This window comes from Rhinatrema bivittatum, chromosome 3, assembly GCF_901001135.1.
Source record: "Rhinatrema bivittatum chromosome 3, aRhiBiv1.1, whole genome shotgun sequence".
In the NCBI taxonomy this organism is placed as follows: Eukaryota; Metazoa; Chordata; class Amphibia; order Gymnophiona; family Rhinatrematidae; genus Rhinatrema; species Rhinatrema bivittatum.
Window position 1 is genome coordinate 90,148,769 of NC_042617.1, and position 72,089 is coordinate 90,220,857.

Sequence of the window (72,089 nt, forward strand, 5' to 3'; positions counted from 1 at the left end):
AGGTCTGCGTGCTGCCACAGACAGTACAGAGGTTCAATTTCCAGGCTAGGCAGTACTCACAGCCCTGTGAAGTCTTGGCCATTGCTGATGCAGGAATTTAGGTTACTCAGGTTCCACAGAATGCTGCAGTATGGCCCCTGGCCAAGGACCATTATTATAATAGCTGGGCTGAAATGGGAAAAGGGATACAAGATAAAGTAGTGTGTTGGCCTGGTTGTTCCATGTGGGTCCTAGGCTCAGGTCTTCTACTCCCAGGCTAGGGATGCTGCAGAAGTCATAGCCCCTGGTAGGTATTTGCCGTGGGGGTGGATGGAAAGATACAGGGGGGCAGTTATCTTGCAACAGCAACACCTTCTTGCCAAGAGCAGAGTTTGGAGGGGATATAAAATAGGGGGGGAAATCCCCAGTTAGTTGTGAATGAAGGCTCATGGTGCTGTAGCCAAAGACTGGATCTGATTGCAATGAAGGAAGTTAGGGGGGGGAGAAATGTTACTCAACTGCAGATAGTTTGATTTTTCCCTCAAGGTTTATGTGCCTTGCTAGTTATCTGGGATCTTAAGACACATTTGGAGTAATTTACCTTCCCTGTAAATCACCATCTTGGTTCGAGAACTGTTGCAAGGGATGTTGGGTTAAAGTGATGTCAGTGCTACAGGACTTGTACACAGAGAAAGGGAACCAGACTATACAAGATGCAGGCTCAGCAGCAGCAAAGGCAGAGCCCTGTGGACAGGGAGCAACAGTGACATGAGCTGAAGCAGGAGGGAAGACTACTAGTAGAGTGACAGCTGACAACAACTGCTAGTATAAGCAATGCTTCTGAATGAATAAATGCTGCACAGGAAACAGCTCTCCTTTGCTCTGCTAACGTCAAGGTGCAAGATGGCAGCAGGCTAAAGCTTAGAAACAAGACAATTTACAAAGCCATGCAACAGACAATGCTGCCTGCCCTTGATCCCTACTCATAAATAAGCATAAGAAAAAAAGTGAAGTAAATGGTACTTTAATTCTGGCTTAAACTATCCTACTTGCAAAGTCTGTGGCAGATAGAGATTTGAGCTTGCATGCCAACTTGAAGCCATATTTCCATGTTCAACCACCCCAAGACGTACAAGTTCAGTCCCCTAAGATGGCAAACCTGTCTACACTTCAGGAAACTCCTAAAATACAAAATAATTGCACACAAGAGACAGCCTCTGTAAATCCCTCTCATGCATACTCAGTAATATAATGAAGATGAGAACTGGATTTAGACACCCCCCACCCCACCCCCACCCCTGCACTAGGGCAAAGCTCACACTGAGGTATATGGAACCAGTCCGATTTCATGTGGTGAACTGTGCTGGACTAAGTTCTTAACTTTTGCTGTGAAGGGAGCCATCAGCTCGATGTCCATGTACAGTTTTGAGGCGACATGTCTGCTAACAAATCTCTGGCAAAACTATATCCTTGCTATTACACATCTATCATATCCCAACAAGATTAGCATAGCACAAATTCAGCCTGTGGCTCTTCAAGACCAGCCTGTTCTGTGCCAAAGCAGTACAAATGAAAAGAGGTTATTGGCTTCTATGTAAAGCACAAAAAAGCAGGTTCAACTGTAGCTCTAGCTTAGAAGAATGAGTAACCAGCCAAGTACTACTGCCTCAGCAGAACCTGGAACACAAACTAAAGGAAGGTGTGGAAGCAGGAAAGCGTGACACCAAGGGCCTGGAAATTAAGTTTGGTGCTAGTCCCACTAGGTCCCTTTCCTTTATTGTTTCTCAGGACAGCCAATGGGTCACCATGACAGCCAGAAATCTGGCCAGGGCACCCAGGAGTTGTGCCCTGCTCCAGGTACCACCGTATCTGCCACCACTGGAACTGCTGCTCCTTTCCAGGCAGGGCCTGCAGCATCCAAACATCTGTGCTATGCAAGCCTTACGGTTCTGGCTGCTGCCGCAAGGTGAGAAGAAAAACAAAGGGAGCCAACAGCAGCCTGTGGGTGAGGCCGGCTGAAGCTAGCAAGAGGGGTACAGAGGATGGCTGGGGGAGAAAAGGACAACAGTGGGAAAGTGAGAGGGAAGGGGACAGACATTCTGCCAACAGCGATACCTGTGGGTGGGATGGTCAAGATTTACTAAGCTTTCCCTTCCTTCTCCCCCCAATAGACCATTTATTTATGAAATGGTTTTTCACCAAGAGGTCGAAGACTTACAGTTAAGAATCAGGTACAAATCAAATCAGACAAGGCAGGTTAAAAAAAAAAGTCACAACAATTCAAACCAAAATGAATATTCAAATACGAACTCCAGCGCGAGAGTTACAGGAAGGCGAGAGATGCTTTAGCAGACTGGAGTTAGTAATTTGCTTAATAGCTTATGTTTAGTTGCCTGTGCTGGATGTGTGTGGGGGGGGGGTTTCAACAGGATCTGAGATAGAGATGTCAGGTACCTGAGCATAGATTGTGGAGGGTTCAGATTATGAATTTGCAAATGTTAAATGGGTGGGTCCAAAAGCTGCCAAAAACAGCCAGATTTTTTTCCCAGCTTCCTGAAAAAATGGAAGATCAGGGGCCAGTTTGATGTGAAGGAGCACCGAGAGGAGATCAAAAGAGTTGGGGGGGCAAAGCCTATGAAAGTTTTCTGGTGAGGGCAAGGTGCATAGTTGTCAGGGATGGGCTCATCAAGTTGGCTTACAGCAGTGACCACAGTAGACTGGAGGGCACGGATGAGAGGATGGAGTCAGGTCCTTGAATTTGGTATGGTACAGTGTTGAAGCCAGAGTAAGCTTTTCAGGACTGGGGTATGCAATCAAATTTGCATGTCCTTGTTTCAGGCAGGCCACACAAGCTATAGGCAGCAGTTTAGGGTGTTTGATTCCTACATACAATGCGTTACAGTGGTCCAGGCAAGATATTAGTGGCACAAGTAGTTATGAAGGCATCATTGTCCAGCAATGGTATGAGATGGCAAAGGTGGCAGAAAACAGTTACTGCATGAACCTACATTTTGGCAGCAAGTTGAGAGAGAGTCTAGTATGAAGCCAAGGCTCCCGAGCAGAGTAAAGTTATTCCTTCAAGGATTATGGTGAGAAAAGCCTTTGATAAGTTAGACCTTAAAGGAAATTGCTGGGGACCCAGACATGCTGCAGGCAACTGGTTTATTATGCATTCCCCCCCCCCATCACATGGAAACAGAAAATAGCTTTAAGCAAGTTACGCCCTGAAGGAGCAGCTGCAGACCTCAAGAGTGGAATCCCCCCAAACACACACTTTAGTAGCCAGCAGATGAGGACACTCAAATCTCTCTTCAACATCTGTGTAGAGCACAGTGAAACAAGGAAGCAGGAGGAAGGCCCCTGAAATAGGAGCACTAATGTGCCACCCTGACCAGAAGGATGCCCAGCATCCATTCAGGGAGTCAAAACGGACTATTTTCATGGTCCAGTTTCTGCTGAAGCACCAGCAGCTAGTGACAGAGTTAGTCAAATGCTTAGAGCTGCATATTCTGAGAAAAGCCTGCAGTCGCACTTAACAGCTACAACATTGATTCAGGTACAGCCAAATAAAAAGCATTACAATCGTATGCGGTAAATCAGTCACCAAGCAGCTATTTCTAGGTGCAATGTCAAACATGGCACTCATTTCTAAAAGTGCATTAAAAGGGACAATCAAAGGGGAAATTAAGAAAAGCATGTACAACTGGCTCAATTCAACATTTATGGGATTTCTTGTCCCTTTTTATGATTTATAAAAGTCAGCCAGACAGCACAAAGAGGAAAGAAGAGAAGCCAAGAAAGTGTTCAAGGAGATCAAAATAAGCTTAAAAACTGTACTGGATACGATTCTAAAAATCGAACACCTGGGGTGGAAATGTTTGGAAAACGTGGGCACTAGGCCAAGCTCATAGGGTTAAATTAGATTAATATTCTGCTTTTCAGGCACTTCAAAGCAGATTACACTCAGGTTCTGTAGGTATTTCTCTATCCCCAGAAGGCTTACAATCTAAGGGCCTGATTTACCAAGGCTTTTCTCACATTCTGTATCTATGGGAAAATGATTAGTAAATGAGGCCTTAAGTTTGTACCTGAGGCAGCAGAGGGTGAAGGGATTTACCCAAGCTTACAAGGAACATCAGCAGAATTTGAACCCTGGCTTCCCTTGTTCACAGCCCACTGCTAACCACCAGGCTACTCCTTTACAGTTTTAATGCTCATTTTGCTTTTTGTCCTATTTATTTATTTGTGGTTTTTATATACTGGACTTCGTAGATAACATCAGTTCGGTTTACATTACAACTTCAAAATCAGCAAAACAGGCTTTACATAGAACTTATAGGAAAACAGTGAATAAAATAAAATTAAACTATACAATGAACGAGGCTTAGAGAGACTTAGAGGTTGTTGGATAACTGAGATGGTAATGAGAGAAATGATTGGGGGGATGAAGATGGACAGAATGTATAGAGGGGATGGGGGTTGTATATTGCATATAGGGAGGGGAGTGAAGAGTTGAAAGGGTTGCATGGGGGAGGGAAAGGAGGAGTTGCATAGATTGCAAGGAATATTTACAATAGATGCATTGGGGAGGAAGGAAGTAGCATATATGATTATAAAACTATATACAAAGTGTACATTATTGAAGATATGTAAGTCAAGGCATGAAGTTGAAAATCCAAGATAGTAGCAACTAAGCGGGAGTTATCTTATGAGGGATCGTAAAGTTAGAACTGAGGGATCTGTTAGGGGCAGGGACGCGGGAGAGGAGGGGTGGTGAGGGTAGAGGCATTGTGTGGCAGGGAGAGTTTTGTTGGCAAAGAAGATTGAAGGGTGAGCAAAATGAGTGAGTTTTGGTGAAATGTACTATTTGAATGCCTTCGTGAAAAGCCATGTTGAGTTTTCATTTAAATGTTTTATGGCAAGCTTCTTGGCGTAGATCTACTGGCATAGTGTTCCAAAGGGTTGGTCCTGATACAGAGAGTAGACTAGCTCTAGTTGTGGCCAGTTTGGTGGTTTTGAGAGGGTTAGCATGGTTGCATGATATTGGTGTCTTGTGGGTCGCTTGGTGGAATTTAAGGGAACCGTTAAGCCAGTACATTTCTGGGTTGTAAAGGGCTTTGTGAATGAGAGAGAGGGATTTGTACTGAATACAAGAAGTAATAGGGAGCCAGTGAAGGTTCATGAGTATGGGGGTTATATGCTCATTTCTGCGTGTGTTGGTTATGATTCGAGCAGTGGTGTTTTGTAGAATTTGTAAGGGTTGTGTGTCATTCTTAGGTAACCCCAAGAGGAGGAAGTTACAGAAGTCAAGTTTGGATAGAATTGTTGCTTGAAGTACAGTGTGGAAGTCAGTGGGGTGTTTGAGGGTTTGGAGTTTGAAGAAGCCATCCTTTAGGGTATTGCTGATGAACTTCTTTAGATTAAAGCTATTGTCAATGACGACCCCTAGGTCCCTGGCATGTTGGGAAAGCTGAAAGGAGGGTGGTGGGAGAGATGATGGGGGGTGTGATTAGCATAATTTCAGTTTTAGTGGTGTTAAGGGAAAGATGAATAGAATTTAGCAGTTTGTTGATTGAGAGGAGCGTGGAGTTCCAGATTTTAAGGCATTTGGGAGTGTGTCTGAGATAGGGATAAGTATCTACATCGTCTGCATAGATGAAGTGGGGTAGCTTGAAGCTGGAGAGGAGATGGCAAAGAGGAAGGAAGTAAATATTAGAAAGGGTGGACGACAGGGAGGATCCTTGTGAGACTCCTTGGTTAAGAGGAATAGCTTTGGTTTCATGATTTCCTATTTTAACTTTGAAATTTTGGTTACTGAGGTATGATCGGAACCAGTTTAGGGCCGATCCGGAGATACCAATCTCAGAGAGGCGTTGCAGGAGAATGTGATGGCTAGTAGTATCAAAGGCAGCAGAGATGTCAAGGAAGGTGAGAAGGAAAGATTGTCCTTTGTCCAGGCCTTTTAGTAGATAGTCGAGAGGGAGAGAAAGGTTTCTGTGCTGTGGAATTTCCTGAAGCCATACTGAGAGTAGAGGATGTGATTGTCTGAGGTATTCCATGAGCTGTTTGATAGTTTTTTCCAGGAGTTTAGAGATGAAAGGGATGTTTGAAATGGCTAACCCAAGCCTTTCTCCACCTTTTATCGCCTCTAGCACCTCCCTATAGACAGCTAGGTCACAGCAGCTGTTCTCACTCCTGGGCCCAGATCTTCCCACTGGCAACAGCAACCAATGACCAACCCAGCCCCCGGTTTCCCCCACATACAAACCTCTCAGATGCTTGGACAACTTTTTTCTAGCCCTGCAGGCATAAAAAGTAAGTCTAAACAAACAGTTTCTTTAAACACTGGTATATTAAAAAAACAAGCAAGATTCTTAAAAATGAGCAAAGTCATGAGTAATACATTAAAAAGCTAGCCAGCTTCAATGGACCCAAAGTCTTCCTAGCAAATGTATTGCCTTACATGTCCCATTCAGCACCATTTTAGGTGGTATTTTAAGTCATACATATGCACAAAGATGTTCACTAATAAGCAATCTAGAAACCGTGAACTCCAGCCAAAATTCAGGAGCTATAGTAGTGGGGTAGCCAACTCAAGTCCTCAAAATCCACAAACAAGCCTAGTTTTCAGAATGCCCATACTGAATATGCACAAGAGATTTGTATACAACGAGGCAGTGAATGCAAATCTCTCAAACATTAGTTATGGATATCCTGAAAACTCAGTGGCTGAATGTGTCTCAAGGACTGAAATGGCCACCCCTGAACTTTGGGAATGAAATGATTCTTTATAGCTTTTACTTTTTTTTTTTTTTTTTTTTTTTTTTACTGTTTTGCTATCCTCAGCCTTCCTTGTCTTGCCCAAGAGGAGGCAGGCCCAGGTGCAAAGTTTTTCAGCCCAACAAAAATGAATCACTATAAAGCAGTAACTCAAGAAATTGACACATTTATAAACTACTCTTACCAGGGCTAAAAATATTCCCAGCACCTAGACAACCAAAATATCATTACTGGCATGCAGCTGCATTGAGGACATCTCTTAGCATAGCCATGTTAAGGACATGCTCCTCCCAGCTGCCAGAAGACAAGATGTTGGCATGGCACTGTTGAGTAGTGCATCCACAGGCTGTGGGGCAAAAAAACATGCTATGGCTTTGTCACAGTACCTGCTGGGCCACTGAAGGCATACTGGCCTGGCACCAACAGCATGTATGATTTATATCACTGGTTAGGAATTAAATTTAAATCATGGTTTTCCACCAAAAAAAGATGCATATAGTACAGCTAAATAATTTATAAATTTAGATGTACAAGATTTTTTTTATATTTTTAGAAAGTACACAGCATAGAGTAGTTTAAGTGTATAACCACCTATAGGACCATTTATGTGATTTTAGACTTAAACACTGCATCTCTGGGTAGACTCCCCTGTAGAATAAATAAAAACTATTCAGTTCCATAAGACTGGGTCCCAAATAAAGCCTGTGACCTGTTGTGATCTAGTTTTAACACTTTAAAAAAAAAAGTTATGACTTCTCAAAGATCCAGACTTACAAAATAAAATCACAAAAAAAAAAAATTACAAAACAACGATAAAAATAGCCAACAAGATCTTCAGATTTCCCTCCTTTCCCTATCCTAACCCCCTCCTCTCAGACAGAATGGGACAGGACCTACACAAACCTCCCCATTCCAGACCTGTCAACATAAACCACTTTATATTCCCATCACCATTTCCCTCCAAGGCTTCCAGACAACCAACCCATCTCTAACCCCATTCTCCAATACTCCCAACCCCATAAAAGCAAAAGTCTCCAATTCAAGTGATGCAAAAGCAACCCAACTGATGCCTATTAAAAACAGTCAGCTGTTCAGTGGCATCATTCTCTGTTTCTGAAGTGTCTACAATAGCTGGGGAAGAGAAGAAATGCCTTTCACAATTAATATACAGCCCCCCCCCCCCCCAATCAGAAGGTCCAATCTTATTCAATTCTGATCTCTCTGAACCTCAGATCTTAAGACGCTATTTTTAACCAGATCTACACTCAAAATCTTTACACCCATCCTGGGCCGCACCAGGCAATAGGTAGAGGTCATCCTGTTGCAGTCCAGAGCAGGCTGCTGGGATAAAGAGATAATTAGTGGAGACAAAAGGAGACTGAGGGAAAAGGCTGGGAGACAAGAAAACAGACTTCTCCCTGCCACACCCCAAAAAAAAAATAAGATTAAGAAAACAAATTCTCCAGCTACAAAGTTTGTCTGGTACCTAAGAATTGTTTTGTGTCTAATTAGTTTTTTTTTCCATGAAACTGAACTTTTGTATTTTCAATAGACATTCAAGTGTCCACAGCTATTCTACAAGTTTATAACTCAAAACATTTCTAACTCCTTTCACTCATCCCCCCTTGGAGTAGAGCAGGGGCAGGCAACTCCTGTCAACAAGTGCTGCAAACCAGTCAGGTTTTCAAGATACCATGCTGAACATAGTCACAAGATGCATTTGAATGCACCACCTTCATTGCATGCAAAGGTACATTATGGATATCATTGCAGATATCCTGAAAACCCAACCAACTTGTGGCACTCAAGGACAGATTACATAGGGGAGCACAAACATTTGTCAAATTGTTGCCTGTATAAATGATGGAAAGTGGGTGTTGCATGCAATCAATTTTGTCCCTTAAATGAATCCTCTGCAATGGACATGGCAGAGAAGAGACACAAATGTAACATATTATAAAACATCTACAAAACAAATGCAAGGCCCAATAAGTATAGTTTACAGCCAATTACTCATACATAAAAAAAGGAGGAAAAAAAAGTCCAATTCACCATGGAGCAAAAGCTCTCAATAAAGGTGTAAATGACCTAACTAAAAACCCTCCTTCCCTCAATTTTTTCATCTTTATATCCAAAATTATAATTTTTGAATAATGCCCAGAGAAGCAGCAACCTAACCACTGGGGAATGCCAATGTTGGCTGGTTTGTTTCCAACATGGTCCAAAAGCCCCTCTAGTGGTTCAGATGGCCACGGTATTAAGAGTGTGGGCGAGCAGCAACACAAGAGGGCCTCAGCTTCACTCTGCCCTACCAACGAGTGGGTTCTCCTAGGGAAGAGAAGGAAGCCTCTTCCTGGGGGCTTCCAGTCATCTGCTTGACCAAACAACTCTCCATATATAATTCACTAGATAAAATTGTAGAAGTCTACAACAGGACAACAATATACTGATAAGATATTCAACTGAAAAACAGCAAAATAAGGGAAAATGTGTTCCTTGCAACTTATTGGCCCCAAGTACAAAATTCAAGAATGTTTCATAAAATGTTTCTATAATCTTTAACTATATATTCAGAATCAAGCTTGTAAGAATGATAGAATCATTTCATTAGCTATAGCAAAGCAGTTCTGGAGCAATGAGTAGTTCATACACCTTTCAAAACATGGCTTGAAATCAGTTTTGCAGAATTATTTAGAGACTAATGTAACAAAAAACGGTAATAAAAGTACATCTCAGGTAACTAAGATATTGGGTAGAGGTCCCTATGCCCCACAGCTGCCTGCACAGAACATACATCTTGCTTTCAGAAGCACCGCCAAATACTCACATGCAATCCTCTTTTCCAGCTACCACCAAAATATATGGCAGCAACCCAGAAAGTGTTAGCTGATTCTATAACTTAGTACCAATTATCACCAACATCAGCAAGTTCCACCGCTGTACTGCACCCTTATGCCAGAAAATTGAAATTGTCTTTATGAACATGCTTTCAAAACCCTTTTTAAATATCAAAACAGTTCAATGTATTTAAAGGGCAGAGTATAAAGACCAATTAGTGTAGAATTTGAAATTTCTCTTTTCAACTATATACTCATGCCTAGAAATAGCTTACTCCTTACACCATATGCTTAAAATCAGAAAGCTGAGGCAGCTTCTTTCAGTCTAATCCAAGTCCAGAAGGGACAGGCTGGGCTGGCAGTCTGCTCAGCCTCTTAAACTGTTAAGAGTGGAAATTACATAGGACAGCTTCTGAATTATTCATAACTTCAGACCGAGTCTGAGCAAACAGAGCTGCTGAAAATGGGATTAAGATGGCCTAGCCTCACTGTGAGGAATCCTCAGAGAATGCTTGGTGGAGGCACTCACATATCATGCTTGATTTCTGAGCCTGGACAGAAATGCAAGCCGCAGCATTCATTAAACACAGGGAGACACTAAGTTGGATGTAACAGTGTATTTCATGTTTTTAGTACAAATCTACAGATTACACAGTGAAATTCCAAAATCATAAATTCAAAGCAAATTAATTCCGTCCCGGTTGTGTTATGCTGTTAGCTAGTTTGACTACAATATATAGTCAGATATTAACAGGGTGGGGGGAACATGTTTAAAATTGATTTTGCCTGTCTATTGCACAAAATAGCTGAAAAGGTTCAAAAACCAATATTCTGCAAAGGAGGTCTTGCCCAAAGATTCAAAAGCACAATAAGTTAGTACAAATTGGACATAAGAAACCTTTTGGCTCTTTTTATAGAATAAAGCTTAAGGAATGTACAGCACCTGCCTTGGCATGGAAATGTGCTTTCTTTTTCAGCTGTCTCCCTTACCTACAAAGGGTCTGAAAAAATACAGTATGCTGATATTTAGCAACTAGAATAAAAATCCATTTTGCTCTCTTACATTTAAAAACTGGTTCTAATTACTTAGAAAAATGCCCTGAAAGAATGAGGCTATGTAGCAATGCAGGCACAGAATAGCCAGCTCATGTTTCACACTAGGGAACACAAGACACTAATTATTCATCTGTTCAAAGGCAAAGAATCAAGGGCATCCCCAGTGGTTAATCCTAAACAGATCCATGAGGTCATTTAGTCTAGGACAATAGATTATTTGCCTCATGGCAAAACAGTATTTTTAAACACAGGGTAATGAATCTTTTCAAAATGGCTCTTAATTTTTAAACAGAAGCAAATTGACAGCATAGTCTCCCAGTTTGCAAAGAGAGAAACCCTTAGTTAATACAGAAATAGCCATCATATACAGGCCACTCCTATTAGATTTACATAAAGTGTTTATCTATCCATGTTTTAGTCTAAATAAAGCCATCGTATTCTCTTTACAGTCAATAAATGTTAGCATTTAACACCAAAACTCTGCTGGATTGCTTATGATTAGGATGAATTTATATTTGAAATTAAAGAGGCCGAGTGCATACACCTAAACAAAGAATATTGAAGTAAAAAAGGCAAAATACAGACATTTGAAATGTAATATCAGAAGAATTCTGCAGATTAGCTGGATGAACAAGATCTCAAATGAAAAGGCATGCGATGATAGGTGAAAGAACCCTGGTGAAAGAACCCTGGCCAGAAGGAAAATCAGATTTGCTCATGTACTCAGCAGCTCTAATGTCAAATTTGCTAATCTGGTACTGGAGGGCATGAACAAGTAAGGAAGCAGAAAATGGTCTGGAGGCAGTGAGTGTGCATGGTCAAACCTGGAACCATGGAATAACCAAAGAGTAATGCTGAGCATATACAATGCCGGTGCACCACAAGTTGCCAACCTTCCTAATGAAGTCTGCATTTAATGAAATACTGTTTTAAATTAAATCTCATAAGAGTCTAATTAGTATGCTTACATTTAATATATCTTATCACTATTTGACACTTCACCTTTTTTAAGGAAAGGCACAAAGCAGATTACAAAGAGATGTGCTTTGCAATACATGTCTGGGAGGATTGAAAAATGAAAAAATCTAGGTAGCAATACATGGTGTGCACCAGGGTGGGCAAAGAGCAAAGGCCCATGTATTAGAACCAGCTTGTTTCTCCCTTTGTGCTGCCCATCTACCTTGCAGAGGCCTCAACCTGACATCAGTAGCATTGGCCCAGTGTCACATGCACTAATGCTTTATTTCAGGCTATCATGGATGACAATGGGCAGGTTGCTCCTGCATTTCCTCCTTGGGGAACAGGCTGTGGCTCCTCTGGAAAAGTGGTGCTGATTCCAGGTCCTCCCCTCCTCCCTTCATTCTGCTACCTATGGGGGTACTTTCAGCTGCCTGTCCAGCCTTGGCCTCATGCTTGGCACTTGTCAACAAGAAAAAACAGAATGCTTTTCGGGGGGTGCTCTAATATGCTTTCCCATCACAATCAGCTGGTGACATATGTACAACATTTCAAAAACTGAAGTATCCATTTTCTTAACGCCTTAGTAGGATCTTCTCAAAACTTTCACTAAGCCCAGGGCCGGAGAGAGCAGGAATTCGGCCCCTGCCAGCTAAAAAAAAGCAGGCCCCTATGTAAGGTTCTGATGTGATACTTAAGAGAAATCGTTTTCTAAATTTCCCAAATGTATTTAAGAAGGCTTTACGAGCTATTTTGCTAGCAAATTTTTCAATTTTATTTATACTTTTTTTTATTTATTTTGCCCAACAAGGAGTAGGCCCTAGCCAAATGGCCATGCTGGCACCCCCTCTCTCCTGGAGTGACTAAGCCTTCCTTCAGCACAGCAGTAGCAAGGCCTATCCCACCAAATTCCTGAACTGCGTAACTGAATTGGCCCACAGCCATTACTCGGGCCCTCCTCGGGGATGTTTAAGAGATGCCTAATGGAGATTTTCTCCTGTATGTTTCTGGCAGGCTTCCAAATACTGCAGAACACCGAGTCCCACATGACTACATGCAATGCTTTGATTTTTATCACAATATTCTAACAACCAGGGCAGTTCCCGGCCTGATACAGGTTAGGACTTTTAAGGGGGGGGGGGGGGGGGGGGTGGACGACAATGCAAACTTAGAATATATTGAACAGTTCGGGCACAGCCAGCTCACCGATTCTATCGGAAGCGCTAAGCACATCACGTCTCTGGGTGTAAATGCCGTTAGAGACACGGCGGCCCGGTGCCACTAGTGACCGGAGGGAGTACTGCCGCAGCAGGCACGCCGCTTCAGTACTCCGCAGCATACTGAGAGTGATGCCTTGCCAAGCTGCCAGACCCATTCAAAAGCCCTCTGAAATGACAGGACAAACTGAAACGCGGCCAAAACTGCCGACTTAAGAACAGAAAGAACCGCATTTTCACGCACAGCACAAGGGCACGGCTGAAAGGAGCATCCGCGCCCACCTCGCGCAGGGGAAAGCACCGCCCAAGACGAGTACAGAGCCGCCGCCCGTGTGGGCGTGAGAACTGTCAATCAGTCGCGACTCGGCCAATCGACGGCTCCCGGAGTTGGAGAACTGAATGGGGGTCGGGGGTGTAACCCTTGCACCCCCGGACTGGCAGACAATAGAACCTGCAGCAGCCGGGACAAAGACTTGAGACGGGGGTGGGTAGCTGGGGAGGCTCACGCATCGTGTGAGGGGGTAAGGCGCAAGTCGGAGCGACGAACGGGGGGGGGGGGGGGCGCAACAAGCTACCGACTCTCCGTTCGGCCTCAGCACGGTGCACCCCGCGTTGTACCGGGGAGCGCGCGGCTCTCCAGACAGCAGCAGAAAGGCGGGCGTGGCCAAGGGTGAGGCAGCGCCCCCTGCCAGTCCTAGAGCAGGAGCAAACTCCTGCCACGATCGCAGCAGCTGTGGCGCAAGTCACGGCCCCTCCTTAGAGGGGAACATCGGGGCGGGGGGGTAGCAAGAGCCGGGCCGGACACCAGCTGAACGTCACGTTACCGGGACCCTGCCGGGAGGCCATCGGTAGAACGGGTGGAGCTGCACTCACCTGCGGATCCGGAGGGGCCCCTGCGTCGAGGCAGAGCGGGTGGGACCAGAACCGGCTCATCGGGCTCTCGGGTAATGCCACTGGGCACCGGGGGTTTGATGCTGGGCTTCTCGGGCTCCCAGGAGATGCTGCCGGGAACCGGGGGTTTGATGCTGGGCTTCTCGGGCTCCCAGGAGGTGCTGCCGGGCACCGGGGGTTTGATGCTGGGCTTCTCGGGCTCCCAGGAGGTGCTGCCGGGCACCGGGGGTTTGATGCTGGGCTTCTCGGGCTCCCAAGAGATGCTGCCGGGCACCGGGGGTTTGATGCTGGGCTTCTCGGGCTCCCAAGAGATGCTGCCGGGCACCGGGGGTTTGATGCTGGGCTTCTCGGGCTCCCAGGAGGTGCTGCCGGGCACCGGGGGTTTGATGCTGGGCTTCTCGGGCTCCCAGGAGGTGCTGCTGGGCACCGGGGGCTTGATGCTGGGTTTTTCCTCTTCCCAGGAAGTGCTGCTGGGCACCAGGGGCTTGATGCTTGGCTTCTCTTCCCAGGAAGTGCTGCTAGGCACCGGAGGCTTGATGCTGGGCTCCCGGGGCTTCTCCTCTTCCTCACGTTTCGGAAACTGGAATGCTGCTGCTGCAGGCCGGGGCTGAGACGGGAAGGAGACAGTGAAGGGCGGGTGGGAATAGTCCCCGGCGCCGCCGGTTAAATCCAGCACCTCGCCCTCATCATCCTGCTCCCAGAAGCGCGGCTTGTCTTCCTCCTCCTCCTCTTCGTCTTCTTCCTCTTCCTCGTCCTGCTCAGGCTCCCGCGGGAAGCGATGCGGCTCCTGCGGGCTGGTGCTGGATATCTCCGAGGACTGGCTCTTGTACGCGTCCATGACCGAATGGGTGCGGCAGCCCGAGTGAGAACCCCAAGCAGTACAGGCTACAGACACACCCCACACCGTGACTCGCGCAGACTGAATGCCAGACAGCAGGCGCCGACTCGCCCTACTGTGCTCGGCACGTGACGCTTCGCGACGGATGGCAGCGTCCGCCAATAGGAAAGTGGACCGGAGGGCGGCGCTGGGCGGAGACGCCACTCTCTCCACCAATGGGAAAGCGCAGGCGGCCGGCGGCGACGTTCTCGGGCGGGCATGGTTGCTTTGGTAACAGGGCAGTGTGGGTAGCAGGGGCGGTGGCGCGGGAGGAGGGAGGTTTGCGTTCGCTGTGAGATGGAAGTGCGTTAGGGCCAGAGAGCCTTGCTCCCAACCTCTTTCTTCTGCTTCAGTACGTGCACAGTCCGCCTGACAGCGTCAGTGACAGCTTCTTGTTACCTGTCGCTGGCTTTCTTTGTTCTGTGGTTCGTACCACGCACTTTTTCTTGCATGGTATCTTCTGGTGTCCTATAGATCTCCTTCTGAAAAGATACACATTTGTCTCTTCTCATACGCTTATCAAAATAGAAGTTCGCTCCCATTGTTTTTGGTTTCCTGACGATACTCCGCCCGGGTTACTGGGTCCCGGCCTTCTGGAGCTGCTCCACACAAGGCCAGAATTATCTGCAGCGTAATGCGGTTACGCGAAAGGACGGATTATTGGAAATATAATAGGCATTGCATTTTCCATGAAGAGGGAGTTGAACTCCCAATTTCGAGAGGAATAGCTTCAGTTTGAAAATAAACTATTCTGCCTAAAGGAATATTAGGGTGGGACTATGGGCCTCATTCCTACTTGTCCATTGAATTTTTATGGACGATAAAGGCTCGTATTAGTGTGGCCCCACAGAGATGGTGTTAAAATAAATGGCAGGCCAACACAAAATGTCTAGAAATACTTCAGAAGATGCACTGGAAAGACAGCCCTAAGCAGATTCCCACACAGTGAAGGAATCAGAAGCTAATATGATTGAATTGCCCATCCACTCCATACCGCTACTGATCTCAAAAAGATGTGGTTAAGCAATAAAGACCAACATAGGAACTCAAATTTATAATCGTTTTAGATGCCAAAAATATTAGTATGGATTACACTTTCATAACACACTATTCACAGAAATAAAAGTAAATAAAGAAATATAAAGTGATACATTTTTATTGGACTAAATATATTTCTTGAATAGCTTTTGAGAACTATACGCTCTTCATCAGGTCAAAATGTAAAGAACAAGTAAAGGCAAAGGATGATGTTGCATGCAATTTGAATTATATTGAGCAGAACCACGTACTAAGGTGCAGTCAAGGTTAGCACAACTTATTATATCAGGGCCACATTACAGTAGTGGTAGGAATGGGGTGAGGAGTTTGTTGTATCAGCAGGGTGATAAGAGGGTGACACACAAATCCCTTTCCCCCAAATCTCAGTCCTATAGAGAGTAAGGTTATAGCTATGTGGATGGGGGTAAAGTCTGCATTTCTTTATTAAAATGTGATATTCGCTTAAACGCAAATGCACTAAGCAATATATAGAGCATAACATACATATTTCAAAACATTCATAAACAATCAGCAATTAAAATAAGTGCTATTCTTTTACACACAGATATTACCCTGAATTTTCAAAGCAATGCATGTTTGCTTTGAAAATTCTCACACAAATTCACATGCAGAAAGTTACATATGCTCTATCGAAGGTATAACTTAAGCGGGTGAACTTAGGGCATCGTTTTTAAAATAAAAAGTATGCATTTAAATCCCCCCAGAACGTAAAAGTATGTATGAAATCGGGTTGCTCGTACTTTTACAGACAATGAACCCTGGGTAATTTTATAAATGCCATATACACACATAAAACCATGCTTTATGGGTATAAATGGTTTTGAAAATTCAGCCCTTTATGCTAGTTTTGAAGTATTTCCCCTTCTATTCATACAATTCATTGTAATGAAATCTACCTAAGGTGTTAGCTGGCTAGATGCATCTGGATAAAACATCTCTGGCCTACCCCCACTCCCACCCCCCAACAGAGGCCCTAATATAATAAGGTGTGTTAGGCTGTGTGCACATGTCAGTGCATGGTTCTGTTCACAATATATGTAGCAAGGAATTTTGTGCACAAAAAGTGAGTGCACAGCTTAGCACTCCATCATGCAAATCCCATGTTAATCCATGCATTAGCTATTACTCACCAATGCAAAGAAGGGCATAGATTTAATTCATGTTTTCTTAATGCTGGAAATATAACTCCTGGTCAGAGGTGGAGTAAAGTTTCAGGAAATACTGTAGTCTTACATAGGCATTGGAACACCACAGGGATTGTGGCCCAACCAAAATCTGGCCATTCCTACAGAATCACTATGGGAGATCCAGAGCTGGGTCAGGCAGGAAGAAGGAAGCAGGAGGAAGAGAGCAAAGGTGCACCGTCAGCGTCTTCCATCTCTGTATTTCTAGGTCCAATTGATGCTTTGAATTGCACAGGACTCTATTACAGCCACTCGGTTCAAAGCAGCAGTTGGGCCAGGCAGCAGGAGAACACAGCCCAAAGCCACACTGCTGTCCTCCTGCCACTTATCTGTTGGGAGGAGAGGAAGTGGTGGGACAGGGAAGAAAGAGGGTGGGGAGAGAGGAAATGGAGGACATGCGGATAGAGGGAAGGGGTAGAGAATGGTTGACTTGATCCTCCACAACCAAAAAGGAATTCTGCTGCTCCTGTGTTAGTCTATGGGACTGAACCTGGAGTTCCTGGTGACCAGGGTCCTGTACATTTATTTATTTGTTTGTTGATTTTTCTATACCTACATTCGTCAGAACATCAGGCCGGTTTACATTGTAACAAATTAACAAGAGAGTGAAATACAATAAACAGGGATGTGGAAGGGGGGAGCAGCAATGAAGGAGGAGAGAGGACAGCAGTAGGAAAGGGACAGAGAGAAATTTGATAGGAAAATTTGAAGAATATAAATTAACAATAGACAATATATGTACAGGTGGGCTGGTAGGTACCAGACCATTGATGGCAGTGAAAGGGAGAGGGGGGGGGGGGGGGGGGGGAGAGACAGGGTAGGATAAGCTTAGAGTGGAGGTGGGGAACTTATAACACAGTATTTAGGAGTCTTTGCTTGGGGGGAAGAAACACTGTATTTTGGAGTCTTTACTAGGGGGAAGAATGCGAAGAGGCAGATAGGAGGAGGGGAGAGTGAATGGAAAGTACATGGGGCTATGCTATGCCCCTAACTTACAGGGTCATAGATAATGCCATAATACGTAAGAGATGCAAATGCAACATTTTAGTTTTTAAGGAAAGGGGAGGAGTTTGGGTGGAAAATGAGAGGTAGTAACACTGAATGTGATAGCATAACACTTACTATGGAGCAGTTTTTGGATCTATTTATACCACTATAGGAGGGTCATCTAGTAACTCGAGGCGGGGTTTTGGAGCCAGTTTTACGTGCACAGACGTACGAACAACCAAATCACATCCAGTCTTCACTGATGTGTACTGTGCTGTTTGTATGTCTCACTGTGCACGTAAAACTGCCCCCAAAATCCTAGCCCACCACCAAAACCTCAGCTTGAGTTACTAGATGAACCTCCTATAGCTTTATAAAGAGTCTCTCTCTCTCTCTCATGAAAAATTACCCTAACCACACCCTTTTTTATCACGGGCACTATTCATGTGAAATTTATAGCATTTTGATGAATCTATGGGTTAGAGCCCAATTTAATTAAAAATTAGTAAAAAAAATGTGTGAACTAAAATTTAGTTCATATTTTCTTTACTCACGCAGTAAAACTTGAATTAATTCCAGATGCAGCAAGCTAATGGTATGCTAATGCCCTGGGAGTTAGACATAACAGCTAACTAACCTACAAATGTGTACAAAAGACACATTAGAATGCTTAGAATGCATAAAATATTCTGCACAGAAAACATTTTGTGCACACAAAGATTGTCTTCTGTGTACAAAGCTTGTGCACATAAAAAGTTTGTGCACATAGCATATGCTCTGCACATAAAACATGCTTTATATTATGGGGCGGATTTTAAAAGGCCCGCGCGCGTAAATCCTTCTGGATTTACGTGCGCAGGGCCCTCGCGCGCCGGCACGCCTATTTTGCATAGGCCGCCGGCGCGCGTAAAGCTCCGGGACGCGCGTAAGTCCCGGGGCTTTCGAAAAGGGGCGGGAGGGGGGCGTGTCTGGGGGCGTTCCCGAAACGATGCGGCGTTTCGGGGGCGTGCCCCGGCGTTTTGGGGGTGGGCCTGGGGGCGTGGTCGAGGCCTCCGGACCAGCCCCCGGGACCGGAGGACGGAGCGGGGCTGCCAGCCGACGCGCGCAAAGTAACGCCTGCTTTCAGCAGGCGTAACTTTGCCGACAAAGGTAAGGGGGGGGGTTTAGATAGGGCCAGGGGGGTGGGTTAGGTAGGGGAAGGAAGGGGAAGGTGGGGGGAGGGCGAAGGAAAGTTCCCTCCGAGGCCGCTCTGAAATCGGAGCGGCCTCGGAGGGAACAGGCAACTCGCGCTGGGCTCGGCGCGCGCAGGTTGTACAAATGTGCACCCCCTTGCGCGCGCCGACCCCGGATTTTAGAAGATACGCACGGCTACGCACGTATCTTCTAAAATCCAGCGTACTTTTGTTCGCGCCTGGTGCGCGAACAAAAGTACGCGCTCGCGTATTTTTTAAAAATCTGCCCCTATGATTTTTGTCCCTAAATCTTGGTTTGTGTGCATAAATCATGTTTTCTAAGCATAAACCATGGTTTGTGCACATTAAACATGTCATTCTTATTAATTTTTTGTGTGCATATATTTAGCTTTAATGTCTTTTTTAACTCATGATTCATGTGCATACCATTAACTTACTGCATTGGGAGTTAACTTTTTTTTTTTAGCAAACACATTAAAGCAATGTGTGCTGAAATATAGTGCACCATTTTTTACTTTTGTCTTATTCATCAGGCTCATTAGCTGTTGAAAAATAGGTGTTCTAATTTTCATCTATGTCCCTATTAATAAATAATTCCCCAGTTATCACAGGCTACCCTCTCCCTAGACTCACAGATAGGCCGATGCAATAACCTGAACATTGAAACTGTGTGCTGAAATTCAGCATACAGTTTCTTAATGCACAGGTGACTTTTTTTTAAACTCCCAATGCAAATACCTAATGCTATACTAATGCATCGAGAGGTAAAATGTGCGGATACCCAGGTAAAATGTGCGTTCATCACAGGCCACACTTACATTTTAATGAGGGGGAGGGGACATTACCAGCAGGCTTTCATACAACTTCCTAGGAAAGGTTGCAGCTTCCATTGGCTGGGGCAACTGGAGCTGCCGTCAGGTCACAGTCCTCAGAGATCTTCCTGCTCTGGGACTGGAGTGGGGAGAAGGATCCTTTAAAGAGACAGCAGCCTCATTGGAAGATCTGCAGCTCTCAGCCTAACCAGTTTCAGCTCTGAATTTAGGATGATGCAACTCCATTTTTTCAGTGCTGGAAACTTTATTCCACCTCTGACCAGGAGTAAAATTTCCAGCTCTAGGAAAATAGGAATTATTTCAGCACACATCTCTGTATTGGGAGGGAATAGCTAATGCCCTAATTACCATGGGATTTCCATGCAAAGGCGCCAAGAAAACACATCTTTCTGCATCAGCCTGAGAGTTGGTGTGATAAGGGGCTTAGACTTTTAAGGCATATCTGGAAAAGGGATTGTTTCAAATCCTTGACAGACCTAGTAGAAAAGTATGACATACCAGTAGACTTGCATTCCATATTTCTGCAAAGGCACAGAGATATCTTTCAAAGCAGGGGAGAGAGAAACACATTAAGAACCAGGAATGAACTTGAAAGAATTCTCACAATGCCAGGGATGGTTACAAAGAAAATGTCTTGTTTCTTATGTAGTGAAGTACCAGCAGCAGAGAAAAGATCTAATCTTATAAATAGATGGAATACAGATTTATCTCTAGAACTGGATGCAGATGATTGGTGACTTTGGTTTTGAAGATTTCCATTTCTCTTGGTTTAGGGTTTCCTCTTTATAAAATTTAATTGACAGAAGAAAGAACTGTTAACCAATCTTACTGGTGCCTTCTGTTGATGATGCCTTTTAAAAAGAGCTGGGTATGCTTTCACAAGTCTATTAGAGCTTGCTGTCCAGACAGATGCAAGTATAACAGCAAATAATCATAAGTGAGTATTTTATAATATCAAACTTTTGTATTTAAATTAGAAGCATACCAATAAAAATGTGTATTTTGTGTTGCATTTGTGGACCCTTAGGTTGAGGCAGGATTGGCACAACCTGCAGGGAGAAGTCCTGCAGATTCCCAACTGCCCAGAGTGGCCTGCGACATGTGAATCATGGGCCCATTTTAACACTTTCTTATCAAGTCTGGCGGGTACAATCGTCTTCCCTAGGACAGTTACCGTAGTGGCCAATAGTATCCTGGTGGGGTCGATGATGTATCTGGGAGGTTTTGGAACATCCAACTGAAAGGAGCAAGAGAAGGCATCTTCCTGTTGAGCGAAGAACAAAGACCAATGAATCTGTCTTGGATTAAGCTGCTGAGCTTGATGTAGATGCTCAAGGTTCTTGTGGTCTGTATTAATTGTAACCTGGTATTGAGCTCCTTTGAGTAGGTGGCATTTCTCGAGAGCTAATTTGACAGCCAGAAGTTCTTGGTCATCGACTTCTAGTACAAAGAGTCATATAGGATCCAAATGATGCAGACAAGGCTCATCTGTGAAGGTGTTCTTCAAGTTCTGAAATGCTTCTAGAGCTTCAGGTGGTCAGTCTTTGGTATTGGCACTATTGTGGGTAAGGGCAGTGAGTGAAGCTGCTATGGATGAGTAATTTGGGATAAATTGACGATAGTAATTAGCAAATACCAAGAATCTTGTTGCACCCATCGGTCGCAGACGGCTGCGCCCTCTCTGTCTCACCTCTTTTCTTTCTCTTTCCTCTCCTCTGGGCAAGATGGCTGCCTCCGCCTCTCTCCGCCGACCTCTCCAGTGTCCCCGGACCGGCATGGGCGATTGCGTTTGCCATTCTTACACTGAGGTCACTTAGGACACCCGCCGACCTCTCCAGTGTCCCCGGACCGGCATGGGCGATTGCGTTTGCCATTCTTACACTGAGGTCACTTAGGACATGCACGTGCGCCGCCCTCTCTTTTGAATACGTCATGGTGGGAACCTCAGGGGCGTTCCCACCGCATGACATCACTACCTCCGGGTACTTAGCCTCCGATCTCCGATCCAGCTACGAGTTAGCAAGAATTCTCTCCAGCTAATTTCGACTGCCTTCAGAGACACCTGCTCTGAGTTCTCGCTCCTACAAACCGTCCAGAGTTAAGCTGGCAACACTAGGGCATTCTAGGTACCCGATCCTTGGGGGACTTATTGGCTACTACCTACTCTCTGGGGTTATGCTGTTCCAGCAAGGACGCTCAAGGCACCCACTCCTCGGGGGTCTTGCTTCGCTCCTATCTACTCTCCAGGTTTCCCAGCTCATCAGGATCCTAGGTACCCGCTCCCCGGGGCCTTGCACTCGCCTGCCTTCCTCCTGGGTTAACCTGCATCTACAGTGGATATCTTGGCTCCGGCGCTCTGGGCCTTGCATCATCTCTACCTCCGATCTGCGGAGGTCATCTCTCCTGTAGCTACCAGCCTTCATGAGTACCTTCTCGCTTCAGTCTCTCTGCCTTGTCTCACCATAGAATAGATTCTCGGTGTACTCCGCTCCGCAGACCACTACCAGATGTACCATCGCTGACTACGTCATCTGTGACTGGGTTCTTGGCCTACCCCGCTCCGCGGACCACTACCGGACCCTTCACTTCCAGCTTCTGGTGAGACCTTCTCTGCACTTGATACAACTCAGTGCCTGGGCTGAACTTTATCATCAGAGACCTACTCCACTGGCTGAGGAACGCAGGCCGCTCCTCGGGTCTTGCCAACTGCTGTATAACAAAGCTTCTATTCTCTCTGAGGTCAATACTGAAGAGTCAGTCTATTGCTGTATTTTCCCCATGGGGCCCCTCCCTGTGGGAGGAGTCATCAATACAGCAACCAAGGGTCCACAATATGTCAAACTTACAACAAATCTTTGTAGAGCTCGGAGCGCCTCGTGATGGGGCCAGTCCCTGATAGCCTTCACCTTGGCAGGATATATGCGGAATCCATCATAAGAAAATATATATCCCAGAAAAGGAAGTTTTTCTTGTTCAAAAAGACATTTTCCAATTTAGCATAGAGGTTCTTCTCTCACACAATTTGTAGAATGAAGTGGACATTTCAGCAGAGGGAGCTCAGTGTTTGAGAAAAGATTAAGATGTCATCTAAATATACAACCACACAGGAATAGAGAAAGTCGCAAAAGATCTCATTGATCATTTTGTGGAAAACCACGGAAGTGTTACAAAGCCCAAAGGGCATGACTAAGTATTCATAATGTCTGTCACACAAATTAAATGCAGTTTTCCACTTGTCACCAGCCTTAATAGATATAAGATTATACGCTCCCCTGAGATCCAACTTTGTGAATATCTTAGTGCCTTGCAGGTGATCAAAGAGTTCTGTTATTAGAGGTAATGGGTACTGGTCCTTCTTTGTGATAGCATTCAGGCTACGGTAGTCAATGCATGGCTTAAGGGAGCAGGCCTTATTTGCAACAAAGAAGAACCTGGTGTCTGCCAGAGAAGAAGATGGATGAATTAATGCACGTTCCAGATGTTCCCAAATGTATTCAGACATGGCCTGAGTCTTGAGAAGAGACAGGGGGTAGACCCGTCCGCGTGAGGGCATGCTTCCTGGGATAACTTTAATGCTGCAGTCATAAGGGTGATGCAGTAGCAGAACCTCAGCCTTCTTTGAAAAAATGTCTTGATAATCCGTGTACTGCGGAGGGAGACCCGAACATACCATAGCCATGGTCATGGAACGAGGAGATTCAATATGTTCCAAGAAGGCCTCTGAACACTCACGGCCCCATTGAGCAAGTTGCAGGGTAGCCCAGTTGAATTGTGGTTGATGCTGCTGGAGTCAGGGTATCCCCAAAATAATGGGATGGGAGATCATGTGCAGAATTTATTTATTTATTTATTTATTTATTAACTTTTGATATACCGACATTCATAGGACATATCATGCCGGTTTACAATCAACTCTTGTAGCGAGGAAAGAGAAATTACAAAATAACAGGGACAGGGGAAGGGGGAGCAGGAATAGAAAAGGAGAGAAGGGGGGCGGGTGAAAGCAAGCGCGTAAGTAGCGTGAAAAACATAAGTTGCAGAGCGTAAGGGAGAGAAGGAATGTAGATAGGAACTATTTTCAAAACATTAAGGCAATAACATTTCAATGATTATATAGACAATGATTATATAATGATTAGACAATGATTATATTTCTTCGTTCTCCCTCTCTTTTTTTCCTACTCCCAGTTAAGGCTTCCTTGTTATAATGTAACTTTATGCTCCTTTTAATATATCTCTTGTTGATTGGTTGGTTATAGTTACTGCTTAGTTCGATGTAAACCGAGTTGATTTGATTTGTATCAAGAAAGTCGGTATATAAAAGCCTTTAATAAATAAATAAATCAATATATAGACAAAACATTAAGGCAATAACATTTCAATGATTATATAGACAACAAGAATGAGCTTCTCCAGATATAGGAGGCCAGTGCGTAAGGCCATGGGTGCCATAGTTAGAGTGACATGGCCTGAAAGAGGGTCTCCATAAATGGAAGAGATGATTAGTGGAGAGGCCATTTGGACCATGGGAATTAAAAGTTGCTAGATGAGTACTTTCAAGATGCAATTTGCTCCAGAGCCAGAATCCAAAAAAGGTTGTGTGGAGAAGCATGTGGAATGAAGCTCCAGGGTCACAGGAACCAGTAATTGTGGAATAGGAACGGTGACACCTAGGGTCATCTCCCTGCAGGACCCTAGGCGTGAAGTTTCCCGACCTCAATGGACAATGAGCCAAGTGTCCTCAGCCAGCACAACATAAACAAAGGCCCTGCTGCCAGCAGCAAAGCCTATCCTCTGGGGCTAAGTGGCAATGCCCCAGTTGCATGGGCTCTTCCAATACCGGTGTGGTGGGCAGAGTAACAATTGGGAGTGAGAGTGTGTTTTGGAACGTAGGTGCAAAGCAATGCTCCTTCATGCTGGCCAGGTCTCATGAGCCCTTTGCTATAGCCAGTGATTGATTTTCCCAGTCAGGGCTATCAGTTCCTCTAATGAAGTAGAAAGATCTCAGGCAGCGACTTTATCCTTGATCTTGGGAGTGAGACCTTCAAGGAATATAACAGTCAGGCTGTCTTTGCACCAATTTAATTCAGTAGCTAGTGTCTGAAAAACTATGGCATATTCTGGCAAGTTTCTGGAGCCTTGTAGGAGGTGGAGCAGGTTGGACCCCATTGTTGCGCATGGCTGGGTTCCTCGAAGACCACTCTGAATTGCTTGGTGAACTGCTGCAGGTTGAGCAGAAGGGATCTCGCCATTCCCAGAGAGGAAATTCCCAAGCCAGGGCTGAGCCATCCAGTAGAGAGAGTATGTATATGGTTTTTGACTGGTCACCTGGGAATAGTGATGCTTGCAGTTAGAAATGCATATGGCATTGATTTAAGAATCCCCAACATCACTTGGGGTTTCTGGCATACTGGGGTGAAGCCAGTAACTGTGGAATCAGATGACTGATGGCTCCGAGAGGTGACTGTGCCAACGCAGATGGAGGCAGAACTGCAGCACTGGTCAGTGTTCAGGCGGGTAGCCAACCGATTTATGGAGGCAGTCAGAAGTTCCAAAGTCTGCTGCTGCTCATGTAGCCTGTGGGCAAGACCCAGAATGCAAAGAGGTCAAGGCCGCCGGGTCCACAGCCTCAGCAACATTTTGCGTTTGGAAGCCTTAGGCTGAGACAGAATTGGTACAACCTGCAGGGCTCCTCCCTACAGGTTCCCACCATCAGCAGATGGATCCAGATGAAGCAGAGACCCAGCTGGAGCTTTGCCTATATCAGCCCTCATTCCCCTTGGGTTGAGCCTTTCGGTGCCAGGGCCGGCAAGTCTTAGGTGGGGTCTCTGTTGATAGTCAAAGAGAAGGTTCTTGGATAGCAGGGTCATAGACAGGTGGCGGTCAAGCGTGTCTGAGAGCAGGCATTGGTTGGTGGCAGGTGGTGGTCAAGTATAATCTGAGGTCAGGAAGTGGTCAATGGCAGGCAGCAGTCATACGTAATCCGAGGTCAGGCTGAGGGCAATCCAGGTATCTGTCCAAAGGGAAGAAGGAATGGATAGGAGGGATGAGTCAGGCAAGGATGAGCATAGAAGGCAATGAACACTGAAGACCACAAAGGACCTGAAGACAAGACGCTGAAGACAAGGTTGGGCTGAAGATGAGACGCTGAAGACAAGGCTGGGCTGCAGATGAGACGCTGAAGACGAGACACTGTAGCAACATGCTCTATACAGGAGTAATGGGACCTGTTGCTGAGGTGTTGAATCCAGGAACTAGTGAGCCCTTTATAGGGCTTAGACTGTGATGTCATCATCTGGCATCGCAGGGCTTTTCCAGCCACTGGCCCTTTAAGAGGACCAAGATTTGGTACCTGTGCACCTAGGAAGCAGGGTGCCAGCAGGAGATGGTGGTGTTAGCCATGTGGAAGGTCAGCGGCATCTTGCCGTGGCAGTGTGTGATGGGCTATCGCTTGGGGTGTTTCGGGAGTCATCCGGGAGTGTTATGGATCTGGTCCCCAGAGGGGCGGAGTTAACAATCTGTTGTAAATCTCCTCCAGGAGAGGGAGGAGTTAGCACTCTGAATTAAATCTGCTCCCCAGAGGGGCGGAGTTAGCAATCTGTATCAATCTCCTCCAGGAGAGGGAGGAGTTAGCAACCTGTTATCAATCTGCTGCTAGGAGTTAACGATCTGTAATAAATCACCCCGCCAAGGAGAGGAGTTGGCAATCTGTTATAAGTCCGCTAGGAAGTTGGCAACCAGTTATGGATCACTCTGCCAAAGGAGAGGAGCTTAACAATTGTAATACTCTGTAGGCGGAGTTAATGATCTGTGGTGGGTTGGCCTCCCACAGAGTGGCAGTCTGTATAATACTGCTCTAGTAGTGTAAGGAATGAACACTTAATGTAAATCGGTGAATCCCTGGGCCGATGGCAGATGATAGTGCCCCCAGGAGGATGTCCTGAGAGGGACCACCGGCTAGGCTGGAGTATGGAGACAAACACAGCTAGTTCTTTTATTAGACAGGAAGTAGAACCACCAGAGGTAGCAGTAGTGAGCTGATGTGCCTGGCAAGGCTGAAGTCCCTCAGATACTGGAATTGCGGTCTCTGGGTTGCTGAGCTGTAGAGAGAGACTATAGGTAGTGAGTAGACAGGGTATGCTGGATACATAACCAGTAGTAGATGATACACTCACAATTGTAGATATCTGTAATGGCGTCTATGCAACAGAGTCTTCAGTATATTCAGGAGCAGGAGCCATAGGCATGTACTGGTTCCTATATGCAGTCTGGAATGAGAACTCACAATATCTGTGTATGAGATGGCTTCTGGAATAGAAGAGAGTCTTTGGAGAGTTTTAGGAACATAGGCCCTCGTGGAGCGAGTACCGGTTCCTATCTGAAATCTATAATAGTAATTCACAAGATATAGGTATATGATAGCTTCTGAAATAGAAGAGAGTCTGTGAAGAGTTTTAGGAACATGGGCCCTCGTGGAGCGAGTACCGGTCCCTATCTGCAATCTGAAATAGTAATGTACCAAATATAGGTATGCGATAGCTTCTGAGATAGAAGAGAGTTGAAAAGGATTTTAGGAACATGGGCCCTCGTGGAGCGAATATCAGTTCCTATCTGCAATCTGCAATAATGACTCACGATCTCCGTACCTGCGATAACGTCTTAGACAGAAGGGAATCTTTGGAGATTAGGAACATAGGCTCTCGTGGAGCGAGTACCGGTTCCTATCTGTAATAAAACTCACAGTGTTCACGTCTGCGATCGCTTCCAGGTAGTAAGGAGTCTTCTGAGCATTCAGGGACGTAGGTCCTCGAGGAGCAAGTACCGGATCCCATCTTAGTAAACTGAAATCAAGAAGAGAGAGCGGGGCCCCCGAGGAGCGGGTACCCCTAGGTAAGTTTGTAGAGGCAGAGCAGCGGAGAAAGAATTCCCCTTGCTAACTCGATTCGTAGTTGCAAGCAAAGACCTTATAAGTTGGAAGCGGATGACGTCACTATGGGGGGACGCCCCCGAGGTTCGCGCCCTTACCGGTACAAACTCTGGAGCGCACGTGCGTGCACCCTTATGTCATCAAGAACATGGCGGATCCGCAGTGTCAGGCCAGCCCGGGGATTCCAGGAAGAACGGTGAGGAGAAGCCGCGGCAGCATCTGTCTGTCAGACCCGGAGTCGCCACTAAGGTAGAGAGGGTGGAGCGAAGGCGAGAACAGGCACGAACGCAACAGGGAGCCCCGGCTGAGCAGGTGAGTGCGGCAGTCCACGGCCTGCGGACTGCCAATCATAACATTTTGAAGTTTCAATGTATTAATTCCAGCGTTGTTTAAGCCCTTGAAAAAGATGTTGAAACATGGCCAGCATCAGGCACACTGAGTTATGCTGTATACAACATTATGACTGGGTCTATTATGATACAGTGAATGCAACTTCTTTTCAAGCATGCATTAAAGATAAGTGGACTTCTTCTTTTTAAGAATTAATTAACAATGAGTGGACTTTTATATTCAAATAGAAAAAAATATTTTTAAAAAATGTGGACTGTTACATTTTGAGACTGATGATTATAATTACTGAATGATAAAGGAGGCAGTATCAAAAGGACTATTCAGTTAATATTGATGCAATGCTTCTATAAAAAGCTCTAGTTGTATGTAGGTCTCTTAATATAGGTACCTTTGGTTTTGTAGTGATTATGTGTAACTTATATGGAGCTCCATTTTAAAGATCTATGTGTAATATTAGGAATTAATGTACAAACTTCTTTACAGGACACTTTTTTACTTTTCCATATTTAGTAATTCAAGACCATTACCCTAGAGAGGTTGTGGTGTTGAGGTCTCATACTTTCACATGTGGTAGAAATATTCAGCCATGGAAAAATGTTGGGCAGAAATTCGGGAGGATGTAAAGTCAATAACAAGATAAACAGTTGAATTGCCTATGCGATTGTGTTTATCGGGGAACTAGGAGATACAAGCAACTGCTAGTACAATAAAGTGACAATAAAGTGATTGATCTCCCTTCTGTTAATGCTGCAAGAATAACCATTGCTTTCTTCTGGAAGCAAACACTGCAACTTGAAAATCGGAAAAAAATGCTGAAATAGCCTCTAAGGAGCAAATTACGTATACATTGAAAGACAAATCGGACAGTTATGAACAAGTCTGGGGACTTTATTGGGCCTGGCATAGATCCTTACTTTGACATTATATTGGAAGAGATTGGGCAAGTAGAAGTTCATAAAATGATAAGGATTTGATATTTTTGTGAATGTTCCACAATATGCTGTTAAGTGTGTTTTCTTTTATAAATACAGAGTTATTAACAAGATTGTTGTAGGTGGTGGAGTTGGGTTGGGGTAAGGAGGAGGGATTTAGCTGGGTTGCATTAATTTTCAGCGCCAGCTTCCTCAGTTCAGCTGGCTGTCTCTATGCACATGGAGAGCAGGCTTACACCTAGCCAGCTGGGTATGACATGGGCAGCTAAGTTGCCACTCAGCATTGCTTTTAAAATCAGCTCCAGTATAAACATAGAATCCTCATGACTCAGCGTTTGGTTTGGGATCTGTATTTTTAAACAACTCTTTCAGGTAATGGGATGGTTAAGGTGGAGACTGTTTAAAAAAAAAACAAAACAAAACAAAAATAAATAAACCCAGCCCCTGGTGAGTTGTCTTAAATGCAGTTTTGCAGCATCCATTGGAAGCTTGCCTCCACTCTCTCTCAGCCTGAGGTATGAGATGAAAATCAACCAAACCGGGGGGGGGGGGGGGGGGGGAATCCATAATTATGCAATATTCATGGAAGGAAAAGTACCTAGCCAATAGCCATTCCACTTGATTTTTGTGTTATGTGACAAACATGGAGTAATGCCATAGATCAAACTGACAAAATAAAAAGTAACATCACCAGGACTGGATGGCATCCACCCCAGAGCACTAAAAGAACTCAAACATGAATTGCAAACCTGTTACTAGTAATCTGTAATTTATCCTTTAAAATAGCCACAATACCTGGAGTCTGGCTAATGTAACGCTGAATTTTAAAAAGGGCTCCAGGTGTGATCTGGGAACCTATAGACTGGTGAGCCTGATGTCAGTGCCGGGCAAAATAGTACAAGCCAACCTTAAAAACAAAATCACCGGCAATATAGATAGACTTGGCTTAATGGGGCAGAGTCAACATGGTTTTAGTAAAGGGGAGTCTTGCCTACCAATCATTTAGTTTCTTTTTGAAGGTGTAAATAAAATAAGCATGTAGATAAAGGCAAGTTGGTTAATATAGTATTTCTGGATTTTCAGAAGGCATTTGAAAAAGTACCCCTTGAGATTCTTCAGGAATTTACAGCCATGGATTAGGAGATGGTGGCCTATTGTGGACTGGTAACTGGCTAACACAGGAAACAGAGAGTAGAACAAACGGTCATTTTTCAAATGGAGAAAGGACATCAGTAGAGCGCTGTGCTGTTTCACATATTCATAAATGATCTGGAAAATGAGCAACGAGTAAGATGATCAAATTTGCAGATAAAACAAAATTATTCAAAGTTGTTAAAACAGCGGAAGGTGGTGAGAAACTGCAGAAGGACCTTGTGAGACTAGAAGAGAGAGCATCTGAATGGTAGATGAAATTTAATGTGAAAGAGTGCAAAATGTTGCAGACAGGGAAAAATAATCCCAACTATATACCTCACAATTTCACGCACCCCCGACCACTGTAAGAGACTTAGGTGTTTCCCTAGACCAACACCTAAGCTTCAAACCTCATATTAAAGCGCTTATAAAAGGGGGTTTCTACAAACTTCACATTCTTAAAAAGCTTAAACCTCTCCTCCATGCCCACGACTTCCGCACGGTCCTGCAGACGACCATTCTTTCAAAACTTGACTATTGCAACTCCCTCCTCATAGGCCTCCCTGCCTCCACCATCAAACCCCTACAAATCCTGCAAAACGCCATGGCCAGAATTTTAACTAACACCCGGAAAAGGGATCACATCACTCCCACTTTAAAAGATCTACATTGGCTCCCCATCTCCTTCCGTACCCTATACAAAACACTCACCATTCTTCATAACACACTACACTAAAACAACTCCCCCTGGCTCGAAGAAATGCCACGCTTCCCTTCATCTAACCGCCCCACCAGAACCTCCCTTGCAGGTACCCTTCACACCCCATCCCTCAAAACTGCCCACCTCACTACCACCAGAGAAAGGGCTTTCTCCATTGCTGGCCCCACCCTCTGGAACGCCCTCTCTGCTGAGCCCCGTCTAGAGCCCTCCCTAAATCAGTTCAAAAAAGGAATCAAGACATGGCTATTGAAGCTGGCCTACCCTGACTCTAGTCAAACCCAGACAGTGATTCCCACTGAACCCCCCTAGCTCCTCGCACCTTCACCCTCTCCTCCAGCTCCTCACCCCTTGCTCCCCTCCCAACTTGCCCCACCCAACTGCCTTTATCTGTACATAAGCTCATGTGTTTTTCTCCTCTGCTGTTTAAAAGCTGATTATATCAACCCAGTAATATTATGCTCTCTGAACCCCTGTAAAAAATGTTTTTCGTGTTTTTCTCGACCTGAACCCCAGATCCCCACTCCTCCACTCACCTCTTGCACCCTCTCCAGTACCCTCTTGTACCCTCCCTCCCAGCCCCTGCTCTCTTCTGTTCCACCTTTACTTAAGATTATACCCTCCTGCCTTGACCATTTATAAGTCTATACTGTTAACCCTTTTTTGACATGCTATGCGAGTTTATGACACTGTTCTTCTTCTTGCCTTTTGTAATTATGCTACCCTTCCTCCCTCTCCCAGTTCGACCCTTCCCCCTAATTAACCCTCTATCATCATTCATTGTAATTTCCTCCTTTCTCAGTTACTTGTAAACCGACATGTGTCCTACGAATGCCGGTATATAAAAGCTCTTAAATAAATAAAATAAATAAATAAATAAAATAGCTAAATCCATGTTGGCTTTGTCCCATTAAACCATTCCTATCTATATGTTCAGCAAATTTGTTCTTATGATAGTTTCTACTATTTTGCATGGCACAGATGTCTGACTCACTGGTCTATAGTTTCCTGGATCACCCTTCAAGCCCTTTTTAAAAATTGGCACTACATTGGCAACCCTCCAATTTTTAGGTACCATAGACAACTTTAATGATAATTTGCAAATTACTAAAAGCAGGTCCACAAATTCATTTTTCAGTTCTTTCAGCACACTGGGATGTATACCATCTGGTCCAAGTGATTTGCTACTTTTTAGTTTGTTAATTTTCCCTATTATATCTTGCAAGTATATCACATTGCCTCTGTATTGAGCAATTTTGTGACCACATCTTTTCTCTGTATTGAACAAAGTTGTGACCACAATTTGAGAATTGTGTGCAGTTCTGGTCACCCCATCTTAAAAAAGACATAGCAAACTAGAAAAGAAGGAAAGGAGGGTAATAAAAATGATAAAGGGGATGGAGTGCCTCCCCTATGATGAGGTTACATGGATTAGGGCTCTTCAGCTTGGAAAAGAGATAGCTAAGAGGGGACATGATAGAAGTTTATAAAATCATGAGAAGGGTGGAATGGGTAAATAAGGGATGGTTATTTACCTTTTCAAATAATACTAAAATAACTGGACACTTCATGAAACTAACAGTCAGCAGAATTTATACAAATCATATAAAGATTTTCAATTAAAGGTAAAATTTAAAAAACCCATACAGGTGTCCATGTGTGTGCCAGTTTTATAACATGTGAACACCGACACGCGCATGTTATAAAATCGGCTAACGGTGCACACATGTCTGCCCAATTTTATATCGGTGCACATGTGTGTGCGAGTGCCGACTCACGTGTTCAAGGGGGGGATTTTCTTAGAAACGCGCGGCGACACGATAGAGCATTTCCCAAGTGCCCTCCCAGTCCATTTCAATAAAGGAGCGGACTGGGAGGGAACTTCCTAACCCCTTAGCTAACCTGCGTGCCTTTTCCCCTATCCTCCCCAACCACTAAAACCCCCCTAACTACCCATTATTTGTTGGGGGTTTTTTTTATTTTTAACTTACCTGCTCTACGGAGCAGCAATAAATTGCACGGGCCAGCCAGCTGCTGGCGTGTGCTGTCCAGGTCCATCCCCAACCCACCCCTTTTTTCAAACCTGGCTTTTCCGCACATACTGGGAGATATGCGCACGGCCGTGGTGCTTTGAAAATGGCACGTGCCGCATGTGCAGCCCAGCCACACGTGTGTTTCTCAGTACTGGCACGCACCCGGCGTTTAAAAATTTACCACTTAGTGCACAATCTAGCTGTAGAAGCTATTGCCAAAGGATGTGGTCAAAGTGCCCAGCATGGTGGGGTATAAAGGGGTTTGGACAAGTTCCAGGAGGAAATGTCCACAAAAAACGTATTAGCCTAGGAGTTCGTAACAAGAAATAGATCTATTTTATGGGATCTGCTGGGTTCTTGCTACATGGATTGGCCACTAACAAGAGATGGGATGCTGTGATTGATGAACCTTGGTCTGTCCCAGCATGGCATTTCTGATATCCTTACTGGTGCCTCTTAGAATTCATCTTCTTAAATTGAGTGTCCTTTTTAAACACCTCTCTAACAGAACTCTCCCCAAATCTTTCATTAGAGTTCTGATATGCCTTGGAGGATAATAGATGATTTATGAGCTTTGAAGATAGTTATGGGAGGAACACATACTGTAGCAAAGGAAGGTTAAACTATGCTAAAGCGTGTCGAACCTGTTTAACTGCTTGCTCAGTGAAGAAAAAAATGTAGAACTCTGTTGAATAGAAATGTATTCATGAGAAAGTATTTATTATTTTAAATTATATTTTTCTAACTATTAAATCCTGAAAGATCATAATTTTCAACTATAATTGTGGAGATCATGTCTCTCTTTTTTCTAGTTAGTAGCAGGACGACTTCATTAATAGTGCTATATACAGTGTATCTTCTGTCTTGAGGACATTCATTTCTTTTAGTGAACAAGAAGATATATGGTAACAATACCACTGTACATAAACTTTGATAGATATTGATGACCAAGTAGGTTTAAAGATCAAACATTTGCACCAGTGCAAAAATTGTATATGAATGAAAATATCACAGCGTTTTCATTGCAAAAAAATGCCAGGGTAAAACTGGAACAGTCGTGTCCTTAGAATAGACATCGACTTAGGTGAGAGTCTTCTGTCTGGATGCTAATTTAAAAAATTACTTTCCCAGTGCAGCAGCTGGAAATTCTTTTTTCTCACCTGGTGAATGGATAATCTTTTCCCCAGCTGATCCCCTGAATGGGCGTGGTCAAGTCAACATCACTGCTTCTGTTATGCATAAAATGGATACGCCTAGCAACTGAAGAGTGTGATTTTCAAGTCAGTTTACCAGTAAACTATGTTTGTTTTTTTTAACTATCATCCAACTAGGTCTGCCTTTGAAGGGACAGAAAACATATTAAAGAATACCCACTATAAAGGTATTGATCATATTACAATCTCGGGAAATTTACTCAATGATATGATATATCCCCATAGATAGGAGATGAATAACAACCTAACTATAATAAAGAGGAACGTTACCCCACACCTGCATTGCTGATATGCAAATTCGGGCCAATTCAGTAAAACGCGTGGGAGAGCCGGCGCTCCGAGGTGAGCGCCGGCTCTCCCAACGCGCGCCCAGGCCACTCTCCTGGGCGCGCGATTCAGTATGCAAATGAGGGCCCGCGCTAATAAGGAGGCGCTAGGGACACTAGCGCGTCCCTAGCGTCTCCTTATTGGCAGAAGCGGCGGCTGTCAGCGGGTTTGACAGCTGACGCTTTATTTTACCGGCATCGGTTGTCGAACCCACTGACAGCCACGGGTTCGGAAAATGGATGCTGGCAAAATTGAGCGTCCGTTTTCCAACCCACGGGCCATGGGCAGATTTTTTTTTTTTTAAGATTTTGTATTTTTTTTTTATTTTTGGGGCCTCCAACTTAATATCGCTATGATATTAAGTCGGAGGGTGTACAGAAATGTAGTTTTTTATGCTTTTCTGTACACTTTCCTGGTGCCAGCCAAAATTAACTCCTGCCTTTGGCCAGGCGTTAATTTCTGAGAGTAAAATGTGCAGCTTAGCTGCACATTTTACTTTCTATATCGAGCGGGACTAACTAATAGGCTCATCAACATGCATTTGCATGTAGAGCGCGCTATTAGTTTTGGGGGGGGGGGGGGGTTGACCGCGCATTTTCCACGCGCTATTGCCCCTTACTGTATAAGGAGTAATAATAGCGCATCAAAAATGCACGTCCAAATGGGGGCTAACGGTGCGCTCGGCCTGAGCTGAATCGGCCTGATTGAGCTCTTTGTCTTTCTACCCTGTACTCTCCAGCTCTGCCCCACTGTCCAGCTCCACCACTCTCTTTGGGGCCGATGCAATACAGTGTGCTCAGCTGAGCGCACTGTTTAACCCGCAGATGGACGCAGGTTGTGAGGCGCTACCTAATCCCCTTATGCAATATTATGCGATATTAAGTAGGAGGAAGGAAAACTTTAAAAAAGTTTTAAAAAAAAGTTTAAAAAATAGTGCCAGCCGACAGGTTCGGGAAATGGACGCTCAGTTATCAAGCGTCCATTTCCCGAACCTGTGGCTGTGTGCCGATTAGGAAAATGGACACCTATAAATTCAGTGTCCATTTTCTTAACCGGCGGACGGCCACTGACAGCTGACCGCTTGCATGATCCCGCTGTCAAGGAGGTGCGCAATCCACCCTAGCGCCTCCTTGACAATGTGACCCCTAATTTACATATTGCATGGCGCCCAGGAGAAAAGCCTGGGGGCGCATTAGAAAAGCGGGTGCTGAACACTCAGCGCCCGCTTTTGCCCCGTTTTGTTTTGTTTTTTTTTGTATTGATCCCTTTTGTATGGAAATTGAGCTCTGCCCTCTCTCTCGTTCTCTGAATTGTTGAATCCACTCCCTACCACCACACAGTACACCCAAGCTCAACATGCACTCTCCACTAGCACACATCTCAATTATGCACTTCCTACTGTTCACAGTATTTCCCTGTCCTTAGACAGCCTTTTACTACTAGTTTAAAAATATTATAACATTAATCATGAGTAAGAAGCCTTGCAAGGCCGCAGTTTTGAATAGCCTGGGACTGGATAAGAACATAAGATGTGCCATATTGGGTAAGACCAAAAATGTGTTAAACCCAGTATCTTGTCTTTGACAGTGGCTAATCTGGGTCATTAGGACGGACCCGGCACATCCCAAGCAATAGATCCACTTTTTGTTGCTCACTCCCAGGGATAAGCAGTGTCTTTCCCAAATCTACCTGGCTAATAATCATGTATGGACTTTTGCTCTAGGAACCTGTCCAAACCCTTTTTAAACCCAGCTATGCTATATGCCTTAACCACTACCTGTGGCAACAAATCAAATTCCACACCATGTTTGTGCACTGAGTGAAAACAATACTTCCTCCCATTTGTTTTAAATCTGATATTTATTAGTATCACGGAGTGTCCTTTAGTTTTGGCCCTATTTGAAAGAATAAATAACCATTCTCTATCTATCTGTTCTACCCTACTCATAAGTTTATAAACCTCTATCATATTTCCTCTAACAGTGGAATAGAAATGGGTGCTTTCTTCTAGAGTTATGTACACAGCTATAAAGGATCTCAGCAGGTCCTCTAATTTATCCCCATACCACCATGGAAGATCAACCAACCACATTTTTCTAATCTGCTTTTTAAAACCTTCAATGATAATGCATCTATCATCATCTTAGGTTACATTTTCCAGTACCTATCTATCCTTTAAATTGGAAAGTCCTTCCAAATGTCTAAAGTCCTTCCAAATGCCTTAAATCTCCCTGAAAAAATTTAAGCCCATGACTTTTTATCCATCTCCCCAGGAGATGGAGAACAGTTGATCATCATAACACATCTGAAGAGAAGATCTATGTGATCTTCAAACATTATCTACATATAAGTGGACTCCCAAATTTGACCATTACTAGTGGAGTTGCCCTTAACAGTTATGGCCACAGTAGTCTCAACAATTGACAAGTTAAACCAAAATGCACAATCTTAACAGCAAATAAATAGCATTCAGGAACAGATTTAAGTATACCTAGCAATATAAATGTGACATTTCTTGGAAAGGACTATCTGTTGGATTCGTGGACCCTTGAGCCGGCTGGGACAGATGAAGACTCACCGTGGGAAGGCCCACAGTGGATGTCGAAGCCGGGAGGCAGCTCAGAACAGGAAACTGGATGGATCTTCACCACTGGAAGCCCACGCCCCCCCCAGGACCCGAGCCACTTAGACTTACGTGTGGTCTCCTGTGGGCCAGTGACTGAGAAGAGTAGAGCTGAAGCCAGGAGGCCAACTGGAACTTCACCACTGGAAGCCCGCATTCCCCCCAAGAGGAGCTCGTAAAGACCCAAGCCGCTTGGACTTAGGAGAGGTCCCCTGGGCGAAAGCTGGAGTCAGAAGCCAGTAGTCGGAAGCCAGTAGTCGGAAGCCAGAAGTCGGAAGCCAGTAGTCAGAAGCCGGGGTTGGAAGCCAGAAGACAAAACAGCAACTAGTAGTTCTCACCAGAGAGTGAACCTTGGTGCAAGGCGACATCTAGGCCAAGCTGCAGGGTTTAAATACCCCTGCAGCGTCTGACGTCATCTGAGGGCCGTCCTTCCTTCTTCCCGCACTGGCCCCTTTAAGGCTCGAACCCCTGTGCGTGCGTGCTCCTAGGGGGTGGGGCCAAGCGCGTCGGATCGGCGGCGTCTCCCTCGCGGAGGGAGCACCGCGGCAGAGGCCAGGATCGGGCCTAGTCATGAGGGAGGCGTTTCAGTGGCCCGGGCCGGCCCGAGGTGATTGGAGGTACCGGGGCACAGCCCGGGACCGTAACACTATCATAATAGGAGTACAGGAGTTTTACTAATTCCCTCATTGATAACTTTCAATTCTAATCATAGGTCCACAAATAAGCTTTTTATGTTATTTTTTTTTAAGTCTTTTTGCATATAAAATCAAAACAGGTTTTGTTATAAAGTCAAAAAGAAAGAAAGTAATCACTTCCCTTAATTTCATAGTAGCCCAACATGTCATCATGTTTTGAGACAAGCTCTGTATCGGGGGTGTCCTTCTCTTATTGCTACCATTTCATCTATGAACTGCAATCTTGCTTTTAAATAGAAGCTGGAACACAAAACCAGGATATTTGGATGAGCATGACAATTGACTGCTTTAAGCAGATGTGCTGTGCTGTGGTTTTGTCATGGTGGCAGCCAAATGGTCACAAAACTCTACAATTGTGGAAATAACTGAGAGTATTTATTCAGTCCAATGTGTATTCCACTGCATCAATTATTCAATGAGGATTATATATTTTACATACATAATAACATACCAAAACTGTTCCCAAAATACAAATAATATAATATAAAAATTAAATAAAAAGTTTAAAATCCCTAATATTAATTTACCACCAAGCATGGGATACCCTGCTACAATGGAAAATGATGCTCACAAAAAGGAAAATGCATTCTTGCATCAGATTTTATTCACAAATCTGATTGTTTCCTCTTAAATCCTCATACTGACCTCCACTAGTATGAGTAAGTCAATTTGAATAAGCTAATTTTTTAATTTTGGAACATAATCTAAGAAGGGAAAATAAGGCAAGAATAGATTTAGCCGAGGGAAATCTTGCCTCACCAACCTGCTACTTTTTTTGAGGGCATAAATAAACATGTGGATAAAGGAGAGCCAGTTGATACAGTGTATCTGGATTTACAGAAAGCATTTGACAAAGTCCCTCATGAGAGGCGTCTTAGGAAATTAAAAAATCATGGGATGGGGACAATGTTAAAAGATAGAAAACAGAGCTTAGAGCTAAATAGTACATTTTCCCAATGAAGAAAGGTGAATAGTGGAGTGCCCCAGGGATCTGTTCTAGGACCACTGCTTTTTAATATTTATAAATGACGTGGAAATGGAAACAATGAATGAGGTGATCAGATTTGCCAATGACACAAAATTATTCAAAGTTGTTAAAACACAAGACAAATGTGAGAAATTGCAAAAGGACTTTGCAATTCTGGAAGACTGGGCATGCAAATAGCAAAAGAAATTTAATATGGACAAGTGCAAAGTGATGCACTTAGGAAAGAGTAACCCAAATTATAGCCGCACAATGCAAGGTTCCATATTAGGAGTTATCATTCAGGAAAAGGATCTAGGCATCATTGTTGATAATACATTGAAATCTGCTCAGTCTGCAGCAGCAGCCAGGAAAGCAAATAGAACGCTAGGAATTATTAGGAAGGAAATGGAGAACAAAACAGAGAATATTATAATGCCTCTGTATTGCTCCATGGTGCGACCTCATCTTGAGTCTTGTGTGCAGTTCTGGTAACCACATCTCAAAATAATATAGCGGAATTAGAAAAGGTACAGAGAAGGGCAACCAAAATGATAAAGGAAATGGAACAATGCCCCTATGAGGAAAGACTAAAGAGGTTAGCACTCTTTAGCTTAGAGAAAAGATAGCTGAGAGGAGATTTGGTAAAGGTCTATAAAATAATGAGTGGAGGGTACATGAATAGGTTGTTTACTCTTACATAAAGTACAAAGACTAGAGGGACACACAATGAAATTACTAGGTGATATATTTAAAACTAATAAGAGAAAGTGTTTCTTTACTCAGTGCATAATTAAGCTCTGTAATTAGTTGCCAGAGGATGTAGTGAAAATTATTAGTATAACTGCATTTAAAAAAAGTTTAGATAAGTTCCTGGAGGAAAAATCCATAAATCATTATTAAGGTGGAGTTGCAGAAATCTACTGCTTATCCCTGGGATATGCAGCTTGGAATCTGTCTACCCCCTTGGGATCCTGCCAGTTACTTGTGATCTGGATTGGCTATTGTTGGAAACAGGATACAGGCTTAATGGACCTTTGGTCTGACCCAGTATAGCAAGTCTTATGTTCTTGTGAAAAAAAGAGTAGTTAATAGTAACTAGAACAGTGAAATGCAGGGCACAAAAATTCATATATGCTGTAAATAAGAAATCTTGTCATATTGTGTGTAGTGGCAAAAAAGTTAAAGCAAGCTTTGGCACTCCAAAAAAAAATTAATAATAATAATATAAAGGAAACTGTTTTCCAGATATCCTTAAAATGTATACTGAGAGCAGACTCACTGTGGTATATATTCTGTAGGCCATCTTGGATATTTAGTGGGATAAATGTTCCACCGAATATCCCTGATTAAAATTATCCAGCTAACTTCAGCCGATTAACTTTAAACCTAACCAGCAAGATTTTGAATATCACTGGTGAAAAAGTTAGTTGGATAATTTTAGACTTAACTGTCTAAAAGAATATAGCTGGTAAGTGTCACATCAAGGAATTAAAAAAAAAGAAATGCTTGTTGGCCTCCTGGCCCTAATAAGTCTTCCTTCCTTCATCCACAGTAGCGACCTACCATGATCTGGGGAGGGTGCATCTGATGTTAAGAACCTACATTGGAAGCATAGGCTTCTAGTATAGCACTTATAAGTGTTGCACTTGGAGGTTGACCCTTCTCCTGGAGCAGTAGAGAACGGCGCCCTGGTAGGGACCAGGAAGCACCTGCCCTCAGGGGGCGGAGCACAGGAGGAGACAGAGCTTCACTATTGGAAGCCTGAGGTCCCCCCCAGGTGGAGCCATTTAGATGGCTAGTTTGTCTTTTTCCTGATGTCTTATGTCCTTTTCATCAAATGGACATGCATTCTATTTTGTTTTGTCAATTATGTTGATATAACTGTAATATGATATTGAATTACCCATGTATTTTACCATTAACCATGTAGCATGGTTTTTCTGCTATAGGCGATATAAAAAAAACTGTAAATAACTAAATGCATAAATGCTATCTATGGGCCTGAAGTGCCAGCATGAACTTGGTGTTTCTAAACATAACTTCCGTAACCCTGTGGCCCAGTACTTTTCTGCTAATATGACATTTCTGTCTGGCATCTGCTGGCCTAGAAAAGCAAAGCACAAAATTGAAGCATAAATGTTATAGAATACTTGTTAGTAATTATAAAGCTACTTATGATCAAAAATCAAAAACCTTAGGAGAACAAGAATAATGACTTCTTGTGTGACATGTCAAAAGTGTTTTACTGCCTCTTCACTGCTCTTTATCACAACTCATGCCTGCAATAGAGCTATTATGAACACCACATCACAGCTACCCAACTATCTAAATTTCTGTGATCAAATCACCCACTGTAACGACTGTCCTAACCCTTCCCTCCTGGGCACACAACCCAAGAGTCACATCCTCGGTGTGAGAGGTTAAGGCATCACCTGGAGAGCAGATCTTAGCTACTGGCTCACTTCCTGCCATATCAGGGTGATGGCCTCCTGTCAAGTGACCTTGCTTCTCCAAAGCAGCACAAAGGGCTGCATAATGGGTTATGACCACTCTACTATGTCCCTGAAGGTCTCCTCTGTATACCTCTCTGTCTGCCTCAGCTCCTCCAGGTCTGCCACTCTGTTCTCCAGAGATCGGAATAGTACTCTGAGAGCCAAGAGTTCTTTGTCAGCTAACCATTCAATCACTTTCTAATTCAGTCCCTGACCTGGGAGCTCATCCCCAGTTTGCTCAGTTGAAGGTGAATTTTCAAATGTTGCACAGTAAAAATGAGCACCTGTGTGCATGAAATAGTGTGTATGCCAGGGCATGTTATTTTAAAAACCACAACATCCACGTGTAAAGCAGGGTTTGTGTGCAAATTTGCATGTGTAAAAAAAAAAGGCACTGGCCAGAGGCATTCCAGGGAAGGGCCAACATTTACGTGAGTAAGTTGCTATTTTACAACCTGCCAAAGTGACCAAGTACGTCTTATACTTGCTTATATTTACTTTTGCTCAACATCTGGTGTAAGTGATCATAAACATCTTAAAAGTGATAAAAAAAATGACTGGGTGGGGGGTCTAGGTGAAGTGGGGAATTTCAGGCTGAAGATCCAAGAGGGTCTTCAAAAGCTGCAGATGGACTGGGAGAACTGGTAGAGTAATTGGTAAAACTGGTTACTTCACTGCTGCACACACGTTATAAAATCCCCTGACTTACGTGTGTAAAAGCCAACTTACAGGGGGTAAAAGCATACAATTAATGCAAGTAAAATCTACTTTTAAACTTGAAGTACAAACACACAGGTATGTCATTTGCGCACACTTATCCCATTAAATTGAAATTCCAACTTATCCATCTAAGTAGCGCCTTTGCCGCTACTTAGATGGACAAATATGAACTTATCCAAATAAATAGCAACACTTATCTGGCTAAGCAGGCACTACTTAGCTGGATAAGTCTAAAAAGCACTACTTGTCCGTCTAAGTAGCATTTATCCGGATAACTCCAAACTTGCGCAGCTTGTGGTTTGTACATGTGCAAGCATTTGTACACACATAGGTACTCATAGGGCCAGATTGTCGAATCTATGCGCGGGTGTAGATTTGTGCACGCAACCCGGCGCGCACAAATCTACGCCTGATTTTATAACTTGCGCGCGCTGCCGCGTGCATGTTATAAAATCCGGGGTCGGCGCGCGCCGAGCCCTAGGGGAGCCCCGATGGCTTTCCCCATTCCCTCCGAGGCTTTGTGCCAAAGTGACACAAGTACGTCTTATACATGCTTATATTTGTTCATATTTGTCCATCTAAGTAGCGGCAAAGGCGCTACTTAGATGGATAAGTTGGAATTTAATGGGATAAGTGTGCGCAGATGACATACCTGTGTATTTGTACTTCAAGTTTAAAAGGATACGCGAGTAGATTTTACTTGCATTAATTGTATGCTTTTACCCCCTGTAAGTTGGCTTTTACACACGTAAGTCAGGGGATTTTATAACGTGTGCGGCAATGAAGTAACCGAAATCGGAGCGGCCTCAGAGAGAACTTTCCTTCCATCCCCTACCTTCCTCTCCCTTCCCCTACCTAACCCGCCCCCAGCCCTATCTAAACCCCCCCCTTTCCTTTGTTAGATAAGTTCAGGCGTAGGTTGCGCGCGCCGGCCGAGTGCTGGCGCACGATCCCCCGGCCTAGAGGGCCTTCGGAGCCCTCTGGCCACGCCCCTGCCCCACCCCGCTCCTTTTTTTGAGCCCCGGGACATTCACGCGTCCTGGGGCTCGGTGCGTGCAGGAGCGGGATTTGGGGGTTACGCGCGTAATATACGCGCATAACCCTTTGAAAATCCGCCCTATATTGTATAACCTGCACATATCATTTTCACACAGGTTATAAAATACAGCAGCAACTTTGCATGCGTCCATATACATGCGTAAATGAGTGCACGCAAGCAGTTTTGAAAGTTATCCTCCCTATTTATGAACCTGCTATTTGTAACAGTAGCAAAAACTTTGATGAAATCCAAGTATAACACATTCAGTGCATACCCCTGATCGAATTCTCTGGTTACCCAATCAAAGAAATTTATCAAATTTCATTTATCATCTTCCTCTGGTAAAACTGTTACCTTGGATCATGCAACTCTCTGGGCTCAAAATACATTACTCTCCAGTATTTTAGTAGTCTCCATTAATTTAACCTCCACCAAGATTTTCCAACCTCCTCCCTAATACCATTTCTATGAGGAGAGATCACATCTCCTCTTCTCCAGTCCTCCAGAACCACTCCCATCTCTAAAGATTAATTGAACAGATCTATCAGTGGGAGCCACCAGATCCTCTTTGAGCTCCCTTGATATCCTAGGATATTTGCCATCTGGCTCTATAGGTTAAAGCACCATTAAGCTTTAACCCGTACGCCCTATGGCATCACTTCATATTTATTTCCTACCTTATCTTCTTTCCAGCTTGTTTCAAGCTTCCAAGTTCTCTTCCCTGTTGATTGTAACTTTTGACTCATTCCTACTTACTGTTTATCTTTCGTTTACTTGAATAGTTACCCCAGTTTTTTATTCTTGTTAATTGTAAACCGATCCGATATGGTTATTTACTATGAAGGTCGGTATATAAAACTGTTAAATAAATAAATAAATAAATAAATAAATAAATAGGTCTGTTCGTTTTCTGCTGTCCTAGTTCCAAACAAACTCTTTCTTCTGTAAACAGCGTGGCATCTAACCCACTACCACATACAACTCTGCCAACAATTAGTGGTCCTTCTCCAGGCCCTTCCTCAGTGACACGGAGAAAAAGAGTTTATTTGCTTTTTTCTTATCACCCACTACAGGAAGAGGATGGGGAAACAAGCAGATCAGATAAAACCGGCTGTCATTATCTGCCATCATATCCTCAGTTTCTAGGCATCATCTGAGAATGTATAAAACACTCCAAAACATTTGTGGTTTGCAGTTTGAAATCCAGTTTGGTTTAATGTGAAACATATATAATCCACAAAAAAAAAGTTCACCATTGCCCCCAAACACTTCTTTCATGTTTCAGCAGCCAATCCCTTTGATTTATTGACTGTTCGACTGTTTCAAAGTAAATAGCTTCCTTTCTTATTCTCTGTCCATCTTCGTGCCAAATATTAATTCCCATATACCAATCACAATGCCCTGCCAGAGGAAGGAACCCTAGCAGTTTCAAAAGCTTACATTTTAAACTTTGATTCTAAGTAGTTGGTTAATAAATTGATTCAGATATTTCATAAGTGAAAAACCATACAGGAAAAAATTCCGGAGCTTTATAAACAGCCATACCTGATTTTCTAAAAAACTGTATGTTTGGTGTGGTGTCATCAGAAACAAACAGCGGCATGAGGATATGTTACCAGCGAACACTGAAACATTTGCTTGTAATTTAAGCTTACTCTAGGCAGCTGAGAATTAAAGTGAACCTGAGAGGTTATGAAGCATCTTTCACCATCTCTATTACTAGCTATGACTTCTTGTGAGCAAATTGTATATTTTGAATTTAAATTATATTATAAACTTTAAGGAATGCTCAGGCAACTGTGGAGCAGGCTGGCTGGCTACCATAGCAGGCTTTAATGATTGGGAGTGCCCACTATTGTAAACAAATATTTTTTTATTAAATGGTTTATGATAGGAATATAAACCATCAGCATGGAGATATCCCAGAACAGTGGTTCTCAACCCAGTCTTTGGGACACATCTAGCTAGCCCATTATAGACAAATCTATCTCATACATATACATATAGAAACATAGAAATGACTGCAGAAGAAGACCAAACGGCCCATCCAGTCTGCCCAGCAAGCTTCGCACTTTTTTTTTTCTCATACTTATCTGTTTCTCTTGGCTCTTAGTAACCTTTTGGTTCTATTTCCCTTCTACCCCCACCATTAATGTAGAGAGCAGTGTTGGAACTGCATCTAAGTGAAATATCTAGCTTAATTAGTTAGGGGTAGTAACCGCTGCAATAAGCAAGCTACATCCATGCTTATTTGTTTACCCAGACTATATAATTCAGTCCTTGTTGGTTGTTGTCTGTATATAGATTCACTTTTCTTCATTCCCCCTGACGTTGAAGCAGAGAGCTATGCTGGATATGCGTGAAGTATCGGTCTTTCTCCCCTGCCATTGAAGCAGAAAGCTATGCTGGATATGCGTGAAGTATCAGTCTTTCTCCCCTGCCGTTGAAGCAGAGAGCTATGCTGGATATGTGTGAAGTATCGGTCTTTCTCCCCTGCTGTTGAAGCAGAGAGCTATGTTGGATATGCGTGAAGTATCGGTCTTTCTCCCCTGCCGTTGAAGCAGAGAGCTATGTTGGATATGCGTGAAGTATCGGTCTTTCTCCCCTGCCGTTGAAGCAGAGAGCTATGTTGGATATGCGTGAAGTATCGGTCTTTCTCCCCTGCCGTTGAAGCAGAGAGCTATGCTGGATATGCATTGAAAGTGAAGTATCAGGCTTATTTGGTTTGGGGTAGTAACCGCCGTACAAAGCAAGCTACTACCCACTTTTTTGTGAATGCAAATCCTTTTTTCCACATTTCCTCTTGCCGTTGAAGCTTAGAGCAATGTGGAGTCACATTAACCATGTGTATGTTTATTGAATAAGGGTATTATCTCTAGGCAGTAGCCATCATTCCCGTGAGCCACCCACTCTTCATTCACGTCCTCTAGACTTTATGGATCCACAGTGTTTATCCCACGCCCCTTTGAAGTCCTTCACAGATCTGGTCTTCACCACTTCTTCCGGAAGGGCATTCCAGGCATCCACCACCCTCTCCGTGAAGAAATACTTCCTGACATTGGTTCAGAGTCTTCCTCTCTGGAGCTTCAATTCGTGACCTCTGGTTCTGCTGATTTTTTTCCGACGGAAAAGGTTTGTCGTTGTCTTTGGATCATTAAAACCTTTCAAGTATCTGAAAGTCTGTATCATGTCACCTCTGCTCCTCCTTTCCTCCAGGGTATACATATTTAGATTCTTCAGTCTCTCCTCATAAGTCATTCGATGAAGACCATTCACCCTATTGGTCGCCCTTCTCTGGACCGCCTCCATCTTGTCTCTGTCTCTTCAGAGATATGGTCTCCAGAACTGAACACAGCACTCCAGGTGAGGCCTCACCAAGGACCTGTACAAGGGGATAATCACTTCCCTTTTCTTACTCGATATCCCTCTCTCTATGCAGCCCAGCATTCTTCTAGCTTTAGCTATCGCCTTGTCACATTGTTTCGCCGACTTCAGATCATTAGACACTATCACCCCAAGGTCTCTCTCCTGCTCCGTGCACATCAGCCTTTCTCCCCCCATCGAATACAGTTCATTCGGATTTCCACTCCCCATATGCATGACTCTGCACTTCTTGGCATTGAATCTCAGCTGCCATATCTTCGACCACTCTTCCAGCTTCCTTAAATCCCGTCTCATTCTCTCCACTCCTTCCAGCGTGTCCACTCTGTTGCAGATCTTAGTGTCAACCGCAAAAAGACAAACCTTACCTTCTATCCCGTCCGTAATGTCGCTCACAAAGATATTGAACAGGACCAGTCCCAACACGGATCCTTGCGGTACACCGCTTAAAACCACTCTCTCTTCAGAGAGAGTTCCATTTACCATCACATATTGTCTTCTGTCCGTCAACCAGTTTGCAATCCAGGCCACCACCTCGGCACTCATTCCTAAGCTTCTCATTTTATTTACCAGTCTCCTGTGCGGGACCGTATCAAAAGCTTTGCTGAAATCCAAGTAGATGACATCAAGTGCTCTTCCTTGATCCAATTCCTTGGTTACCCAGTCAAAAAAGTCTATTAGATTTGTCTGACAGGATCTTCCCCTGGTGAATCCATGCTGCCTCTGGTCCATCAATTCTCCCGACTGTAGATAGTTCACTATTCTCTCTTTCAACATTGACTCCATTACTTTTCCCACCACTGAAGTGAGGCTAACTGGTCTGTAATTACCAGCCTCTTCTCTGTTCCCACTCTTGTGAAGCGGGACCACCAATGCTCTTCTCCAATCACTCGGCACCACTCCCGTTTCTAGGGATCTATTGAACAGGTCACCCAGCGGACCCGCCAGCACATCTCTGAGCTCCCTCAGTATCCTGGGATGAACTTCATCAGGCCCCATAGCTTTGTCCACTTTCAGTTTCTCCAGCTCTTCCCATACATTTTCTACTGTAAATGGAGTTACATCTACTCCCCTCCCCTCCAGTTTCTTGTTAACTAGCGACAGTCCTTCTCCAGGGTCCTCTTTAGTGAACACAGAACTGAAGTATTCATTTAATATTTCTGCTATTTCTTCGCCTCTTTCCACACATTGATCCTTTCCATCTTTCAATTTCGCTATACCACTTTGAACTTTTCTCTTTTCACTGATGTATCTGAAAAATGTTTTGTCACCTCTCTTTACTTCCTTGGCAATCCTCTCTTCCGCTTGACTTTTTGCCGTCTTGATTAATTTCTTCATCTCCCTCAGTTCTACCAGATATTCTTCTTTGTGCTCCTCCCTTTGGAATCTTTTATATTTCTTGAATGTTGTTCTTTTAGCCTTTATTTTGTCAGCTACCTCCTTTGAGAATCAAATAGGTTTCATTTTTCTTTTGCTTTTCTTTACTTTTCTAACATATAGATTAGTTGCCTTGGTAATTGCTCCTTTTAGATTGGTCCATTCTTGATCCACATCTCTCTCGTTCTCCCAGCCTTTTAATTCTTCCTCCAGGTACTTCCCCATTTCATCAAAGTCCGTGTTTTTGAACTGCAAAACTCAGGTCTTTGGGTTTCTTTTCCGTATCCTTTTTGTGATAGTAAACCATACCGTTTGATGATCACTGGTGTTGAAGTGGGAGCCCACCTGGACATCAGAGACATTATCTCCATTAGTGAGCACTAAGTCGAGTATAGCTCCTTCTCTCATGGGTTCCATTACCATTTGTTTGAACAAAGCTACTTGCAGGGCATCCACTATTTCTCTACTATTATTAGATTCTGCAGATGGGATTCTCCAGTCTACATCTGGCATATTAAAGTCTCCAACGATCACCACATTTTCTGTTTACATGGACTACCTCATCACATTCTCTCAGACCGCGGGATCCAGTTTACTGCTAGTTACTTGAAAGCCTTGTGTCAAAAATTCAGAATAATGTTGGACTTCACCTCTGCTACCACCCCAAGAGCAATGGGCATACTGAGTGGGTGAATCAGGAACTCAAGGCTTTCCCGTGAGCTTATGTCAACTTAAGGCAAACCAATTGGGCTTCCTTGCTGCTGTAGGCTGAGTTGCCCAAACAACCACATCAATGCCTCTTCTGACTCTTCTCCATTCTATATTGTCTCTGGATGTCACCCATGGATTGCCAAGCCTCACCCCACACTGAATACTTGCCCAGCAGCTACCTTGATGGGTCAGGAACTTCTTAACCTATGACAGAAAACTCATCACCTCTTAAACCAAGTGGCAGGTTGCTTTAAGACCCAAGTAGACAAGAAATGATGTCCAGCACTTCTCTGAGTCCCAGGATGCTTGTCTGGCTTAGCACAAAAACCTTTCACTTATGAATGCCTTCCCTGAAATTCACACCTCGGTTCAATGGACCCTTCCCGATAGTATGACAACTGGGTCTGTGTGTTATGATTGGCGGGTCATGGGACGGCCCTGTGAGACACCGCACTTACCCCTGACGCCTCCAGACAGCACCCATGGCAGAGTCGCTGCTTCCTACAAGGACTGCTCCATGTGGTAAGAAATGCTGCCAGCTGCCGCTCCCCTCGTCCTTCTATAGGCACGCATGCACACCCAACAAGCACCTTCTTAAAGGGTCTGCGACAGGAATAGAGCCATGGCGCCCCCTGATGATGTCATCAGCCTTAGCCCTTATAAGGGTCCTTCAGCCAGCCTTTCTTTGCCTCAGCACGAGCTTTCCTCGTATCCTTGTATCCCAGTGTGTGTTGCTTGATTTGTCTTTGCCTTGCCTGTGTTCTCATCCCATCTTATCTGTGCTTTGTCTTGGTCCTGCTTGTTCCTTGCCTCCTTGGTCCCTTGCCTTGCCCTGTCCTTGTCTGTCTGTCTGAGTTCCTTTCACCTTTTCCCTTGGCTTGACTCTTTGGTTCTGACCTTGGCTCTGGATTGGATTCCCCTTGACTGCTCCTGGACCTGACCTCGCTTGTATGCTGCCTGCCCCTGTCTCTGGCTTGTTCCTCACTTGTGCTGCCTGTTGCCTGCCCCAATCACTAACTTGTCCACAGTCTTTGTGTATGCTGCCTACCTTGACCAATGCTTGCCTGGACCAATGCCTTGGATTGCCCTAGGGGAACCACCTAAGTCCTACTGGCCCCTGGAACCCAAGGGCTCAAGGTGAAGCTCTCGTCCATCCCACGGCAGAGCCTCTCTGACAGGCAACAGGGTGGACTTTAGTGAGTTTGCTCACTAGGTGGTGCCAACCACTCCTTGGTACCATAAGTCCACACTTCTGAAATGCTTTACATGGGGTTTGGGGGTGGGGGATTGCTGGGGCCAAGTGCTTTCTTTTAATTTACATTTTGGCAGAGGTTGGGGCCGCCTCAACTGCCGGCCCAGGGTTGCGATGGGGATGAGCACTGAACCCTGCTCAACCTCCCTGTTTGCTGTGACTTTTATTTTTTGGGCCAGCAGCCCTTTCAGGCGATGGCAGTCCCTTGAGGTTGGGATCACCATCGCATTAAAGGGCCACTCACTGTGTTCTTTTGTGCTGCAGTGTTTGACAGCGAGAAAAAAGATCACGCCATACCACTGCAATGCTTTCGCAGTGACTCCCTCCCCCCCCCCATGATAGTGGGACCCCTCCTGCAATTAAACACCGTGGCTTAGTGCATCTAGGGGTAAGAGGCTAATGTTATAAGGTGTGAGTTAAAACTGTGCATTGAAATTCAGTGCATAGTTTCTTAATGCATAGGTTAAAACATTTTTTAATTTCCAATGCAATAAGCTAATGGCATGATGATGCTTTGGGAGTTTAAAAAGTGCACTAATCACAAAATGTGCACAGAAACCAGGCTGCTTGCACATTTTAACTTAGGAGAAGGGGAGAGTCACTCAGACATGATTTCTGCACATAAAAATATTTATGCGCATAGCATGTTGTCCATGCATAAATCCTGACTACAGGTCCTGGTACCAGAACTCCAGCTTTTACCCATAGATTTACTTTAGCGTTGGACACTTTACCCCACCTCTGACAAGGAGTAAAATTTCTAGCACTAAGAAAGCTTGTTAATGCCTTCATTAGCATGGAATTTCCGTGTAAGGATGCTAAGCGGAACGCACAATTTTACACACACATTTGTTGAGTGTACAACTCCTTCCTGGATTAGGAGTAACATTTGGGAGCAAACAATGTGCACACAACGGAGTGCAAAACGGTACACGCAGCTGAATGCACCTTATTACATCAGGCCCTAAGGTATGAGGAGGGCATGCATTGATGTTGGGTGGGTGGAGAAACTCTGCTGGATGCACAGGCTGATGATTCTCCGTTTTATTTTTTTCTTTTGAATAGATTCCTAAGTTTATGGAGAAAAGTCATTTTGTTCCATTTGGGCTAGAGCCATACATTTTATTTCTTTCTTTATTATAACTTTTATATAGATCTACCTATCCCGAACATTTGTGTATACGGACAGACAAAGCGAATTCATAAGCGATTTTAAAAAGTATGAGGTGTCTGCCAGCCTTTGTGACAGAACACAATTTATGCTATGCAGATGTGAGAAACTATGCAGCCTGGTTAGTTTAGCTGATGTGGAACTAGCCCCCTTTATTTGAGGGTTTCAGCTTGCCTTATGAAAACTATTACAGAAATGCGTGTTTTCAATCACATGACCTGATGACTGTAGCATTCTGTATGCGGTTTCACACGTCCAAAAATACCATTAGAATCTCTGCAGTTCTGTCAGAGGGATGCAGAGGACTTTAAAGTGCTACAAAGCCCACAATGGATAGGATGTCAGTGATGTCATAAAGATCAGATTAGGTACTGTGACTTGCATATTGTACCACCAATGTGACCAGGATCTGCCTTCAAAGGATCCTGTCACTAATCCAACTTTCTGTTATTCTCAGTTCCTTGATATCGGATGTCTGTTGCCCAAATATAGGGGCCCATATATGGAGCCGTAATAAAGCAGCAGCATGCATTAAACACCAAATTCAGGGTTTAATGTGCATGATTGATAACATTAGCACAAGTGTTACCAATATTAAAAAAAAAAAAAAAGTATCTGGTGCAGCACTAGGAAAATTTAAATGAACAAAATGTAAATGCATGGAAAGTTGCTCATTAATTTTAACATGGTTTAACATGGATCACAATAAATGTCATGAGCCATGGTAAACTGCAGAAGCTTAACCATACCTCCATAATCCTTAAAGGGGCAGCTAGCCCTAAGTTTGGATCTCCTCTGGCCCCAAATTTCCCCTGTCCCAAAGTAAAGATCCCCCCCCACCCTGCCATAACTCTCTACCTCCCACCCCTCAACAGAGATATGCAGATAGCCCTAACCCCTCAAACCACACCCCCACACAACTTCCCAAAAGAGAGGGCCCTCCAAGTCCCCCAGACTCCTCTCTTACCCGAGCTCAGCCTCAGGTCCATGGGGCAGAAGCAATGCCCAACTCCCCCTGCCTCGCTAGCACCAAAATATAAAATGGTACCAGCTGACCTGAGATTCCCCTTTGTTGGGTGGTAGGGGGGGCTATGGCAGGGTGGGAGGTGGGAAGGGAAATGCTTTCTTTGTGGGGAACCAGTGCCAGGGAAGGATATGAATTCAGGGCAACCTGGCTGTTTCAGGATCTGGTCCCAAGAGGGCTGGAAACATGCAAACAGTACCGTGGTGGCAATGGATGCAAGTTTCTGGTTGTGGGAACCTGGGAGTTTCTAAAAGTGTTAATGTATAGTTTGAGCATTGCTTTGTAAATAGGACTCATAATTGGGATTGTGCATTTTGTGGTGTAAAACATTGCCATTCACATGCATTCAGGATGGAAGCTGTTCCTTTTAAATATAATACTCAGGATGTCTGCGAGATTCTCACTCATAGTTCTGCGACTTTCCCATTTTTCTCCAAAATTGCCACCATGCAAGGGCAAATTTTTCTTGACCTTATTTCTGCTGTTCTACGGAAGTTTAAAGGGTCTCTCTTTGAGTCGTTCAGGTGGAAACTCCTGTATGCTTGAAACAGTGATGGATTAGCACTGTCGGTGCTGTCAGCCCCTAACCCCCTCCCCCTCCCTTTAAGATCGGACAGGGACAGGGAATCCCACACGGGCCAATCCTGTATCGTGCGGTAGGAAGAGCTGCGTTAGTGCCTACGGCACCCGCGGTTACCGCCCGCACAGAGCAGCTCACCTACCGCGCGATCCTGAAGCCTAATTATATGTAAATGTAAGCCGCGTCCGAAAAGCCTTAGTCCCGCGCAACCCAGGATACTGGATAGAGCGCCTATACAGGATCCTGGGTGCGCGGGCCTAAGGCTTCACGCCACGCTGGTATCTGTCATTTCAAATGTCATTTGAAATGACAGATACCAGGAAGCAACGGCGGCGACAGCGCAGAAGCAACGGCGAAAGGACTTTTCAGTGTCCCCCCTCCTCTCGGAGCAGGGCGCGAAAAGCTGCCTTGCTCCGGGAGGAAGGGGGACACTGACAGCGACGAAGCTTTCCCCCAGCCCGGACACCGGCGAAGCCAGAAGACAGCGGCGGAGAAACGGCGAAACGACTGTCAATGTCCCCCCTCCTTTCGGAGCAGGGCGGAAAAGCCGCCTTGCTCCGGGAGGAGGGGGGACACTGACAGCGGCAAAACTTTCCCCCAGCCCGGACACCGGCAAAACTTACAATTTTGCAGCCATGAGCCACGAGCAGGAACGCGAAGATCTGGCTCCGATAGCTCCTCCCGACAAGATGGCCGCCTGCACGGGGAAAGAGTACAATTGGCCGCTCAAGACGTGATGTCGTGACGTCACGTCTTCAGCGGCCAATTGCACGCTTTCCCCGTGCAGGCGGCCATCTTGTCGGGAGGAGCTAAGGCAGGCCAGATCGTGTTCGTGCTCGTGGCTGCAAAAAAGTAAGTTTTTTGCCGGTGTCCGGGCTGGGGGAAAGTTTTGCCGCTGTCAGTGTCCCCCCTCCTCCCGGAGCAAGGCGGCTTTTCCGCCCTGCTCCGAGAGGAGGGGGGACATTGACAGTCGTTTCGCCGTTTCTCCATCGCTGCTTGTGCGCTGTCAGTGTCCCCCCTCCTCCCGGAGCAAGGTGGCTTTTCGCGCCCTGCTCCGAGAGGAGGGGGGACACTGACAGTCGTTTCGCCGTTTCTCCGCCGCTATCTTCTGGCTTCGCCGGTGTCCGGGCTGGGGGAAAGCTTCGCCGCTGTCAGTGTCCCCCCTCCTCCCGGAGCAAGGCGGCTTTTCGCGCCCTGCTCCGGGAGGGGGGAGAAGAGACAAGCGGCGAAACAACTTACTTGCACGGGGGAAAGCGGTCTCCGTGGCAGCCCCAGTCCTCTCCCCTCCTCCCGAAGCCAAAAAAAAAAAAAGCTTTTTTTTTTGGCTTCGGGAGCAGGGGAGAGGACTGGGGCTGCCACGGAGACCGGCACCCATGATCGCGGCCGGGGCAGGTGAGCGGGGGCTGGGGGAAAGCTTGCCACCTACCCTGACCCCTGCCTCTACCGCCTGGGTCAGGGTAGGCGGTAAGTTTGCAGGTTAAACGCGCGACAAAGCGGCAGGGAAAGGTAGCGTTAGTCGGGGCGCGGGTTACGGGATGCTAGGGGAATAGCTAATTCGCTCGTTTGCATGCAATATCGCGCTAATTCGCTCGTTTGCATGCAATATACATGCCGCGGGCGGAAGGGGTTACCCGGGGAATTTAGGACGCGGTAGGAGTAGGTTAAAGGGGATTCGGGATCGCAGGAAGGGTTAACGCGGCCGGAACGTGAGTTAAAAGCGGCTTAGGAGCAGGGTAAATGCAGCCGCACTTTACAGGATTGGCCCGACAGTTTGCTGTGGCAGCTCAAGGGTACATTCTGTGACACAAATTAGAACATTTTGAAGCACTTTGGCAGACATTTCCATCTTTTGTATTACATTACAAAAATGAAATTTTTTTCAACTTTTCTGTATAATTTTTTTTTTGACTGGGAGAAGAAAAAATATTTCCCTCTCCTTTTCTCCCCATCCCTCAGTACGAGAGGAGATTTCAGGGATGGGGGAGAGGAGAAGGAGAGGTTAGAAGGACCAGGAATGGGGGAGGAGAAGGTGAGAGGATTTGGGATGGGGGGGGGGGGAGGACTGGAGATAAGGGAGATGAAAAAAAATCAAGGAAGGTGGGGAGGAGCAGGAATCTGGGTTGGGGGTGAGAGGGAGGTTCTGGGATTGAGGAAGGAGAGGAGGGAAAAGGAGAGGTTGGGCAATGGATCTGGGGAGAAAGGAGAGGTAGGAAGGAAGGGGGAGGTTCCAGGATCTGTGAGATAGAATCCAAAATCAAGAAAGTGAGGATCTGAATTCCTGGGGTGTCCCTATTATGCTTCGATACTGCTTCCTCTTGCATCCCTCCTACCCATTCACAAACCCTGCACCAATCTGTTCTCTCTCGCCCACAGACACATTCCCAGCTGATCCCCTTACCTCCCCAAAATGATCCCCCTTTGCTCTGTAGGCTCCAGGAGGCCCTGCCCCTCATCCTCTTCCCTGCAGGCTGCCTGGTAGGGGAGGGGCTGGATCAGGAGGCAGAGGGCTGATCTCTGCTGAATGAGATTCAGCACAGCTGGAAAGCAGCAAATCTTCAGCCAATCTGCTGGCCACCCGCCTGCTCCGATTTTTGCCATCCTAGACACAGGCCTAGTGTGCCTACTGAGAAATTCAGGCTTAGCTCTAAAGTGTTTTTTGGCAACCTCTTTAAGGGTGCCCAGGAGATGAACTAGCATGGTCAAAACATTTTGTGTGGCCTAATACCTCAAAATCAGATGATCCAACTGACTTAATGCAGCGTTTTAGATGAAATTTTAAAGCTGCCTGCAGAACTGAAAATTCCTGCTTGGATCAAACTTTTTATAATAAGGCATTTACCGGTAATTGACATAAAAAATGACAGCATCACTTCTTGCATTGTTTTGCCAGATAAAGTCTTCCATGGTATTTTATTTTTTTTTAAGGATTTTCTTCTATCTTGTACTCTGAGTAAAAGATTTTAGGAAACCTTACCCAGGATTTTTGTAGCCTTAACTTTTCTAGAAATTCATTTTTTCTCATTATTGTCTTTTTATATATTCCCACTGCAGATGCCTTGTCTGGGCAACTCCTGAACCTGGCCAGCCACAAGGGCTGGAAATCAAACTCTTTTTTGTGCTGAGCAGGGAAGGTCAAACCCAGTCCTTAAGAGCCACAAGCAAGCCGCATTTTCAGGATAGCCACGGATTCCATTGTATGTAAATGTATCTCATGCATTTTCATTGTGGATAGCCTGAATACTAGACTTGTTTCACTGAGGTCTCATCAAAGATGTGCCTACCTATACAAACCTGTAAATCCACTGATCAGTTTATCAATTCAAGAATCCTAGAAAAAGAATAATCTGCATTCAAATTCATTCCACAAGGAACATGTTCCTTTAATCTCACAATCTATTCAAATTCTATTTTTTAACGGTAAATGTTTGCAGTTTCCAGCTTGTTTGGGTTTATTTACATTAGCAAATTTTCAAATCTACAATTCATCAAATAGGTAGTAGTAATCACTAGTTCAGCATCCATTTTTCAATTGATTTGAATGAATGAATTCTTAACTTTCAATGATCTTAGGGTACAACCTATGAAGTTAATGGCACTTGAAATAATATGATGGGATCTACAAGTAATACTTTTATTTATGTAAAATTCATATGGCTGATCTGATTGTTATAACTCTTTCCTTTTTAGATACTTACAAATCCTACAGTAACCTCACTTATATGATCCAAGATCGAGGCTGCTAACCACTGACTACCGTCTTTAGACTGATCTTTGAATTCACTATGCACAAGTAAATCCTTCAAATCATTTGATCCTCTAAAGGTTATGAATGGAAATATATCAAGATAAAATGCTAGGAAAGAATTCTGATAAAGGATAGAATGGTTTTTCTTTTAAAATGGACAAAAAAAATTCACCTTGTCTTTAAAACCATGTAAGAATTCTCACCGTAATTTTACGTACATTTCCCTTTATTATCTTGCTTCAATAATAAATTTTGACTTATTTTACTCACATTCTCTTTTACCCTATTGTTGTCCTGTTTAGAATATCCTTCCATCAAAAATCTATCGACTAAATTCTCTGCCTCTAGAATAATCAGTCGTAGTAGTAGAATAATTTAGTTTGATTATTAAAAGTTGATCCCTGGTAGGTATTCTGCTTTTTCAGAGATGGATAATATGCCCTTTTATGGTGTAAAAAATAATTTGGTGCATTAGGTTTATGATACAGTTTAGTTTGAATATAGTTATCATCATCCATTGTTAATATCAAATGGCCCCAAATTATACAAAATTCCTGACTAGCCTAAGATAATTTCCAATTAATATCATTATATAATCAAGAAATGCAGTTAGTTCAATAAAATAATTTTCCTTTGGTCCTTTCCATATATACAAAATATCTATAAATCTTAATGAAAGACTCACTATAAGATTCTATTTCTTCAATATTCTATTTCTTCAATATTCTTCAATATTCTTCAGTTAACAAATGTATCGCTTTAACCATTATGTAAGTTACCATGTTACAATGTAAGTTATCTTGTTACAATGTAAAATAAGCAGTCCCTGCCTTATTGGTTTCTTGTTTCATGTAAACTGATGTGATATCTCGATTGAATGTCGCTATATAAAAGCAATTAAATAAATAAATAAATACATTTGATCTGAAAAACACTTGCACGAGTGGTTTCTATAGCTGGCCTCTTCCATTATAAAAAAAAGAAGTGTCCACTATAGAAAAGAAAATAATTGTATGTAAGAATAAATTGTACAAACTCAACTAATATGTAAATGTTTAATGGCATTTAACTTAATAAAAAAATCCCTTTGTATCTAAAGCACTCTTTCTACAAACATCCTCAAATGTCAGTCAACAAACACTGATACATTTTCAGTAAGAGAATCAACAGATGATGCCATGGGGTAGACAGAAGGTTTAGCTAGATTTTTGTGTCCTGGGCAGGCAATAGAGAACAGGAATCTTAACATGTCTTGGGGGGGGTTATTTTCTAAGGCTGTTGCACACGAATAGGGACTATTCACGTGCGATAGCTTGCCAGGGGCGGAGTCGGGGCGGCCAGGAGGCGCACACGGCGCTATCTTCGCTGGCGGCGATAAGGTAAGACACGTTATCGCCGCCAGCAGCGCGCCAGATAGCGCCACCTTTCACGGTGGCGCTATTGGGTGTGAAAGACGGCAGCGATACCGCGGTGGTGAGATCGCTGCCAGCTTTCGCAGGCCCGCCCCCCCGTTACTGCCGGGATTCAGCATTCTCTGCGAGAATGGAAAATCCCGGCCTTAGAAAGAGGAATGCCTTTCTCTTTAAAGACAAGGAATAAATGATCAAAGAATCTCATTACTAATTGATACCTGTATATCATAAGTATTTCTGTCTACCCACAGGCTCTTCATACATCCATCAATCTTTTAAATAGGAAAGCATAACTTTCTCAACAAAAGGCAATGTACTAAATTTCCCCTAAAGTCACATGCAATAAAAGCACTATTAGCATGTGTAAACTAGGATTATGTGCACTATTTACACTTTTAATGCACATAATTTTTTTTCTCACACTAATAATGCTTTTAACACATGTATTGGTGAGTTCAAGTGCAAAAACAATGCTGCAATGCAAAATTATGTACAGCAGCTCATTAGATATGAACACAGCGCTAAGGCACACACAATAGCTTCACAAACACACTACCACTCAAAAAAAATATATATATTCCTCCAAAAGGTGTAGTTAAGGTTTTTCTGATTAAAGTTAGTAGGTAACTTTCATGCTTACTTTACCTACTGGACTCATTTGCATAAATTTCCATCGCTCATAAGTTTGAAAACTAAATGCAAGTTAATGCACATAACTCTGGCAATGTTCAGCGCAGGTCAGCACTTCAGCCTCCAGATGTTAGTGATTTTGTATTCCAAGATAAGAACTCCATTATGTATTTATAGTTCCATAAGCATAATACTTTATTTTTAGGTGCAGGGCTGCTTTTATCTATATGCAGAAGGAGTAGTTGTCCTGAGCCCTATATAGCAAGGGGCCCATTACATGAGCACAAAGGGGCAGATTTTAAAAAGTTGCGCGAGCGTGTACTTTTGTTCACCCAGCAGGCGGAGGAGGCAGTGTGTGGCTGCCCTCTTATTAGCAAGCACAGAGGAGGAAAGCTGCAGCAGTGGGCCAACAGCATCAGGGTAATAACTACAGTACCTTGGAAATAACTGAAAGGTAGAATATAAATACAATAAATAACTAAATCAGATTTATTGGAGGAAGGGAGAGAAAGAGGAGTGTGCTGAGGTTGGGGGAAGCAAAGGAGGATGGTAGTGTCATAATCTGGTAGGCTGGAATCAGGGATCACCTCCACAGAAGCAACACAGGGCTCCAGGGCAAGACTGGAGATGGCCTTCCGTCTATACCAGCCACCTCCCCTGCAGGTTGAACCTTGGGTTCTGGTAGCCAGCAGTAATTAACTGGAAGCATGCCTTGTGCTGGAACACGTTACAGGCTGGGAGCTGGGGCATGGTACAGGCTGGGAATTAGAACACTGTACAGGCTGGGAGATGGAAACAGGCACAGGCTGGGAGCTGGAGCATGGTATGTGCTAGGAGCTGGAGTATGGTACCGGCTGGGAACTGGAACATGGTACAAGCTGAGACTGAGGGCAGGCAGAAGTGTATACAGACAGGGCAGAAGCTATGGACTGGAATCAAGGCCTGGCTGGGATTAGAGAATAAGGGCAAAACCTGAGACATAGAACACGGGCAAGGTCTGGGAAACAGATAAGGGACTGGACTGGACTGGACTAGGCAGGACAGAACCGATGACAAGACAAGACTAGACAAGGACAGGACTAGAACAGGCAACAATAAACAAGAAGGCCCAAACAGGGCTCAAGGCTGGCTAGGCAAACCTAGAAGGTCCAAAGGACACAAGGCAGGAAAGGGAGTCCCAGTAGGTCACTGAACAAGGCAGGAAGACCCAAGAGGCACAGAGCAAGGCAAGGAGACATGGAAGGCCACAAAGCAAGGTAAAAGGCCTATGTAGGCCACATGGCAAGGCAGGAGGCCAAGGTAGGCCATAAGGCAGGGCAGAAGGCCTAGGTAGGCCACAAGCAAGGTAGGCGGCCTAGGTAGGCCACAAGGCAGGAAAGCAAGGCAAGGAAGCACAGATGGCCAGGTCAAGGAGCCAAAGTGACTCGATGAAGAGGTAATGAAGGAATGGACAGGCTGAGTTAAGTAGGGTTGGAATCACTGTCCCATCAGATTAGCAAGAGGGCAGCTAGAGCAGCTGTGAGTGAGATTCGCTTATGACATCTGCTAGTGGGGAAAGCTGCATAGTGGGCAAAATCATGACAGATAGTCAATATGGAATAAATAGTAGGGGGCCCATCCACAAAAGTTTGTCCAGGGCCCCTTAAGTAATTAATGCGGCCCTCTCTAGCTGGAAAAATCTGGATATTTCCAGATGTGTAAAAAAACTCAAGAGAAAAACTTTTCTGGGAATGCTCTGGGAGGATCTTGCTATGCGCACTCAGTTCCAGATTTGATATCCTTGGAAATGCATGGTGAAGTTGAAAAATGCTTCTTATAGTTAGTTTTTATGAACACATAGATTTATATTTCATGTTAGATGTGAAAAAAGTAATGGGCCTGAGCAATCTGGATATTTGAAGGCCTGTATGTGTACTGGCATATGTATTAGCTTAAATTAGGGTTGGTGCTTCCATTGTTAGTATTCCTAATTTTATTTTGTTTTTAGAATACCATAGTGTAAATAAGGGAAAAATACTTGCATTCTGTAAGCCTGGTTGAAAGAAATCCCAGAAATGCTGCAGTGGTTAAAAACAGGGAAAGACAGGCTGAGAGAGCCAGTCTGTGTTTTTATCTCGTCCATGCCTGATTACCTTCTATGGTTCTTAAAGAACAGCAAAAGCAGGCTTCAGCCATGTCAGATCAGAAAGGATTCAGCTCCTGTTATTACAGAGGAAGCAGGACTCATAGAAAAAAAAAGAGAGTGCACTGAGAAAGCTGCAGCTGTACCTTTTGAATCAGCCATGTCTGCAGGGAAGGGAAAAAGGAAGTGACATCAGCACAGGTCTCCAGTAATGTAAATCACTCTGAGAAAACCAGAACAAAAGTATTGAAACCAGTGCCAACTGTTGTAATTATGTGTGTTTGTGGATCCTTGGGTGCTGTGTAGGTGACCACGCCCACGGGGAGGAGCCCCGTGAGGAGCCACAGCACTGGGCTAGACTCATACTACACAAATATAAGAGTTCTTTTATTAAACAGCTTGAAGAGAGCCACCAGAGGTGGCAGTAGTGAGGCAGTCTAGTAGTTGCAGTCTCAGGGACCTCGGCAGAGGGAGTCCTTCTTTCCTTGATGACGTCAGGAGGTTCCGCAGCAGGTCTCCCAGCGAGGAGATACTGTGGATGGGATAGACTGAGAGTTAGAGTACTCACTAGGTGTTTGCTGTTGATATGCGATTCCACCAGGTCTGTTGTAGAAGGTACAGACACTGAGGCAGGGAGAGCAGGCCCTCGAGGAGCGAGTACCTGTTCCCTGTAAGGCACCTGAAATAAAGCAGAGGGCCCCCGAGGAGCGGGTACCCAGGTTAGCATATACCCCGAAGGGCAAAGAGAGAGAGAGCTTCCTGCGGCAGCACAGAAGCAGCAGAGTAGCGTAGACAAGAATGGATTCAAGTCCTTGCTAACTCGGGGAGCTAGCAAATGAGTGAAGGTAATATACCCGGATGGTGTGATGTCAGCAAGAGGGAACACTCTCGAAGTTCGCTCCAAGGGTGGTACAAAGACGTGGGTTGCGCGCGCGCAACCCTTAGTAGATACCTGGGAGGAGCAATGGCGGGAGGCTGCACCATAGCCATTCCGGGGACGCCAGAGAGGTTGGCTTGTAGACGCTGCGGTAGCCATCTTGCCCAGGTAAGCGGGAGGAGCCGTGAATAAGGTGAGGCAAACGGGGCGAAGCCGTCGAGGACCGACGGATGCAACACCAGCCTAGATGTGAGCAAGCATTGAGCAATCCCTTCATATAATTTTATTTCAAAAGAAAGCTTTAAAACATTTTTAGAAGATAAAGTTGGATGGTGTTTCACAGAAAGCAGTTGGAGCCAACATAAATCTATGGGAGGTCAAGGAACTGCACCATTCCAGGTTCTGTGTGTCAATAGTTCCCCTGTGACAGCTAATTTGCATGGTCGCTGACGTTAGCTGCAAGAAAGCCTTGTGCTTAGCTTTTTTGTAAAACGGCTGTGCAAGGATCAAGGAGCTGTGAGTTGACTGTGTTTTAAGGATGTGCACTGATTTTTGTTTTTATGTCATTTTTGTTTTGGGTCGTTATCTGTTAGATTTCGTTTTTAAAATGGTTCGGGAGGTATCTATTTCGTGCTTCCCTACTTTCGGAGTTAGTGTGCACTAACTAGAAATGTTACCAATAAGTTAAAAAGTGTCAATTGGGGAGCATTTCATTAGCTAGAGGTATGGTTTGCATTCCCATTGACTATCTCCTTAGTTACTTGTTTATGTTGCCAAGGTTGCAAGGAGGTGTTTGTGGGGGGATGGCCAGTGCCTAGTAACAAATGTAAACAACAAGTGCTCACCAGCACTGACCTTTGAGAGCACATCTCTCCTATTTTACAATCTCTACACTGGCTCCCTATCTCCTTCTGAATACAATATAAGCTGGCAATGCTCATCCACTCCTCAATCCACAACTTAAACTCCCCATGGCTCTCCACAAAAATAAAAATCCACACCCCCACCAGAAAGCTAAGATCAACTAACCAGAAGCTACTAGATGTTCCACCCACAAAACTCACACACCTAGTAGAAACCAGAGAATGCGCTTTCTTATCTATTGGACTGCTCCTATGGAACAGCCTACCAAAAACAATAAGATGTCTCAGAGAAAGATCACTATTCAAAAAAGTCCTAAAAACTTTCCTCTTCAAGAGAGCATTCCCGAACCAAGATGACAATGGACTACCCTCAATCGGTCCCCCGGTAGGGATGCTACCTAGCCTTCTACTCCCCTCTCTGATGATCCCTTGTCACATGTTAACTCAATCCCTGATGCCTGTCCTCCACCCCCCCCCCCCCCCCAAGATTTTACAGTACCTTCCCTCCTCTCTATTGTCTGTATACATTCCACATTGTACCCCGTTCTGATCATAGGAAGGGCGGGTAATAAATGCTTTAAAATAAATAAATAAGAAAGCATTCTGCAATCTCTCACTGCATACGCTGTATACAATGACATGTTTGCTGGACCCAGGTTTATAAGGCGCTAGATTTTTACTGCAATATTTATTGTAAAACAATAAAAAGATTTTGATGCAAAAATAATTTTATGGGGAAATTTCATGAACAATGCTGACACAAATAACTTAAAGAAAAGTAGTGTTTGTAAAATTGCTCCCAGGGTTTTTCTCCTCTCTGTAGAGCTGGGGCTGAACTTCCCATTCCTCGCTGGTCTGTGTTTCTTGTGTAAGTTTGGGGGAGGGGGAGGAGTAAAAGATGGGATCCCCCTTCACACTGTCAACTTTTTAATCGCAGTTATGCGGGACCCATAGTTTGACAATGGAAGGTTTTCCCTTCCCAGTGCCACTGCTATCCTTTCACTGAGCACCAAATTAATTTCTATCTCCCCATAACCTGGTATAATATTTCTGCTGTTCTATGCTTTCCTTTGCCTGCTGGGTAAAGCAGTATTGGTTTTGCATGATTCATGAGCAGGACTGGATGCCTGGCACAGTGAGTGCGGTATTCATGGATACTGTGAAATTCTTTGCTTACTATGAGCGCATCCCATACTTTCACTACAGTGTGCCTCTCGTGCAGCCCTTCAGACAGAAGATATTACGGCTTGCAGCATCACCAATGCTAGAATTTGGAAGGCACATACATGGATGGAGACCCAGAAACATTTAGAGTATGGAGATTTTCTTCAGCGTCACAAAATCATATTTTTTCCTGATATTTGTTTGCCTTGGCACCATAAATATTTGGATTGCACTGTGGGAAGCAGTGTGGCAAACATTCTACATACAGCCAACCCTACGCTGCACTTCTTCACCTTGGATTTTGGAGTAATTCTGCCAAATTCCCAACAGGCATTTGCATACCATGGGGCTTTCCCTCAGCCAAATATCTGTAATACTGATAAAGGTACAGCTATTCCTCTCTGCTGTTGCTGGCATTCAAGCAGCTCTATTAGGGTTTGATTCACCCAAAGTCAAGTGACCGAAAATTTTCTGACCCAGGCCGGCCCAGCGGCTCAGTGGCAGTGCTGTGCACTACCATTGGATGATCTTTAGCTCAGATCTTTGGCTCCCTGGGTTGATCAGGGCTAGGTATACTGCCGAGGCAACTTTCACAGTCCCTGGGAGGAAGGACTCCCAGTCACTGTGCAAGGATGACACCTAGTGGCCAGATTTAGGGCCCATTATTGCAAGGTTCTGGAAGGAGCCCTGCTGCATGGCCTCCGGCTGAGGACCTGTCACTGCAGCAACTAGATTAAAGTAAGCTGGGAGGGGATATAAAATTGCAGGAAAAAAATCACTGGGTATTTGTAAATGAAGGCTCATGGCTCCAAAACCCAGCCCTGATTATGACTGAGCTGAAAGCCCAAAGGAGCAGGAAGAAACTGGTGGGTTAAAAAAAAACATCAACTCTATCCCCAAATGTATTAGTGTAAGGATGCATTTATTTTCTATTTGTTATCTTAAAGCTCCCAAAGCCCTGGCAAGTAACTTAACACTTTGGAGTAAATAGGAGTGGCTGCCCATTATCCTAAATTCCATTAATCTTTCCCTTATCACTTTTTGGAATTGTTCAAAATACTTGCTGCCCATGGGAGCTGGAGCATGACATCTCCTTGTAGAGCTAGGTAGGGCCTGTTCTACCTTCAGACTGATCATGAGTCACTCTAAGAAAATACATGCAGAGCATGTCATTGAAATTTGGTTTTTTTCTTTAACTACATTTAGCCAAAATAACCCATTTTTTAAGACAGAAGAAACAAAATGAATTACACTTTATCATAGTCTCATTTTTTGGCATTCTAAAGCTCATGACAAAAAGCTGCTTCTGGCATTCCAAAGCTATTCAGCATCAAAGTATCATAGGTGCCAATGTTTATAAGTTTATAAGGAGGATAATCAGAAGTGAGTATGAAGGAGCTGTGACTGTCTTAATCCTCATCTGGCATTCAAATTTTCATGGTCAACAGAAAGTTAGGAGGGGGATGCAGGACAAAAGGGTTGCATTTTGTAGGTGAGCTGGCAATTTGGGAACTTGGGACAGCAAAACATCTTCAAATTAGTTCTCTGGAAGCAAAATAAGCACTCAAGATGGAATTTACTTTGCACTTGGTAGAAGCTGGGACAGTTAAGTGGAAAATCCGATAGAAAAGACAAGGGCTGTTATTTTTGTACAAGGCATGCAGAGTTCAGAGTCTGTTGGTATTTATGGAATGAGGTCACCCACGTCAAGCTGAGCAGATACAAAAGAGTTCAGTGATGTCAACCGGGTTAGCTTCAGAACCTCTACTGACTTATCAGACAGGCATTCTCAGGGATGGCAGACGGTGGTTTCTTTAAGCATGTCTCATGGGTTACCCTGCATGTAATAATACCCTGGCAATGATTAAACGATTATTTTAGGGAAAAGCTTTCCCTAAAATAAGATCTTAAGACAGGTTAATATTTGTTTTAAAATGAACATTTCTTAAAATAAAAAACATATCAGAGGTATATCTTAAATTATCTTGCATTATTCCATCAAGAAAATTCTACATGTTTCAGTATGTATTTTTGTTACATTTAGCACAAAAAGGAACCCAAAGGCTTCAGACTAAATTAATAATTTAAATGTTGAAAACAAAAATAAATCTTTAATGATCTTGACAAGATAATATTGGATATTTTAAGTTTAATCTTGAATTTTGAAGACTTTTTGGGTAGCAGATGTGAGGCTGAAGGTTTATACAGTATTAATACAATTTTCTAGACTGTCTCAGTTATCTTGGTAGAATATTATATATTTCAAGATATTGTTAAGAGCTCTGTTTTCACTTGATTAGCTTGTGCAATTAAGTTGTACACTTTTACCCAGCTATTTATAGAAACAAAGAGCTCAATACGGATATCCATTTGTTTGGAACAAATAGGTAATCTGAACCAAAAAAGACCATTTTTGGTTTCTTTTGCTCCAAACAAAACGAATAACAGGTTTTCCAAAAATACTAAACATTTTTGTTTCCATTCATTTTTTGATATATTAAAGTCTATGGAAAAAGCAAAACTGCAGCTTTTTTTTTTTTCTTTCAACTGAAGCTAGACAGACTACAGCCAGGATAGAAAGGGATAAAGAAGGAGCAGAACCAATCAAGATGAAGCCATTTTCAACCATGCGTTCCCAGCTGGCAGATGCATCATTGACAAGGACTTCCTCATCGTTTTAACTTGAAATTGAAAGCAACTTTGAACCAGTCACCATTTGTAAGCATTCTTTCTTAGATTTCAGAAAGAGAGGAGCTGCTTTCTGTAGCCCTGTATATTTCAGAGTGAAAAAAAATATTTTAAAAGCAGTTTACTTAGGACTCAGGAGAGAGGGAGTTAAGCTACTAAGCTTAGGCTGTTGTTGCTTTTTTTTTCAGCACAGGATAAGAGACACTGATCTCATCTCTCTCTCTCTGCCTGTTAGCCTTACAGTATTATCAGCAATTAGAGGGCAGGGGACAGGCACAGTATTTCACTGTCTCCAGCAGATAGGAGGATAGCTCTCTGTGTTTTATCACGCTTACAGGCAGCTGGTATACCAGTTAGTTTTGTACACCGCTTTCAGATTGTTCTGCTATAAGTGGTTAACAAATGTTTTAAATAAATAAATGAATAAATACCTTTCCCTGATGGCAAACTAGTGGCGTCTTGATGAGGCAGGGCAAGCAGCAGTTAGACAATTCTCAGTTATACATATAGGGCCTGTGCTAGGTTTTTTTTACTACCCTGTGTGAACAATTCATGTGCTGCCCCTTCGTGGTTCTTTTTTTATTTTAAACACTTAATTTTTATTGGTTTTCCAATCAGGGCCAGTGCCAAGGGTATTAGGTGCCCAAGATAAACCTTACAGCCTTAAACCTCCCACCTCCCAGCCCTGGTCTTCCCCACACATAATACAGAATTTTGCATTTATAATAACATATTTTACATGAAAAAAGATTTACAGTACAGTTTTCTATGATAAAACTATCCCTAGTAACATGTATATTATATTTACATACACTGCTGTGGTGCCAACCAGAAAATCCTGCAAAAAAAGACACTTGGAAACCATATGGTATTAGGCTTATTGTAATGCATGCTGATTGTGAGCTTGATCCTCAGAAAGCCATAAATAAACTGAATTACAATTACGATACAGTAAATCTTCCATATCAAAACAGCACTAACTGCCAGCATTAAAACAGTAACAATCCCCTCCTATAAAAAGAACACTCCAAACATTAGTCCAGGCTCTAAAACACCAATATTTGTTATTAGGAAAACAGAACAAGCCAGGCTGCTATAGATCCCTACATAGAAACTACAAGCTAGCAATTGCCTCATCTCAGTCACACATGCAGAACACATTTAGAAACTAAGCATATACAGAATAAAGACATAATAAAGTATAATTAGAAATATGCAGCCAAAAACTCAACTGGAAACCACAAAAAACCAGACTCTAGTCTGTATGCAGAGAAATAATGGAAAAATGGAAACATTACCATTCCTCAGAAAACAACAAATAAAATCAAGAAATATAAAACATCAATCATAATAGTAAAATCATTCTAACAAAAATAATAAATATTTCAAAACAGTTGACAAATGGAATATCCAATACTTAACTCAAATTTCTAAAAATTTCCCAAACATCAACAAAATATCTTAAAATATCTTAAAACAGCATAAACATCAAATAACACCAAATAATCAAAACTAATAAGGATGCTCTCCATAACTAGGAACTTTTGATTTCCAGTCACCCTGAGAATGTCGTGGATTATTAGAAGGGGTTGAGGGGCACACAAATGTTCTACTCTCTCTGTCTCTCACATACACACACATGTTCATTCTCTCACACATATGCTCTCTGACATGGACACCCACACTCTCTCACACAAGCTCCCGCACTCATACTCACACACACAGACTCTCACACACACGCTTTTTTTGTTTTCTCAACATGCTCTCTCATACATATACTCCCTCTCACATACATAGATACTCTCTTTCTCACACACACGTATATACTCCCCTTTCTCTTACACATGCTTTCTTATACACACACACTCCCCTCTCATTCTTACTCATGATCTCTTACACATACACACTCTCCCCTCTCTCTCACACACATGCTCTCTTATACATACACATACATGCCCCTCTCTCATACATACTCTCTCTCACACATGATCTTACTGACACATGAACACATACATACCCACACTACCTCACTCACTCACATATGCTTTCACTGACACACAAATACTACCTCTGTCTCACACATACTCACACTCACACTTCTACTCTCTCTCACTTATACTCACACATACATGATGACTCTTTCACTTACCCCAGGCCTCCCTCTGTCTCCTTTCTTCAGGCACCAGTGGGATGGGTTCCACAATGGCTGCCTGTGCCCCTCTCTCTTTTCTATCTTCCACTGCCAGTGGGATGGGGGTCTATTGGTAGCCTCCCAGGCCTCTCTCTCTATTTTCTTCTTTCTTCAGCCATCCATGTTTCCTTTCTTAGCCATGGGGGTCCTTCCAGGCCTCTTGCACTGCCACTCCTTGGGAATGCCACCCTCTGCAATTGCATGATTTACACAGCCTGTAAACACCATATACAATTCAACAGCATAATAAGGTTCAAGGAGGTGTGAGTAGGATAATGACTGCTAGGAGGGGTCTTCCTCCAAAGGAGATGGGCAGTTTTGTTGGTATATATGGTGCTTCCATGAGCACTGGGGTGGGCTTTTTAGGATTTTGTGAGAAAGTGTGGTCAGGCTAAGACATCTGGTGTGGAGTGCTTTATGGATCCATTAGAAAGACATCAAATCTCTCTCGCACAGTGCACAGATCATCCGGAGTGAAACAATCCTCTAATCTGGGGGATCTCATTCCTTTTTCTGGGGATGTATGATGCAAGTGATTTGAAAGGAGAAGAAAATAAGTTTTCCCTGTTTATCTTTTGGGACCTGAAGAAGGACAAGGTCCAGTAAGTTGCTAGAAAATTCCTCTAGATGATGATTGAGATCTTATGGGTTGAGAGTAGCTACATTGAAACTGTGGTGAACTTTATAAGAAGCTGGTTTTCCTTGTTGTTATGCATTCTGAACTGTTTGTGCTGATTTTTTTTCATGCCTTCTTCTGGCCTGTGGCTTTTTTCTTAGACTTTAAATAAATCCTGTCATCTTCTTTTGAAACTCAGGTTGGATATGGACTGCTGAATTTTTGCTGGTATGTGACTCCCCATGGATCTTACAGATTTTCCATTTTCCCCTGGATGAATCCTGGTACGAGCCTGCACATCAGTTTTTCCACCCTTGCAATGCCTGAAGTGATCCCTTGTGAAAGGTGGGGTTACATACTCCATGCCTTGGGTGCAGTGCCGGTACGAGGCTGTCCTGGCGCCCCATGCGGTGACGTCATCACCCCATCACGTGATCTCTCTTTCTCTCCCCCCCTCGTTCACTGAGATCCACACTACCCGCGTCACCAGAGCTTCATTCCAAGACCTTGCTGACATTCGCGTCCCAGCACGTGACTCCTTCACTTTCAAAAATGCTGTCCAACTCCTTTGCTTTAAAAAAAAAAAATGTTGCCCTCACATTGACCTACAGTGTCCTGCCCAGTCCACCTAATACCTCCCGACAGCCCTGCTTGGGTGTTAGGATTTGTTAACAATGCATAGGCAAATCGCCATCCTGATCCGACCGACCATACCATCTGTCTGAATCCTCTGGGTGTACTGCACAGACCTCTTACCTATTTACCTCTAATAGTTTCAGGTTCTCTTTCTTCAAAGTTCTTTTTAAATTCCCTTATGGAATTTAAATTTCCTCATGGTACTTACTGACTATTGGCTTGTCCGATATTTAGCCTTGAATGGGATTATAACACCCATTTTAGGATACATTTCTAAGCAATTCAGATAAGAGAAGCCATGGGCCACTACTGGCCTAGCACCAACCAAGGTCTGAGCCTCAATCTGAGTGAATTAGGTACCTGAATATATCTTGGAGGCAGTTTTCTGAATGCCATATTTCCTCCACTCACCAAATAAGGGGGGGGGGGGTGAATTGAGGCTGCACTGTCTGGTAACATTGGGGTATTTTTACATAGAAACAGCAAAGGGGAAGTCAATCACCAAATCTGACCCCCCTATCTCCTTCCCTCATTGTTGCTGTAGGGAAAGTATATCAGGACTATTACAGACCTCCTCCAGAGATTTTCTCTGGCTTTGCTCTGCCTAGGGTTAGTATTTTTTTTCCGTTCTAAATGTAGGAATTCTGTCTTCTCTATATTAATCATTAGCTCCATTTGGTTTAATAGCTGCTTGATAATATCTAGATACATGTTCGCTATGTTTGAAAAGACTTTAAACATAGCGAACATGTATCTAGATATTATCAAGCAGCTATTAAACCAAATGGAGCTAATGATTAATATAGAGAAGACAGAATTCCTACATTTAGAACGGAAAAAAAATATGGAGCTCTCACAGAACCCTATCACACTCAATAACAACAAACAAATAATACTAGCAGAGAAAGTATGGAATCTAGGAGTAATAATCGACACAGAACTAAGCTTAAAACAGCATATATCCCTAAAAGTAAAGGAAGGATACGCCAAACTCATGGTCCTCAAAAGACTTAAACCACTTCTAACAACAGCCAACTTTCGATCAGTACTACAGGCATTGATATTTGCAAGCACTGATTATTGTAATGCCCTTCTACTGGGTTTACCATACACCTCACTAAGACCACTGCAAATCTTGCAAAACACAGCTGCAAGAGTCCTAACTGGCAAGAGTAAAAGAGACCACATCACTGAAACACTGGCTGAATTACACTGGCTTCCCATTGAACAAAGAATACAGTACAAAACGCTATGCACCATACACAAATTAATACACAACGAAAACGCAGACTGGCTAAACACGGTCCTTCGTGTACACATCCCCAACAGAAACTTAAGATCAGCCAACAAAGCACTCCTAACTATTCCATCAGTCAAAACAGCAAGACTAACCCAGGTAAGAGAGAGAGGATTATCCCTAGCGGGACCCATACTATGGAACTCCATGCCCCTGGAGTTAAGGTTACAAAGAGAAAACAAATCATTTAGGAAAAATCTAAAAACCTGGCTGTTTAAACAAGCTTTTCAAAAAGAGAAGGGAGAATAGAAACCAGGGAAGCGCAAGGAACACCCATACACACAACAGTAATCACCAAGGGGCGGATTTTCAGAGCCCTGCTCGCGTAAATCCGCCCAAAACCGGGCGGATTTATGCGAGCAGGGCCCTGCGCGCCGGGAAGCCTATTTTACATAGGCCTCCCGGCGCGCGCAGAGCCCCGGGACTCGCGTAAGTCCCGGGGTTCTCGGAGGGGGGCGTGTCGGGGGCGTGTCGGGGGCGTGTCGGGGGGCGGGCCCGGTCGTCGCGGCGTTCCGGGGGCGTGTCGGCAGCGTTTTGGGGGCGGGTACGGGGGCGTGGCTACGGCCCGGGGGCGTGGCCGCGCCCTCCGTACCCGCCCCCAGGTCGCGGCCCGGCGCGCAGCAGGCCCGCTGGCGCACGGGGATTTACGTCTCCCTCCGGGAGGCGTAAATCCCCCGACAAAGGTAAGGGGGGGTGTAGACAGGGCCGGGTGGGTGGGTTAGGTAGGGGAAGGGAGGGTAAGGTGAGGGGAGGGCAAAGGAAAGTTCCCTCCGAGGCCGCTCCGATTTCGGAGCGGCCTTGGAGGGAACGGGGGGAGGCAGCGCGGCTCGGCGCGCGCAGGCTATACAAAATCGATAGCCTTGCGCGCGCCGATCCAGGATTTTAGTGGATACGCGCGGCTCCGCGCGTATCTACTAAAATCCAGCGTACTTTTGCTTGAGTCTGATGCGCAAGCAAAAGTAGGCTGATCGCGCTTCTTTTAAAATCTACCCCTAAGTGTGTAGTTTTTTTGTTTTTTAGAAAGTGCATCACTAAAGGATAAGTTACAATTATAAAACGAGTCTTGTACTAAAAACTGCTATAGAACTGACCTGGACATGATGTTTTTCACATTTATCAATTTACATTTATTAAAAACTATGTTACCGAACCTTATGGCACCTATGTAAACTGAAAGATTTTAATTGCATTACTTTATTTGCCTTACTGTAAATCGTTGTGACGGTACCCACCTTAACGATGGTATAGAAAAGATTTTAAATAAATAAATAAGTTCACCATTTTCCAGCCTCTAGATGGTTCAATTAGTCTTTTGCCCTACACCTAAGTC

At 44.0% G+C, this 72,089-nt stretch overlaps 1 protein-coding gene and 1 long non-coding RNA gene across 3 annotated transcripts in view; one reads left to right on the forward strand and one right to left on the reverse strand.

Annotated features, from left to right (window-relative positions):
* RTN4 (reticulon 4) overlaps window positions 1–14,650 on the reverse strand; it is a 159,969-nt gene extending 145,319 nt beyond the window's left edge. The window contains 1 exon segment of the mRNA XM_029593448.1: window positions 13,700–14,650. Within this exon segment, the coding sequence (XP_029449308.1) occupies window positions 13,700–14,555 (856 nt within the window). The 5' untranslated portion in view covers window positions 14,556–14,650.
* Window positions 14,651–53,318: 38,668 nt separating this feature from the next.
* Window positions 53,319–57,151, forward strand: LOC115088558. 2 transcript variants are annotated; one of them, XR_003855804.1, is made up of 3 exons: window positions 53,319–53,370; window positions 55,570–55,712; window positions 56,206–57,151. It is a non-coding gene; the product is annotated as an uncharacterized LOC115088558 (long non-coding RNA). The 2 variants fall into 2 exon arrangements; XR_003855803.1 differs by lacking the exon at window positions 53,319–53,370 and adding an exon at window positions 53,853–53,910.
* The last annotated feature ends 14,938 nt before the right edge of the window (window positions 57,152–72,089 follow it).